The sequence below is a fragment of the Salvia miltiorrhiza genome, chromosome 5 (assembly GCF_028751815.1).
Source record: "Salvia miltiorrhiza cultivar Shanhuang (shh) chromosome 5, IMPLAD_Smil_shh, whole genome shotgun sequence".
In the NCBI taxonomy this organism is placed as follows: domain Eukaryota; kingdom Viridiplantae; phylum Streptophyta; class Magnoliopsida; order Lamiales; family Lamiaceae; genus Salvia; species Salvia miltiorrhiza.
This window is the reverse complement of record NC_080391.1, coordinates 30,418,988-30,491,076: the sequence shown is the minus strand read 5'-3', so window position 1 is coordinate 30,491,076 and position 72,089 is coordinate 30,418,988. Positions and strand designations below refer to the sequence as shown.

Genomic DNA, 72,089 nt, shown 5'->3' with positions numbered 1-72,089 from the left:
CGACCAGTAAACAACGGCCGCCGCCGTGAACACCCCTTCCGCGCCATAGGGGAAGAAGGGGACCAAATTCTCGCTCTTCCCGTTAATGAAACCGAATATAATGATGAATACAATCACAGCAGCGCTGAAGATAGAGCTAACCCAATTCAGCACCGATGAATGCTTCGTTCCCGTCATCGCGATTCCGTTCACAACCAACAAAATCAATACAGCGAGAGGATCCAACACATTGAACCCTTCAGCCAAGGAATTGATCCTAAATCTCAGAAAATCGGGATTGCTGCTAAATAGGCTAGCGAGATAAGACGACCAGGAGCGCCCTAATCCGGCGGCGCCGACGAGCCCCTCCAGCAAGATGTTCCCGGCGGCGATGAAAGCGATGAAATCCCCCAATTCGATGCGGAGGAAAGAGAAAGATCCACCGGCGACGGGGATCTCGACGGCGAATTCAGTGTAACAGAAGACAGAGAGAAGAGCGGACAAACCGGAGACGGCGTAGGCGAGGACGATGGCGGGGCCGGCGTGGTCGCGTGTCTCCAAGCCGGTGATGCTGAAGATGCCGGAGCCGACGACGGAGCCGAAGCCGAGCCAGATGAGGTCCCACCACGTGAGGCACTTCTTCATCTCATTCTCGGACTGTTTCTTGGCCTCGACGAGCTCGTCGGCCTCGGAGGTGCGGCCGAGGAGGCGGTCTCTGAGGCGGAGGGGGGTCTTGGTGAGGGCGGCGAGGTAGGTGCCGGAGTTCTGGAAGGAGGGTTCGGGGAAGAAGTCCTGCTTGCTGAATCGCCAGTAGGATTTTCCGGTGGCGTCGGAGGGATTCATGGTGAGGGGGGATGTGAGGTCGTCCAGATTTTGACTTTCATTGGTGTTAGTGTATCCCATTTATGAAGAGCAATGAAGATTTTTAGGCAGAAAGGTAATGGAGTGATTGGCGAATTTGGAAACGGATTCCAGATTTGCATCAGTCGAGATTCGAAATTCAGTAGAATTGAGTTATGAAGAGAAGTCTCGTGTACCTAATATTTTCAGCTGACATTAATACAACTGTGACTTGTTTATTTGTTATGTCGATTTCAATATTTCAGATTCAACGATTAAAATGTGGTAGAACCGTAGAAGGGCAAAACCGGTATCTTATGACAATGTGGGGAATTGAGGAAATGTATTTATTACACTTACTAGCGTATAACCCGTCGTGGGTCATTATTTTATAATTTATAATAAATTTTATTGTTAATTATTATTTTAATTTGATATTATCTGTAGAAGTTTTAGTGTGACATATTTTTTTATATCTTTTTTTTTTATTGTAGAATGAATACTTAAACAATTATTAGTGTTATGTACAACATATAAAGAAATTAAATCGTAGAACATTAGGCCATAATTTAGTTACGAAAAGTAAAGTTAACGGTACTCAACACAACAACTCACTAAACAGGCAATTGGTCACATCTTCAAAAGCAAGCAAGTACAACAGTAATTTTCAATTCCTCACTTCAAACCTGAATCTACAATAACATTCATAAGCTTTAGCTTGAAGATGAAGTTTCTAAATCCAGAATTGTAGATCCGCACATAGCCTCTGCAAGTAAAAGATACAATATACATAAGCAATTTTCATACATAGAAATCCAACACTCATTCCCATCCATCTAGAATAGCAATGTTAAGTAAATAACATTATAAATATTTAATGAATGCTAGTGGTCTATAAAGATATGAATAAGATGATCAAAGGTAGTTCGTTCTTACCTTTCAAGTGGTCGACCTTGGCCATCTGAAAATTGGGTTTGTTCCCCACTACTTGAAAATTTTGTATCATAGTTATATTTCCCTCTCTCAAAAGAGGCATAAACTTTGCTTTATTTCCAACAGAGATAGATAGGGCTGGTAATTCGGTCCCGGTTATCCGATTAAAATCGTAACCGAACCGAAAAAATCGGTTATCGATTTCGGTTCGGTTATCGGTTAATTTTATTGGGGTTAACCGGTTAATCGGTTTAACCGGTCAACCGATCGGTTAAACCGATTAACCTGGTTTAATTTATAGATTAATTAACACATTTAATTTTGTATTTACATTTACTAAAAATTGTAAAAAACTAGGGCTGGCCGGATCTCAATTCTCAAACAGCTTTCAACTTTCACGCCTCCTTCTCCAGGCCCTCCACGCCCTTCGGCCACTTCCCGTCTGCCTTTGCACCCTCCGACGACCGGAGCCTCATCCCACCGCGCCCATCTCCCTCTGCACCCTCCAGCGCCGCCGCGCCCTCCTCTGCCTTGGGCCCCTTCGGCCCTTCCCGTCTGCCCTCTGCACCGTCCAGCGCCGCCGCGCCCTCCTTTGCCTTTCGGCCCCTTGGCCCTTCCCGTCTGCCTCTGTACCCTCCGGCGACTGGAGCATCGTCCAACCACGCCCATCTCCCTCTGGACCCACCAGCGCTGCCCCCAACTCCCTCTGCAGTCTGCACAGCAACACAGTCGCCACCCTCGTGGGCCCCCTCCCGCCCTCCCGCTCCGACCTCCATTTTCTCAGGTTCGTAAAAAGTTTCCATCTTTGGTTAGATGTCGTAAAAATGGTTTCTTTGCTCTGCAAATAGCTCAGATGTCGTAAAGATTCGATCTTTTTTATTGTTCATTGGATTCAGTTTGTGTTGGTATGGATTTGTGTTGTGAATTTGTGATGAATTCAGTTTTTTTGTTGTTATTCTTGCACTGTAGTCTGAAACCAAACTTTTTCAATTCAGTTTTTATTGTTCTTATAATTTGTGATGAATTTGTACACTGTTGGTATGTACTTTGTCGGGTTCTTCGAAAATGTGGCAGTTGAGTTGATGGATACAATGTGTAGTACTAAATTCCAGCTCCATTTGCAATTTGTTTACTAATAACTAATAAGTAATATGTTGACGAACTTCTTGATTAGATGGAGAGAATTGAAGATGGATCACAATCTATCACACAACAAGCTAGCAATAGGCTTGGAATTGAAGACGATGATATGTTTGAAGAGGTTGAAATACGTGAACTAGAGGGTAATGATGAAGAACCAAAGGCAAAAAAAACTAGGAAATCTTCTGGGACAAGGTCCAATGTTTGGGCTGATTATATTCAGGTTATGGACGGAGAAGGGGATGAAAAGATTAAGAAAGGGCAATGCAAGCGTTGTGGCAGACTAATAAGGGCTGATCCGAATCGAAACTGGCACCACTGCTTTGAAGAATCATACTACTTCGTGCTTGAAGAAGCATCAAGCAACAGCTAGTCAATCGGTTCTCAACTTACAACCCACTACCGATGGAACAGGATCGTTGACAAGCTGGAAATTCGATCAAAATGTCGTTAGAATGACATTGTGTCAAATGATCATCATGGATGAACTTCCATTTAGATTTGTCGAGCGTGAGGGGTTCAAGATGTTTACAGAGGCTGCATGTCCTATGTTCAAGATCCCGGGCAGACAAACAGTAAGAGCTGATTGTATGAGATTGTTTTTGGAGCGGAAGGTTATTTTGAAAACTTTTTTTCAAGCTAAAGGCATGGGACGAGTGTCGATCACGATTGATTGTTGGACAGGGATCAACAACACAAATTTTATTTGTGTCACAGCACATTGCATTGACAAGGACTGGAAATTGCATAAAAAGATAATCAGTTTTCACAAGTGCACTAGTCACACAGGTGATGATCTTGCTACTGCAATCATATCATCCGTGGAGGAGTGGGGCTTGCATAAGGTACTCTGTTGCACGATGGACAATACAACGTCAAATGATGCTGCAATTAGGTACATGAAGCCAGACTTTGAGAGGTGGGGGACAAGTGTTGTTGGTGGCAAGTATTTGCACATGTGTTGTGTTGCTTACATCCTAAACTTAATTGTGAATGAGGGATTGGATGAGATTGGCATGTCCGTGAGACGAGAAAGAGAAGCCGTCAAATGGATAAAGGCATCACCATCTAGAGCGGACAGGTTTAGAGGTTATGTGGAGGCCTTGAAGATTGCTTGCAGCAAGTCTTTGACTTTGGATGTGCCGACGAGTTGGAACTCTACATATTTGATGCTCGAGTCTGTTGTGCTATATGTTGAGGTCTTCAATCTGCATGTGAATGTAGTTAAGGAATTTGTACATGATTTGAATCAAAAGAAGTACAAAGACATGACAATTGGAGTTCCTGACAACAATGATTGGGCTAAAGTGAAGATGCTTTGTGATTATTTGGGCAGATTTTATGATTTGACACTTCTCGTCTCAAGTACCACATATGTCTTAGTCAATTTATTTTTCAAAGAAATAAGCAAGTCTTTTATTTCATGATTTGACACTTCTCTTCTCAGGTACCACATATGTCTCTGCCCATTTGTTTTTTAAGGAAATGTGCTCTATCTTTGAGTTCATTACTCAGTTACAGAGGGACACCGATACTGAGATTAGGGCCATGGCCAATGAGATGAAGGACAAGCTTGGAAAGTATTGGTTGGAAACTGATGAGATGAACCCAAGAATGAACAAGTTGTTCTACATTGCTGCATTGTTGGATCCGAGACAGAAGATAACACATGTGGAAAAGTGTTTGAAGAAAGTTTATGCCCCGCAACGAGCAATTGAACTGTTGGGAGAGGTGCGCAACTCATTGAATGAGTTGTTTGAGTATTGCAAGAAACAACTTGCTTCAACTGATGAAGCACTTGCGAATGCACCTACTTCGGTTCAAATTGAACCTCGAGTTAGTGGTGCTCGAAGTCATGTTGATGTTATTTCTGATGATAGTGAAGATGAAGATTCGGGCGATATGTCAGAGATTACTGTGTACTTTGCTGAAAATAAATACAAGCACAAAGCTATTGAGGGTGATCAGTTTGATATCCTACAGTGGTGGTCCAAAAATAGCCCGCGCTTCCCTATTCTATCCGAGATGGTGAGGGACATCATGGCTATCCCTATATCGAGCGTTGCTTCTGAGTCTGCATTTAGCACGGGTAGTCGTGTTTTATCTAAATTTAGAAGCTCGTTGACTGTTAATATGGTGGAGGCTTTGATATGCGCTGAGGATTGGCTAAAATCTAGTTCGTCGGATAAATTTCTCCAAGACGAAGAAGATGTGTCTGAGACTGAGTTAGAGAAGGAGTTTGAATCGGGTGAGTACTTTAATGTCTTATGAAACTATAAAATTCAAATAATTACAATTTACAAATATGCTAATTATTCTTTTTGTTTAATTTTAAAAAATTAACAGTTTTGACACAACTTGGGATGAGTGGAGGAGGACATGGAGTTCGTGGAGAAAGTAGTGGAGATGTTCCTAGTCAGACAAGCTGAAGTGTCTTACCGTGAATCCATTTCTTTGTTGTTGGTGTTGACTGTTGAACTTTAGACTTGTGTTACTTTATATTATGTTATGTTTGTTGCCTTGTTGGTGGAGTTTAGACTAATTTTATTAGACTTTTTTATGGATTGAAAGTAATTGACTTATTATTATTGTTTTTGGCTATAATGTGAGTTAGTAGTTTACTTTAAGTGTCGTTAATTGTTGTCTAGGTTGGGAATTAATTTATTATCATTGTTCTTTTTTTTTAATATAAATTACATGTGTCTATAATTTTTTTTTTTTTGTTATAAATTATCACAAGTTATGAATTGGTGCAGTGGATAAGATTTTATTCTTTATTTCAAAGGTCAAGAATTCAAATCCTATTATTGCACACATTTCACAAATTTGAAATTTTTTAAAATACAAATCGGTTGATTCGGTTAACCGGTAAACTGGTTTGGTTTTAACCGAACCGACCGGTTTACCAGCCCTAGAGATAGATGCTTGAATTTGATTGCCCTACATGATAGATAAATTTTTCAAAAGGTAAACTAATGCTTGCATAGAGTAATTAGTTTATATAAAATCTTGATTAACTCAAATAAAGTTACTATAAAGCAGTACCTATTCATCGATTAAAATCATCTCCAAGCCTTCTCGGCTTGATAAATCCTTTTGAACCCAAAGCCTGCAATATTCTAACGACGACACTTTTATTCCAAGTTTTTTTTATCGATGGAGTTGAGTTGGATGATTCCATTCTTTGTAGTCATTTCCTTTGTTGAGAACAAAACAGATAAATATCATCTATCAAATTTCCTTTAGATGCAAAGATACCAATAAATTTATATAAACTTCAAACTGGTCATGACCCATATGCTAGTAAATCAAATAATTCTTATAGCATTTGAATTGCATAAAGATGATTTAGCTATTTGCGAAAGTAATTAAGAAAGTATCAATTGCAACTTAAATGAAGATGAAGTGTTTTATCAATATTATGCAACTTAAATGACGATGAAGTGTTTTATCAATATTGCATAAATATGATTTTTCTTTTGAGATGCATTAAGTTCTGAACAGAATCAGAATCATGTTTGGTAGATCAAATATGAAATATCCACTACAAGAAACTGGGCGATTAGCGACGGAATTTTTCGTCGATAATCGCCAAAAATCCGTCGCTAATTTCGATCACCGACGGATCAACGACAACCGTCGTATGTCGCTGTAAAAGTGGTCGGTAAAAAAATTACCGACGAAATTTCGCATCCGTTGCTAATTACCGACGGAAATACCGATGGACCGTCCGTAGGTAAGCACACGACGACGTCGGCGTCGTCAGCGACGGAAATGACCGTCGGTATTAGCGACGGAATTCATTTCCGTCGGTATTTTTTTTACGAAAAATAATAATATTTTTTTTTATCAATCTAGCTTTATTCTCCACAAGTATTTTGGTATTTCTAATGTATTTTGAACTTAATTGCATACGTTAAGACGAACTTCCAGTAGGTCGCCCATCTTAGTTGTGCTCTAATTCAAGCACGCTTAACCTTGAAGTTCTTTTCGAGTGGTCACCAGTACAGAACACGCGTATTATTGATATAACTATCACCTATTAATTCATTTAAACTCTATTTCAATATACAATATCATTTATTCATAACCTTAGAATATGCTGAATTCATATCTAAGACTTGTGGTGCCGACGAAAGAATAACGGTAAATATACGATCGAATTTAAAATAATAAAAAATATTAATATTATAGTTAGTTAAAAATATATATATTATTGTTGAAAATAACAATAAATTTAAAATATTCTCAATAATTTAAAAATAAGAATAAATTAGAATATTAATTAAAAAATAATAAAAATATTTAAAAAAATAAAAATAACAAAAAAAAACTAATAATATTTACCGACGGAATTACCGACGGATTATTAATTAAAAAATTAAAAAATTAAAAAAATTAAAAATAAATTAAAAATAAATAATAAATTTTTAATATTCTCTATTTCACTAAATAATAATTTTAAATAATATTTATTTAAAAATTAAATAATAGTTAAAAAATAAAGATAAAAAATTGTTTAAAATTTTTTTTAAAAAATAATTCCGTCGCTATTCCGTCGGTAAATTTTAAAAAAATAATTAAAAAAAAATAAAAAATAATGAATAATATTTAACGACAGATTATTTTCAGCTATGTGGCCAGATCAACCTCAGCTCTGTGACCATAGCAGCACCAGCTCAGAGCCAGAGCAGCATCAGCTTGAATCCAGAGCAGAGACAGCTCGGATGACCAGAGCAGCTTCAGCTCAGAGGCCAGAGCAGAGACAGATTTTCAGATTTGATTTTTAAAACTTCCTTCATTAAGTTCTGAACATAATCAGAATCATGATTGGTAGATCAAATATGAAATATCAAAGCAATAACCTAATTTCCAGATTTGATTTTTTAAACTTTCTTAATCTTAGTTTAAAGTTTACCCCCCAACAATATAGTCGAATGCCTGAGCTGAAAGTGCTCGGCTATCAGAGTAGCTTCAGCTCGATGGCCAGATGAGAGTCCGTTTGGTGGCCAGAGCAGCTTCAGCTCTGTGACAGATCGGTGGCCAGAGCAGCTTCAGCTCGGTGGCCAGAGCAGAGACAGATCGGTGGCCAGAGAAGCTTCAGCTCTGTGGCCAGAGCAGCTTCAGCTCTGTGACCAGAGCAGCACCAGCTCAGAGCCAGAGCAGCATCAGCTTGAATCCAGAGCAGAGACAGCTCGGTGAACAGAGCAGTGTTAAGCCTTCTTCGTGGATACGACTTGGACAACTTATCACTCTAGAGCAATCTAGAGCTACACTTCAGGTTAAACATCTTTGTAGAGTGGTGTGACCTCATTTGTGTATTCTTCATAAGTCAAAGGACTAGCAGGAAATTAATTTCTCTTTGGGGGCTTATTTGTAAAAGTTAGTTAAAAGGTTTGTTATGAAGTTGGCATGAGATTTACGCAGGGTTTACCTGCTATCTCAACACTTTTCATTTTTCTTCTTTTGGGCTGGGATGAGAGAAAAAAACACAGTAGCGAGAGGGAGAGAGTTCATCAGCTAGATCTTGAGATCTTGGAGGCTGATTTCTTCTATCTTGAAATCTGTATTGCATATTTAAAGATTAATAGAGTGATTCATCTTGTTTCGTCCGTGGATGTAGGATATAATATCTGAACCACGTAAAATCTCGCTGTTGATTGTTGTGTTTAATCTTTAGATTCGTTTGTCAACTTTTAGTTCCCGGTGTTTCTTGTATCAATCGCGTTCAAGAACTTACATTTGGCGCCGTCTGTGGGAACGAATCCGCGGCTGGATTTTGACAACACTCGAATCAATCATCGCCGGAGATTAATATCTCGTTGGTGACTATGTTGACGGCAAAGTTCGAAGCGGAGAAGTTCAACGGCAAGAACGACTTCACTTTGTGGAAAATCAAGATGAAGGTGATCCTCATCCAACAAGGAATTTCAGTTGCGCTCGATGCCGATAAGATGAGTGAAAAGCCGAAAGAAGAAGGGGGTTCCAAGATCAGTATGGAGGAAATTGATCAAAGGGCGCACAACACAATAATTTTTTGTTTAGGAGACAATGTCTTAAGAGAAGTGGCGAAGGAAGACACTGCATTGAAGGTATGGAACAAGCTACACTCTCTGTATATGACAAAATCAGTTGCCAATAGACTTTTTATGAAGCAGTTACTTTATTCATATAAATTCTCTGAGGATAAGAGCTTGATTGATCAACTAGATGATTTTAACAAATCTTTAGATGATTTAGAGAGTGTGGATGGAAAAATAGAAGATGAGGATAAAGCCATACTTGTCACGACCGGACTTAATTAAGGATAATTAAGCCGGGAAATCATGACCAAGGGTTGGAGATAAGAAGCGGGATAGAAAGGGGATGAACAAATAAATAATAAACAACGAAGAAACATACTTAAATATTAACAACGAAGGGAACATTTACAACGGAGATAGGGTCGTTATGACTTAGTCAAACTAGTAAGTTCGGGTAGTTCCGACTTAGCCAAAAATAACATGAAATTCTCTTGAGTACGTAGCGGAAGTAGGTTCTGATTACATGTATGAAGACATGTACTCAAGAGTTCTTTATACATATAACTTCAGTCAAAAGGGATTTTCTGCTCGTCACTTCATCACCACCGGCTACAGCTCAACCTGCACATTTAGAAATACATGCAGGGCTAAGTACAAAAGTACTCAGTGGGTACATATGCCTATATAAACTTGCACAGAAAACATAAATTGTCATGCCATCTTAACAGTACAGCAAGGGGATTTTCATGAAATAAGCCCAAGCTTACTAAATTCTTTTGTGATTCTCAAAGATCGACTGATCAGTCTAAGTTCTCTTGTATTTTATCATATCTGAAGCTTGTGTGCCGGAGAGGTGGCCACCTCTCACGGACACCTGACCGGCCAACCCGATAGATGACTCACGGCCCTGAGTGTACACTAGCCCTGGCAGGATAGCTATCAACTGCTCAGGACCCGAATTCGATTACTTAACTGGCATTGCCTCATCAGATAGATATCATACTAAATGAAACATTTTATGGCAAGACAATAACTAAGATAACTGAAATAGCTTTTCGTTCATAGATTCTGTAATGAAATAACTTGCTTGAAAGTAACATTAAACTGATTTGATATATCTGAAAATAAACCCACCTGATATGAAATCTCCGTGATTCGGTGGTTCCTTGATTGACGGTTATTCCCGACCTTGACCTTGATTTCGAGAAAATACATAAGATACTTACTCGGGAAAAACTCTCAGAATGAGAATGCATGATTGACTATGCATGAATCTGGTATGCATGAACTAATCTTCTGAGCAATAGTTGGGAATTTCTACTGTTAATCCTTGCTAAAAGATTTAGCTTACTCTCATCTATCGCGGTCGAATAAATTTGTAACTCTTCCTTCCCCATCGGAACATTCTAAATTCGTAAAGTAAATAATCTCGCTCTTGTATTCGATAAGTAGAAGGAACTGACTCGGTTCATCCCATAAGTAACCCCGTAAGAATTTATCGAGCTTGACAGTAGAATATAATTACTAATGTAACTTCAATTAATTAATGGCTCAAAATAAGGTAGCCGATAATTAATCAAGAATGGCTTGAATTAAATTACTGCAGCTTGTTTAAATAAAATAATGAAAGTGTCCAAATGATATAATAATTAATGTGGGCTGGGAAAAAAATAATTCTGAGTCCAATAAACAATTAAATAGGCCCAACGAATTTATTTGGGACTCGGAATAAAAAGTCTATCACAAACTACACATCAGCCCAAAACATTAAAATAATTAAAAGCCCAAAAGAAATAAATCATCCAGCCCAACTCTTCTAAAAATTTACAGCCCAACAATAAAATAATGGGAGTGGCCCAAAACAATTAAAAGAAAAGCCCAAACTTTAAAAATATAAACAAAGCCCATCCTCTCTCTTTCTCTCAACTATCGGTCTCTCTCTTTCTCAAGGAGCCGCTCGCTCCTCCTCAAAATCGACGCTCAATCGGCCCTTCCCAAAATCGGCCGGCTTCCTCTTCCTCGGCCGTTCAGCGGCCGTCGGCTCCGGTCGACTTCGACGCCGTCCTCTTTCTTCTCCGTGGAGTTCAGGAACGAGCCCTGAATCTGAAATGTCGCCGCTGCTGTCACGCCCGTCTGGAATCCGGCGAGCGGTCGCCTCCTGGAAACAACGCCGTTCATCTCCCTCTCTCTCTTCGTCCCTATCGTGAAAGGGAATAAAAAACCCCAGCCCACCCCTGAAGTTTCAAACCGGGTGTTCTCCCCCAAAATACGATCGGCTCCTTCTGCTCAAATCCGGTCGGCGTCATCTTTCTCCGGCCGGCGTCGTGGCTATTCTGATGTGGGCGAGACAACGAGAGTCCGCCGTCTTCTCCCTCCGTTCCGGCAGTTGGGGTTCGCCGTTTCCTTGGGCAGTCGGCCCTTCTCCCTAAAGCTAAGTCTTACTTTCTCAACTCCAATCAATGTTCTGGGTTCTGAGGGTGTGGGTTCTCGCGATTACTACTCTAGAGTGCAGTGAAAGTGAAGCATGTAAATCCTTCTGTTGTAAAGTATCTCTCTATTGTACAACATATCTTGACTATTTCGTGTGATTATGCTAAGCATGAATGTGAACTGAATTGAATATTCAAGATAGTAGAATACCTTGAATGTTTTCGAGCTGATGGGTGGCTGTTGAAGTTCGAATAGATTGTGAAATAACTGAAATGAATTGGTCTTCTGTTAATGCAGGTGAACTTGATGAAAAGAGATGAAATTATTGAAGCCAAGCTTACCTTGAGAGCTTTGGTAGAAAGGGGGTTGTTCTTCAAGTTTCCGCTGAAAAGAACTGAGAGTGAAGAATAGCATTTGCTAGCTGGGTTGGTATTAATAGAAGGGTTTGTTGTTGCATACTTGAGTATGCTAGAAGGATGAACAGGCATAGGGTGGCTGGAGGTAGGGGCTTGAGGGAACCGGGCAGCCATGGAAGGTGGCTGGAAGCTTTTGCTGAAGGTGGATGAGATGGAAGTGCAGAGGGGTGGTCGGTTATTTCCGCTGCACACCCTTCTTTTTACCTTTCTCTCTCTTTGACTATTGTGTTCCAAACTTGAGTAGTGGGCCATGTAAGTCCATCTTGTAATATACTTTGAATTTCCCAAGCTGAGAACTAATTTTTAATCTGTGAACTGTAAATAAAATACTGGTTCGAGTTCCTATACATCGCGTTTCTGTATTCGTTTAATAACTGCTTTCATGTCTGCTAATCTCGATAAAACTGTAAAATAACTTAAATTAAATCCGTGGATTTAATCTGTAAAGTTGGAAACAATTCCAAGACTTCTAGTGACACTAATAAAATATAACAACGTCTGTTTTTCAATTAGTAAATAACATGACTTCGCTAAGTCAGTTATAACTTGGAAATAATAATTAGTGAATGGCTCGATAATTCTCATCGCGATTTACTCACGCGATACAAAAGCATAAAGCTAAAATAATAACTCCCTTTGATAATTAAATCAGGATCATAAGTTGAATTCTAATAAACTGTCAACTGGATTTCCATTTACTGAAGATGCGATTTTAATATCGCGATACTGGATTTAAAAAAAATATAATTAAAAGAGCGGGTCACTACAATACTTCTGTTAAATGCACTGCCTAAGAGCTATGAACACCTTAAAGATGCTATGGTGTTTGGAAAAGAGACCTCAATTACTTTTAATGAGGTCTTGAATGCCTTAAGGGCCAAGGAACTTCAGAAAACAGTAGAAGGAAGGCAAGATTCTCAAGCAGAGAGCCTTAATGTCAAGAAAGCTAAGTCTGGAAAGTTCAAGAAAGGCAAAGGGCAACAGAATAAACCAAACCAGGGAAAGTCTAAAGATAAAGATGAATCTGCAGATAAGAAGTGTTATCACTGCAAGAAGCCCGGGCACTTAAGAAAGGATTGCTATGCTTGGAAGAGAAAGCAAGCAAAGCAAGGGGATAACAAAGAAGCAGCAGCTACAGCAGATCAAGTGGAGGATGCAGAAATGCTGAATGTGGTTAATCATACCATAGGGAATCACTGGGTGCTGGACTCTGCTTGGTCTTTCCACATGAGCCCACATGAGGATTGGTTCACTAAATTGCAGTACAGAAATGGAGGCTCGGTCATTTTAGGCAATGACCAGATTTACCCTATAAAAGGAGTGGGATACATTAGATTGAAAATGCATGATGGAGTTATAAGAACTCTCCAAGATGTCAGATATATTCTAGATTTGAAGAGAAATCTGGTGTCACTTGGTCTACTCGAATCAAAGGGTTTCTCCTACTACTCAGATCAAGGAACACTTCATGTAATGAAAGGCTCAAAGTGTGTGATGAAAGGAAATAGACACAGGAGCCTCTACTATTTGGAAGCGACAATAGTTGTTGGAGAATCAGAGATAAATGTGGCTGATAAGTCACTGTTATGGCATGGGAGAATGAGACATTTGGGAGAAAAGGGGCTTAATGAGTTGTTGAAGCAAGGTCTACTGCAACATCACCAAAACTTCTCCATAAAGGCCTGTGATGATTGTGTACTAGGTAAGAGCTGCAAGCTGCCATTTCCGAAGAGCCAAATGGATGTAAAAGGTCCTCTTGAATATGTTCATGCAGACCTTTGGGGGCCATCAAAGACAGAAACTATTGGTGGAGGAAGATGGTATTTCTTCCTTATTGATCACTATTCTAGGAAGCTTTGGTTGTATATACTAAAACAAAAGTCAGATACTTTTGGAAAATTCAAAGAATGGTACAATGAAGTGGAGACAGAGACTGGTGTAAAGCTCAAATACCTCAGAACAGATAATGGGTTGGAATTTCTTTCAGAGGAATTTCAAAGGTTTTGTGCAAACAAGGGGATTAAGAGGCATAGGACCGTCCCAGCTAATCCACAGCAGAATGGAATCATAGAGAGAATGAACAGGACTATCCTAGAAAGGATAAGGTCCATGCTTGCTGCAAGTGGAGTGCCTAAGAAATTCTGGGGTGATGCAGCCACAACAGCTTGTTATTTGATAAATAATAGTCCCTCATCTGCAATTGGTTTCAAGACTCTTGAACAGATGTGGTCTGGAAGATTACCAGAGTATAGTCATCTTAGAACATTTGGGTGTTTAGCATATGCACACATTAGACAGGATAAACTGGAGCCCAGGGCATTAAAGTGCATATTCATTGGATATCCTAAAGGTGTAAAAGGATACAAATTATGGTGCATAGAATCTGGGAAGCAGAAAGCAATAATCAGCAGAGATGTCACTTTTAGAGAGGATGTTATGCCTTATCTAAAGGTGACTGAACTAGGAGCTGAAGCAGCACAGAAAACTCAAGGTGCAGGTGGAGCTATCAGAGGGTACAGCTCCAACAATAAATTCTGAACAAGAACAAGAAAATTACTCCGATTCAGAACATCAAAGTGAAGAGGAGGCTGATAATCTAGATGATTATCTTCTTGCCAGAGATAGAAGTAGAAGGCAGATCAGGCCACCAAGTAGATTTGCTGAAGCTGATCAGATTTCTTTTGCTCTGAATGTGGCAGAAGATGTTGAATACACTGAGCCTAAAAATTACAAGGAAGCAGTGAATGGAAATGAGAGAGATCAGTGGATAAGAGCTATGAATGAAGAGATAGATTCATTGATGAAGAATGTAACATGGGAGCTGGTTGATAAGCCTAAAGGTCATAAATGTATTGGATGCAAATGGGTGTTCAAAAAGAAGATTGAGGCTGATGGTTCTATCAGATACAAGGCTAGGCTTGTTGCAAAGGGATTCACACAGAGAGAAGGTATTGACTTCAATGAAGTCTTCTCTCCAGTAGTGAAGCACACTTCCATTAGGAGTCTGCTATCTATAGTGATTCAAGAAGGGCTGGAACTTCAACAATTAGATGTGAAAACTGCTTTTCTACATGGTGATCTAGAAGAGAAAATTTTTATGGTTCTGCCTGAAGGTTTTATACTGCCAGGAAAAGAAAAGAAGGTTTGCATGCTGAGGAAGTCATTATATGGATTAAAGCAGGCTTCAAGACAATGGTACCTGAGGTTTGATCAGTACATGATGAAGATTGGTTTTGAAAAATCCAAGTATGACAGTTGTGTATATCTAAGAAGAAATGAGAAATCAGAGTTGACTTACCTACTCTTGTATGTTGATGATATGTTAGTTGCAAGCAAAGATGTATCTGAGATCCAAAAATTAGAGGCTGAATTGAGGAATGAGTTTGAAATGAAAGAACTTGGTGAAGCAAGAAGGATTTTGGGGATGGATCTGATCAGAAACAAGGAAAGCAATAGTTTGTGGCTTATTCAAACTGACTATGTCATGAAAGTTTTAAAGAAGTTTCACATGGCTGACAGTAGAGCAGTTAAGGTGTCTCTTGCTCAACATTTCAAGTTTAGAGTTGGTCAAAGCCCAAAACTGATGATGATAAGAGGTTTATGGAAAATATTCCATATTCCAACATTGTAGGCTCAATCATGTATAACATGATTTGCACAAGGCCAGACCTGGCTCATGCAATCAGTGTCATGAGTAGGTTCATGGCAGAACCAGGCAAGGACCATTGGAAGGGATTAAAGTGGATGTTGAAATACTTAAAGGGGACAGCAAGATGCATGTGGAATTCTGTTTCAGCAAGCAAAGGTACAAAAAGGAAATTTATTTACTTGGTTATGTAGATTCAGATTATGCTGCTAATTTGGATTCTAGGAAGTCTCAGTCAGGGTATGTTTTTTATTTTAAACGGCTCAACGATTAGTTGGAAATCAATGTAACAGTCGGTTGTGGCATTGTCTACAACTGAGGCTAAAATACTTAGCCATCACTGAGGCTGTCAAGGAAGCAATCTGGTTGAAGGGGATTCTAGCAGAGTTTGGTGTGGAACAAGATATTGTGGAGATAAGGTGTGATAGCCAGAGTGCTATACACTTGGCTAAACATCAGGTTTTTCATGAAAGGTCGAAGCACATTGATGTGCGGCACCATTTCGTGAGGGATGTGGCTAGTAAAGGTGTAGTGAAGATTGTCAAGGTTTCAACCGAGGAGAATGCGACTAATATGTTGACAAAGTCTTTGCCAACATCAAAGTTTAAACACTGCATGGATCTTATCAAGTTGCTTGAAAGGCAGCTTGAGTGAGGTATCAAAGCTTGAAGTTTGTAGTAGACGAAAGGATGAAGTACACAATTTCGGTCAAGGTGGAGATTTGTAGAGTGGTGTGACCTCATTTGTGTATTCTTCATAAGTCAAAGGACTAGCAGAAAATTAAGTTCTCTTTGGGGGCTTATTTGTAAAAGTTAGTTAAAAGGTTTGTTATGAAGTTGGCATGAGATTTACGCAGGGTTTGTTTGCTATCTCAACACTTTTCATTTTTCTTCTTTTGGGCTGGGATGAGAGAAAAAAACACAGTAGCGAGAGGGAGAGAGTTCATCAGCTAGATCTTGAGATCTTGGAGGCTGATTTCTTCTATCTTGAAGTCTGTATTGCATATTTAAAGATTAATAGAGTGATTCATCTTGTTTCGTCCGTGGATGTAGGATATAATATCCGAACCACGTAAAATCTCGCTGTTGATTGTTGTGTTTAATCTTTAGATTCGTTTGTCAACTTTTAGTTCCCGGCGTTTCTTGTATCAATCGCGTTCAAGAACTTACAATCTTTCTTGACAACTTAAATTAAAGACAAGAGAAGAGAGAATTTGGTTAGATTGTCATCATCAATCGCTATTTCCACAAATCTTGTGGCGATGAATTAGTTGTTGTTGAACAATGGTGATGCTAATTTTTGTATGGTACTAATATTTTGTATGTTGTGACATCTTTGAGTTTATTAGATTTGAGAAATTGGTGATCTAGACTGTTGTTTTCATGAGTTATTTTATGTTAATTTTAGTTCATCTTTTTTACGTAATTTTATTTATATGCGTGATTAATGTCGTAAGAAATAAAAATAAATAAAAATTTGAAGTATATAAAATTTTAAAATGATCAAGAAAAATGATATAATCAAGAAAAATAGCAAATGGGTCGAAGATGAGCCAAGCATGTCGAGCAATAATATTATACGAGAAATAAATTACAGTTCAATGTGAGGATTCAATGAATACCTAAAAAAGAACATCATTAATTTGCAGACTGTCCCAGAATATTGTATGTACCACGTGTACCACTCTTCATTTCTTTGCTTTATAAATTATTTTTTATAAAAATAAAAATTATTATTATATTATAAACTCTAATTAGTATTTATCATCGAAAAATTAAAATTTAAAAAATTATATACCCTAACTTTGAATTAATGAACCCAAATAATCTATTATTAATTATTCAAATAAATATAAAAAAATAATTATAAACCCTAAATGGATTAGTGAACCCTTGTTAATTGCATTTATATTATATAAAAGCATAATAAATTAAACTTGAATAAAAAATAATTTAAAAATATAAAGAAATGAAGAGTGGTACACACTATATTTTAAGACGGATGATCCCATTTGATTAACTTGGATTCGACCTAGTTGAGTATATGTGGGTACGATTCAATGATGATTAGTGTATTAATTAACTTTTATGTGTATTTTTCTTTATTTTTAAATTAGCATGTTAGTTAAATATGAGGCAGTGGTATAAGTGGCAGGTAATTAAAAAATAAAGATAGTCGCTCATGTGTCGTTCACGTGACACCGTTATTGGATAACACCACATATTGCATAGTTGGTTAAACGAAAGAAGCAGCAGGTTCCTGGAGATTGAATGTCAACCAAATCTCATTGACTCTGTTCCTGAACTCAAACGGCGAATTGTACTGCGCCACGATGTAGTGAGTGGCGTTCTCCCCTCCATGGCTCCTATCAATGGCGTCCGACCAAACAGTCCCGGCGACGGCGGCGTACAACGCAGCAGCTTCCTCTCCGACTTGGTCGTCCTTGACGAACCCACTGAACTGCCTGACGGCTACGTAGGTGAGCCCCCATTTCTGGACCCAAAGGGTTTCACTGGAAGGCGCAGTGGCTTGGTTCTGTTTCGGAATGAAGAAGCTCACCACGAAGGATGAAGCACAGAAAGGTCCATCGCTAGGTCTCACTTCGATTATCACCGGCGCCGTCATTTCTATCTTTTCATGGTTGCTGTTCTTGCCTTGGATGTAATCAAATAGCCTATATATTTATATCAAGTACATAATATGTAAAACTTGAATCAAAGGCCTAAGCATCAATTACCCAAACTAAACTAACACTCATTGATTAATTTGATCAAATAAACTCCAACCAGTTTCTATAAAAAGCATTGGAGAGTACAATATTAGCTGTTGAAAAATAAATGAGAGTTCAGGAAGGTTCATTGAGTTATATACCCACAGTTTGAGTGTTGAATTAGTCATGAATCATGATTGCCCCGCTTTCGAAAGTTGAGGGGTCTTGATGGTTTCAAAATATCATAATTCAATTCATACACCTTGAAAACTAGTATTTAATACTACTAATTAGAGTCTAGGCTCAATCTGCTGAGCTTAAAAATAGTACAAGTAAAACCAATTAATTGACCATTTCGCTGAGTGAGGAAAAACAATCAAGAAACTTTGCAGAAAAAATGAATTATTTTTTCCAAAACGAGTGAAAATAGGCTGTTGCTGCAAAAAGTAAAAGACAGAGAGAAAAGAAATCTGACTGGAAGAAGGCAATATTGCCAGCATGGACCAAGGAGATATCATCGATTGGCTGAGTGGAAATCCACATGCTCGAATTATAACGCCGAATTTCGAATCCATTCCCGCTCCCGATGACGTCGTAGCTTGGGCACTCGATGCTCTCGCATGACGCCGGGAACTCTCCAACTCCGCCGTCCGCCGACACGGAACGGAACAGAAACGCACTCGCAACAAAACACAGCTTGAAAATATCCAAAGCAACCACCATCTCTTTGGCTCCTTTAATTTGTGAAAACTCGCAAGTTAGGTTGGGTATTTCTCAAAGTTTATGTGAAAATCTGAAACGAGTTATATGGATTTTGGCATTTTGGAAAGGTTTTCTTCGGTGGCGTGAATGCTGACACGTATGCTGTGAAAGATTACCGGTAACTAGAAGCTTAGAAGGGTTTGGAAAAAAAAACTGGTGGGCGAAATTGAAACTCTCAACTTTCGAATCTAAATTTTAATATAAATGTATTTTATTGTTGAGATTGTAACGAGTGGTGTCAAGTGGATCCAACATGGTTACCTGTAATAACCGGCCCTTTTTTAATATTGAGTCTAGTCCAGAGAATACTGTTATTAAGGGTATTACTGAAAAGTGCATTAAAGATGGAGGACTTAAAATCTTAGTGGAATTCTTAGTGGTTGTATGTGGATGTAGATCATACAATCGAACCACCTAAAAATTTTGTGTTCTTTACTTTTCTTTTAAGTTCATTTTCTCTACAACCTTGTGCGCTCGAGTGTGGTTAATTGTGAGTGTTCTTGGAGTTGTGTGTGTGTGTGATCTTGTTGCTGCTCGGTTTCACATCTTGAACCAACAAGTGGCGTCGTCTGTGAGAAGAGAAAAGCGCAACAGAGAACATTATCAATCACCGGAGGGGCTGATTCTGTATCACAGAAGCTATATTCCTCATGGCCACTGCAAAGTTTGAGACAGAGAAGTTCACAGGCAAAAACGATTTTGCCTTGTGGAGGTTGAAGAATAGATGAAAGCTATCTTGACTCAACAAGGACTGTTGGGTGCTCTGAATCAAAAGAAACCTCTCAAGGAAGGGGAAGATAGTGAGAAGCATATGGAGATGATGCAAAAGGTTCACATTGCCATTATACTTTGCCTTGGAGACAAAGTATTGAGGGAAAGGAGACTGCAAAGGAGTTTGGGCAAAATTGGAGAGCCTATACATGACCAAATCCTTGGCAAATAGGTTGTACATGAAATAAGATTGTATTCTTACAAGATTACAAAAGATAAAGCTATCTTGGATAAGTTGGATGATTTCAATAAGGTTGTGGGTGATTTAGAGGATATTGAGGTCAATCTTGAGAATGAAGATAAAACAATTCTACTACTCTTGAATGCTTTGCCTAAATCCTATGACAATCGTACCTGAAAGATGTCATACTCTATGGCAGGGAGGCCTCCATTACACTGGAGGAAGTCATTAATGCCTTAAAATCCAATGATCTTCTGAAAGCTGTAGACTCCAAACAAGAGCCATCAAATGAGAGTTTAAATGTAGGGAAACTCTCAAAGGGCAAGTCAAAGAAGCCATGAAAAGACAAGCAAAAATCTGGGCAGACATCAAAGGCAAAAGATGATGATGTAAAGGAAAGCAGGAAGTGCCATTATTGTCAAAAGCCTGGCCACATTAAGAAGGACTGCTATAGCTGGAAAAAAAAAAAAGCACGCTTCGAAGGGCATCACACCAAGTTCTGCTGATATTGAAGAACAATATCAAGAAGTAGAAGTTTTAAATCATTTCTTCAAAATTAGGAAATGAACGGATTCTTGATTCAGGCTGCTCTTTCCATATGTGCCCAACTAAATCTTGGTTTCATGATTTGTAGGAAGAAGATCAAGGATCTGTCATTCTTGGCAATGATGAGGTGTGTCTAGTGAAAGGTATAGGTTCAATAATGCTTAAGCTCCATGATGGCTCTATCAGATTGTTGTCTAATGTAAGATACATCCCTACCCTTAAAAGAAATTTGATTTCTCTTGGTCTACTTTAAACAACGGGTTATGAATTGAAATCAGCAAAAGAGAGTCTACATGTTCTTAAAGGTTCAAAATACTTATGAAGGGAATCAAGAAGCATAGATTATATCATTTGATTGCCTCTATTGTTACTGGTGAGATTGATAATGTTTCCGTAAATGATGTTATGCTATGGCCTGCTAAGCTTGGACATGTTAGTGAAAAGGGTCTAACAGAACTAAAGAAATAAGGAATTTTGAAACTACAACATGATGTTAAGCTGAATGATTGTGAAGCATGTATATTAAGTAAGAGTAGAAAGCTAGTACGTATATCCTGTAGGAAAACATACTTCATCTTATCCTTGCATGAGAGTGGGTGTAGACTAGCTTTGAGATCGCCTTAGGAATAATCTTGATGATTGAATTGAACTTATTAGTTATGAAAATCTGTTGAAACCTTTGCCTTGGGAAATTCTTCTCATATCTATCTCTCCATATTTTTCAGCTTGATTTATTTCTTTCCTGTGTTTATTTATTTTGTTCTTTAAAACAAAAACTCTTAATTTCGATTTTCCAGATAGAAGATTATAGTCTAGGATAGGAATTGGTACTAATCAGTCTCTGTAGATTCGACCTTGTTTGCCACTATACACAATTGCACCCGTGCACTTGCGGCGTGTAAAGAAATTAGCGAACACATACGATTGTTGTCTATTAACTGATAGACGACGCGCATGCGCCTGTCGTCTATTAGCGCCCCCAATAGACTACACCCGCATTTATGACAAGCGATTTTCAAATAGATGACACGCTTCGCCTGTCGTCTATTAGCATTTTTCTTGTTGTGTTGACATTATTAGTGCCATGCACGAATGATACTAGTGACCATATTAGTGCCAATAGTGTCATATACTTGTGCTGATACACTGTCTTGTCTTATATAGATGAATGCAGTTATATAGTCATTTTGAACGCTTCCCCGTAGGGTTTAAATTCTCCATTTAGGGTTTAGATTCCCCATTCAGGGTTTATATTCCCCATTTATGGTTTATATTCTCCATTTAGGATTTAAATTCCTTATTTTAGGGTTTAATCATCGAATGATACTTTTGGCACTAATATTACTATTTGTGCCATATAATATTAGTGCAAAAAGAATTTCTAGAGAGGGCTACCATGGGAACAATTTCGATGATGAGGTGACTAAGCAGGCGGCTATTAATACGATCCTATCCCGCAAGAACACCCTTTTGCAGCAGAAAAGTAGAATATCCTGGCTCCAGGTTGGTGATCGTAATACTGAATTTTTCCACAAGATGCTTCGTCTCAGGAATTCTAATCTTCTCATTGGTCACCTTAATATTAATGGTAATTTTATTTATGATCAGGAAGATATTGAGCGCCATATTGTCAATCATTTTACCAATCTTTTCTCTCAAGGGGCGATCGGTAATATTGATTTAACTGAGCTTGAAGCTAATCTGGATACCAAAGTTTCTGAGGAGCAGAATTTGGAGCTCACTGCCATCCCTTCGGATTTGGAGATCTATGCTACGGTCATGAGCATGGACACCAATAGTGCTCCGGGTCCCGATGGGTTCTCGGGTCTCTTCTTCCAAAGATGTTGGAACATTGTCCGTGATGACGTGATTAGAGCTGCTCGTGGCTTTTTCCTTAATTCTTATTTGCCGAACGGATGCAATGCGAACACTCTTATCTTGATTCCTAAGGTAGATGATGTCAAAGCTGTTTCTGACCTCAGGCCTATCATTTTATCGAACTTCTTCTTCAAAATAATCTCGAAGATTATGGCGGTTCGCTTGAACAAGGTGGCAACTGTTGTGGTCTCGCCTAATCAGTTTGGCTTCATAAGTGGGCGCTCCATCCATGATTGCATCATGTTGGGCTCAGAGGGTTTTAATTGCATGGATCGCACTGCACGTGGATCAAATATGGCTTGTAAAATCAACATCAAGAAGGCGTTTGACACCATGAGCTGGGACTTCATTCTCAAAGTCTTGAGGGTAATGGGTTTCCACCAGCAGTTTCTCACCTGGATCTCCATTATCTTCAGCTCTACCCGTATCTCCATTCTTTATATCGGGCGGCTTAGCGGTTATTTCGCTTGTACTAGAGGAGTTAGACAAGGGGACCCTTTATCTCCCATTCTTTTCGGTATTGCCGAGGATATGTTAAGTCAGATACTCATAAATTGTGTTGCCTCGCGCCATCTCATCCCCATGAGCTACAGCCGTTCTCTATACTTTCCTACGCACCTGCTTTATGCGGATGACATTTTGCTTTTCTGTAGAGCTTCGACTCGTAATGCGAAGAAGGTTAAGCACATCCTGGAGTATTATGGCTCTCTTTCTGGGCAGATTTGCAGCCTGGAAAAGTCTCGTATCTACTTTGGAAAAGGAGTCAGTACTATGATAAAACGAGGCATCAACCAGGTTTTGGGTTTCACGCAAGGGGGTGAGCAGGTGACCTACTTAGGGGCTCCTCTTTTTGTGGGAAGGCCTCGCGTTTCTCACTTTATGAGCATTAAGGACCGCATTGTGCAAAAGTTCTCGAGATGGGCGGGTCTTCATCTTTCGATGGCAGGACGTCTTTATCTTGTTAAAGCTGTCATCTAGAGCTCCATCGTTCATACCATGATGGTTTATCGCTGGCCAAAGTCGCTCCTACATGAGCTTGATCGAAAGTGCAGGAATTTTATCTGGACTGGCAAGATGAATCAGAAGCCTTCGTGTGCTGTGAAATGGGATCGCTGTTGCGCCGTTAAGGAGAAAGGAGGTTTGGGAATACGCTCATTTACTCTTATGAATAAGAACTACCTTATGAAGCTCGTGTGGAATCTCATTAAAGGTAGATCCTTTGCGCACCAGCTGCTTAGATCCAGATATCTTACGGAGTTTGGTTATGTTAAGAAAAATGTTGCGAATTCTTCGATTTGGCTCGGGCTCAAGCATGAATTGATGGGTTGGTGGAGAATTCTTATTCTTCGATTGGAGATGGCAGATCCACCCTCTTTTGGATGGACGACTGGCTGGGATATAAGTTATATGATCGATTGGGGATTCCTGATTATATGCACGATTTGCTCACGCATTCTGTCGCGGATTACTACTTTGACAACTGTTGGCATTTTTCTGAAAATTTTGTTGTGAATTATCCTGATATTGTGTGCGATATCATTCTTCTTCATATGGATAATTTCACGGATGTTCGTTTCTGGAAACATTCTCTATGTGGTGACGTGACCTCGGCACTGGCCTTTGCCAACACTTGTCACCTGGTACCCCAAAGTTTCGTGGGGCTCTTGGCTCTGGGATGCGGCCATCCCGATCCGTCGTTCGCTGACTTGCTGGAGGCTCATCCATGGTCGTCTGCCCACCATGGATTGTTTGATCCGCCAGGGACTTGTTACTCCGAATGTTTGCTGTCTCTGCTTTAGCGATGCAGAAAACATATCACACATCTTTTGGGATTGCAGGAAAATTAAGCAGGTGTGGGCTTCTTTTCTCAATTGGTTCGGCCACCCCGAGCTCTTGGATTGCATGGATATTACGAGCTTTCTCGCTGTGGCGTGGAACATGAATTTCAGCTCTCTTCTGCACCGGCTTTGGAAGATTGGTATCATTAACTTAATCTGGATTATTTGGACCAGCCGAAATAGTGTGATCTTTGATGATAAGTCCTTCAGTGAAACCAAGGTGCTCAAATTCATCAAAATTGCTTACAAAGAAGCGGACTCCTCTAATATGCATCTTGGGCACATGGCGAATGATTGGAAATAATATCTCACGTTGCGTGAGCTTGGCGTAAGGTCGCGATCTGCTCCTCCTCCGGTTTACATTGATGTTCACTGGTGGCCTCCGGACTTGAATTGGATGAAAGTGAATACGGATGGCTCGGTGTTGGGGGCGCCGGGAAGGATTTTTGCCGGGGGCGTTTTTCGAGATCACCGGGCGGAGGTTTGTGGGTGTTTTCATGTAAAGGGGGGCTCGGGCTTTGCTTTGGAGGCAGAGCTGCTCGCTGTTATGAAAGCCATTACCATTGCTGAGAGTCGCGGTTGGCACAAACTTTGGCTGGAATCGGATTCTACGTATGTTGTAGAGCTGCTTCGAAAGAAATCGCTGGATGTGCCTTGGAGATTTCTGACTAGTTGGAAAGCGACGATCGCCAGCCTCAGCAACTTTGAGCTCCGGATTTCTCACATATACAGGGAAGGCAACGCTGGCTGCGGACATCATGGCTCACAGCTCGCGATAAGAGGGCTGGTGGCCACATAGCATCGAGGCTATTGAGACTGCGGTCATTCAGGACATGGCCTCGCACAGCCACACCAGACGCATCTGATGGGGTCGAGGCTCTTAGGTTGCTATTGCTGCTCCTTGAGCTTTTGGTTTTCAGCGACTGATGACCTCTGTTGGAGTGGAGCTGGGCGTTGGTGGCTCAGCACTTTGATCGAGCATCTGGTGGGCATTCTTCACTGTTCTGTTCAGTCGAACACTTGGGGCTCGGTGGTTGTTGTTCTTGTCCATTTTTTGTCGAACACATGGTGGGCAAGTGGTGCTGGTTCTCGGTTCTCTGATACGCTGGCGTTTTCGTATAATTTTGACAGATTCGATGCTTGCTTCTGGTTTTACGTGGCTGCTGCTTGCTTGCCAGCGCGTTTAATCGAAGTTCCTAAAGGCGTTTTAGTTTCCGGCAACGGCGTCTCACCGGCTGAAACTATTAGCTTCTCGTCCTTGGTTTTTGTTTGTGTGGTAATCTCGGCGACGGAGTATAATCGGCCGATTTTTTACCCCTTTTGTTTTGAGTTTGGTTTCGTGGTAAGCTCACGGCGATGGCGTATAACCGGCTGTGTTGCTTTCTTTCGTTTGTTTATTTTGTTCGAGCTAACGGCGACGGCGTCTAACCGGCCGTGTAGCTTCTTCTATTTGGCAATTTGGCGACGGCGCTTCACCGGCCTTTTGCCTCCGTTCTGTCTTTTTTGTTGGGTGAGAGCCGGGTTGGTTTGGGGACGATGGTTAGGCCGGAGTTCCGGAAACTTACCCTTCCGCTCTCATCCCCTTTTTTACCTTTGTTTAGACGGGTACTCTTTTTCCTTTTTACGTTTTTTCCCTCTGGGTTTTCCGTAAAAAGGTTTTAACGAGGCTCGGCCCTTAATCTGCTTTCTTGTGCTTTCAAGGGTTTCTTAGGTTTTTCTTCTCCTTTTTTTTATAAAATCGCAATTTAATAATAAACTAGCTAAATTCTCATTAAATATACAAAAATATTTAAAGGCCTTAAGGTTCCAATATATATATATATATATATATATATATATATATATATAGGGTAGGGTTAATATAAAAACCCTTCTTAAGATGAAAACTAGGAACCAATTTAAAGCCATTGATTTAAATAAAATAGAGGGCTGAGATTAAACTACAGATGCACAATTTCGATTACATAGATGCACAATTTCGATTTGCTTGAGTATTTTGCATTGTTGGTTTCAATTGCATAAATTGCATATTTTTTAAGTGCACAGTAAAATATAATAGATGCACAGTTTCTTTTGTTGACTAAATCTTAACCATTAGATCTAATATTTAAAAGGTCAAGATTAGGTTCTTAGTTCTCATTTTAACAGAGGTTTTTATTAGAACCTCTTTTATATATATATATATATACACACATTTAATTGATATATAAACGATAAGAATATCTTTTCATGTTAAAATGTAATAAATTTTCACATTTGATCCGGATCAAATTGATTCCAATAAGAAGATCCTTATTTTTATTGGAAACTTTATTAATAATAAATAATACTATTATTAACAATGAATGTAATTAATGTAAGTGTCAATATATAAAAATACCCACTTTCATATAGCAAAAATAAATTTTAGCCTATATGATAAAAACATAAAATTTTACCCAGTTTTTGCATGAAAAGACTGAAATACCCCTCTATATAAATGGGTAAATTCTCACACCTAACCCTAGCCTCTCATTCTCTCCTCTCTCTCTCTCTCTCTCTTCTCTCTCTCTCTACAACACTCTCCCTATCTCAAATCTCTCACCCGATTCCCTTAGATCTGGAAATCGACGCCGATCCCACGCCGCCGCCTCCTTCCACGATGACGGAGAAGACGCCGCCACCCTTCCTCTACTCATGACACCCCTACTGCCCCTATTTCTCTCCGATTTTCGGCAAAAACGGCTCTCTGTTCGAGTTTCGATGTATTCGGGTTTGGGTACTGGGGTTTCGGAGTACATATGAAGAGGCTATGACGATTCTTCTATCGTGTTTTTATCTTTCTGAACTAATGGATCGGGCATTGAGGATCCAACCTGTATCTTGGCTTGGCTTATTCAGATGGCGTTGTATTTTTGTAGCAAATGCAATCGGTGATTGGCAGCCATGGCGGCGTTGCTTTTCTGTTTGCCTTTTTTCTCTAAACAGATCTGAGCCTCCAACCGCCTTTTTTTTGTGACACCCAAATCCAACTAAAATTTTAAATGAAAACGCACGCGAAAAATCATGACTATAAATAGATATTTAATGTGAAAATAAAAAAAATAAATATTTTATTTAAAATATTTTACTCAACATAATATTTTTAAGTAAAGCTAAATACAAAATATTTGATTCGTCATTCGACCTTCCACGCGCCTCCTACTTTAGGAACCTGAAAATTGTTAATATGGGATGAGCATATAAAATATACTCAGTGTGGGAACATGCAATAATTGTCCACGTTAATAAAATGGTAACACATATGATCATAATATTTCATTACATTTGCTCGCACGGTGGCATACCAAGGACCTTTCCGTCCTGGACCCATTCAACGGGCCCCTGTCGATAATATAATGGTTGCAACCTTAACTTTTATATTTATATCGCATTGTGGCATGCCAAGGATCTTTCCATCCTGGACCCATTCAACTGGGCCCCTAGCGATATCCTCAAAATATACGTCATAACACATATGGTAAACACATATTATTAAAATGGACAAGAATTAACCACAGGATGTATTGAAATAAATCTCACAGTACTTGTTTCATTCGGCTGCATCGTATGTCTACTAAATCCTCATTTCAAGCTATATATATATATATATATATATATATATATAAAATGTTTTTTGATTGAGAATGAAAAATATGAAAACTAACGTAACATATATATAGGGCAAAAAGTATAGCATAGTCAATATGAATCAATAGTCTACTGCTAGGCTTGTTTACTCATCACTTCTTATTACATATATATATATATGACACGTGGGGTGGGGAGGGAGTATCATAAGACAACTTTTCAAATATATATATCTATAAATTATTCGATCAATTTTTGGTTTGAAAAAAGTAACTGTCTATATATGTAATACCATTTATGCATATTTCCATGCAGATACAAAAATTGCATAAACAAAAGTATTTAGTTAAAGTAACTATATATATATAAGTTAAGCATATATATATATATATAGTTTAACTTATGTAACTTATAAATTCAATAAAAGAATATTTTTCATAACATTTTATAAATTAAAAAGTTCAATAATTTTCAAATAAAATTTATAAAGAAAATAAATGGTTTTGGGCTATGACATTTTTTTTTCTTTTTTTGTTGTTTTTGAGTTATTTGTATTTTAAATTTGATAAGATTTCTTGTGTTAATACATCCAAAAATGTCGTTGATGGGAAATTGAACCAAAAATCGGAGGAAATTAATGATTCTGGAAATTGTGGTTCGGAGGTGTTGGCATTGAGAAAATTAGTGAAGATGGAGCGGCAGAGGGCGGATGCAGCTGTGGTGGAGGTGGAGAGAGAAAGGGTGGCTTCTGCTACGGCGGCGGAGGAAGCGATGGATATGTGTTGGGAACTTAATGAAATATCTTAATCCTAGTTTTGATGATACCAAAATCAATAGGTTTCACTTGTAATAGACTAGAACTGTTCGAACTCAAGTGTTAGAGTTCTTTTTCCAGTTTAGTTGTTGTTCTGAAGACTGAAGACTGAAGAACGAAGGACTGGAGACTGAAGACACCGATTGATGTAACGATTAAGGCAAAGTCAAATACTGATATTTGACTTATCAGTCGAAGGATCAGTTTTGACTGATTACTTAATGCGCGCCACGAGGATTTAGCGGACTGATACTAAAGTCAAATATCAGTTAAACATTCTTCCTCGGACTGAATCTCCAATGTTCAAAGGAAGCCATGCACTCCAGAAGTACAACCGCATTAAATGTAGAGATCTCAGGATCGTACTTTCTCTGCAGAGGCCATTCCTTTTTGGTGATTACCTTTTTAGAGATGTCCCATCTCCTGCTCTTCAAAGTAGTCGTTTTCACCAAACAAGGAACCTCGAAGATTGAAGCCTCAGCCCAAATTCAAATTACTCTCTAACGGAAGAAATCTTGAAGACCATCTCCGCCAACGGAACTTATTCAAGACGTCTCCTATAAATTGTGCTCGAGGATCACTTCAATCTGAACCGATTCAACAACATAAGCTGAAACGCTGCCGAATTCTTCACTCAGCAAAACCAAGCCTCCCCAAAGTTTGAATCAAAGAAGAGAATTACAAAGCCAAAAATCAGTCACTGCTGATTACATACATTCTCTTAGAACTTAGGCAAATATTGTATATCCAAAGCCTAGGTAAAACTGACTGCAAAGAACTTGTTTTTTGTGGTTTAGTTGGCAAGTTTTCAAACCTCTTTTCAACGAATCGAATTGAGAGTTTGTGTCGAAATGGAGTTCAGACTAGTGTTCTGTCTCCGTGAGATCTTAGTGCCCAGTGTGCGCTAGGAGCGAGAAATCCAACTCAGTGTGTTGGTACTGAAGATAGGCTCTTCAGTTGTCTCGGTTTGTTGTGCGCCGGCAAGCACACGTTCAGGTTTGCTGTGCACCCGTAAGCACACGCATTTTACTGTGCACCCATAAGCACATGCCCAGTGAAGTTGTTGGTTTGATCAACCGACCGTGAATGTAAGAAGTGGTTTTCGAGCCACGTAAAAATCTCTATGTTATTTACAGCTTTCAGTATTTACCTTCTTACTTGTGCTTTTGCTTTCCTAAACTGAAAACTGATTAATTGCAAAGAGAAACTTAACTGCTGACAACGTGATTAAAATCATAGGCTATTTCGAGACAAAAGTTTTCCCTCTGCGTGTGTTATTAGTCTAACTGATCTATCTTCTGATAGTCAGTAAGATTCATAACATCTCTCTGTTTATCAAACTCGACTGAAGCCTTACGTGTATCAGTTAAAGTCTTTGACTTAACTGATAGCTCTTTAGTCTTTACTGAAGAGTGTTCAGTATCAGTCGTCAACCTTATTTTGACAAAACTCTTTTTAATAAAAAGGTTGAGTCAGTTTGTATTTAAAGTTTCATTTTGAAAAATAGCCTATAGGTGTATTCCCCCCCTCATACACCTATTCGAGACCCTCCGGACCTAACACTATGATTCAGCGGCAGCAACGCGAGAAGAGCTTGATCGAGATGGAATCCAATCAGCAGCATCGAATCTCTGAGGCAAAACACCTCCACGATGAGAAGGTGATTCAGTCGTTGGAGTGGCTGGTGTGGAGCTACGAGGCTGAGCTCGCTTTACTGCGGCAGCAGCTCGGCGGTCAAATGGATGAATCGCTTCCCAGTTTGTCACCTTAATTTAATTTTTTTTATAAAAGGTAAAAGAATTTTATTAAATTTAATCAATTTGTCTTAGGCCTACTGTAGTTGTTAGGATCGGCCTCCTCTTCAAACCTCGTTTTTCACTTCAACTATTTTTTACTTTTTTAGATAACGGTTAGTATTTTAAATTTGATCTAGTTTATAGTTTTTACTTGTCATATTTTTTACTTGTTATATTTTTTAAATGACGATCATCTTTCCTTTGATGATTAGATTGAAAATTTAAAAAAAATCATGTTGATGAATTCACATCACTATTTATAGTTGTGAATTTATTTAAAACTTGAATTCACAATTTAATGTTCTTTAATTTACGACCAGATCTATGAATTCACAACTTGACATTATTAAATTCGCAATCAGATCTATGAATTCACAACTAAATATTTTTGAATTCACAACCACATCTATGAATTCACAACTCTTAAATTCACAACCAACTGTATTGCTGGTTGTGAATTTAAATTTTAAAATTTGAATTCACAACTAGCTGTTTTGGTTGTGAATTCAAACTTTAAAATTCAAATTCACGTCTACTTGAATTCACAACCAAAATAAATATTGGTTGTGAATTCGAGTTTTAAAGCTCGAATTCAAAATTAGTTATTTTGGTTGTGAATTCAAACTTTAAAATTCAAATTCACGACTACTAGAATTCACAACCAAAATATATTCTGGTTGTGAATTCGAGTTTTAAAGCTTGAATTCACAACTAGTTGTTTTGGTTGTGAATTCAATCTTTAAAATTCAAATTCACGACTACTTGAATTCACAACCAAAATAAATCCTGGTTGTGAATTCGAATTTTAAAACTCGAATTCACAACTAGTTGTTTTGGTTGTGAATTCTCAAATTTACAATCAATTTGATGAATTCACGGCTAAATTAATTGCTAGTGTTAGTTGTGAATTTGAGTTTTAAATTTCGAATTGACAACCAACTTTATTGCTGTTGTGAATTCACAACTAATGTTTTTAGTTGTGAATTCAAACTTTAAAACTCAAATTCACAACTACTTGAATTCACAACTAATGTTTTTAGTTGGGAAATGCGGAAATGTTTTAAAGGGTAATGTTTGAAGGGGTAAAATGGTAAGCGTGAGTATTTTTTAAAGTTTTTATCTTAGTGTCTAATTTTTAATTTTACTAAAAGAAATAGGGTATTTTCAAAATTCACTCTTAATGTAAGTGGTAGTCATGATTTTTTTTAGAACCGTAAGTGGTAGTCATAATACTGATTTTGCCAAAAATTTTGAATTTTTTTTTAGTAAGATAGAATTTTGATTTTGATTAATAGACTTGATCCAATTAAATAGGATTTAAGAGTTAATTGTATTGTAATTACCATCAATCGGAAATTATATTATGTCGTTCTGACCGTTGAAAATAATATAAGTTTCATTATTATTATTACTCCCTCCGTCTAACCGAAAGTGAGTCGTATTTCTTTTTGTGTCATCACATTTGGTGAGTTATTTTCCTTTTTGAAAAAAACTAGAGAAATTAAGAGTTCAATTAGTAAAATTTAAGGCACTCCTTATTTGTAACACCCTAAAAAAAACAAAACTTTTACAAGCACTTTTAAATAATATACTCAAATATAAATTTGGATTTAAAATCAATAATCAATATCTTTGTCACGAATCATGACGTAAAGAAGTCTTAAAGATGCTTAACAATTAAATCTATCGTAATTCAAAATCTTTTTAAAACATAAACTTTATACCTAATAAAACATTAGATGCGTAAGTTATACGCCAAATAAAAAAAATAACTTTTATGTAAAATGACTTGACTCGCTCATTCGACCTTCCACGCGTCTCCAACGTCAATTACCTGAAATTGTTAGTATGGGATGAGCATATAAAATATACTAAGTGTGGGAACATGCAATAATTGTCCACGTTAATAAAATGGTAACACACATACGGTCACTTCATATATATCCTCAATATTCACACTGTGGCAATCCAAGGACTATTAAAGTCACGGACCTTATTTACGGGCCCCTGGCGACATCATCAAAATTAACCTCAAATCGCATTGTGGCAATCCAAGGAATGTGAAGTCCTGGACTCTATTTACGGGTCCCTAGCGATATCCTCAAAATATACGTCATAACACATATGATAAACACATGGAGTATTATTAAAATGGACAATAAATAACCACGGCATGTATTTAAATAAATCCCACACCTAAAAATTTAACTTGAACGTCAACTTCAACTTGAATGCTAACTTGAGTAATTCAATTAAAATTCATATTCCTAGTCGCGCCGCACCTAGTCAAATAAATTCAAATAATAAAATGTAAGGGCCTACATGTGCTTAGAAATAATTTAAAACTTGAGAATTTCTTTTATAAAATAATTAAAATCCTTAATCCAAAATAAATAAAGATATTTTCTTTTAAATATTTAGCTTTATTAGATTTAAAAACTAAGCTCAAATTAAAATCTTATCTCAGATCCAAAATTTAAAATTTAATTAAAAACTGAAGCCCAAAGATCTAATTATATTAAAAGCAAACTTCAGCCCAGCCATAGAATTAAAGTTGAAACCCAAACTTAAAGCCCAATACCTTCCCTCTTCCTCTCTCTTGAAACACGCACACGCACACGCACACGCACAGCACCCTCATTCCTTACTTCTTCTTCTTCTCCCCCCTTTCTCTCTCAACCCCTCGCCCCCTCTTTTTGAATCCGACGCCACCGCCACCTACGGCGAATCCGCCGTCGTCGTCTCATCTCTCGCCTCTCACCTCTCACCTCTCGGCCCTCCCTATCTCTCCTTCACAGAACACGCACACCAACACATGTCCAAACCCTTCTCCCTCTCTCTTTCTCCTCTCGCCTACACCCAGGGACGGAGCCAGGGGGGCTAGAGCCCCCTCCCAAATTTTGAGTTTTTTTTTTTTTTTTTTTTTTTAGAGATATATGTTTATACTTATTATAAAATAATTTTGTTTCATAAAAGAGTATTTGGTTATTATATTCTCTCATATATACTTAATTTAAGGATAATTCTGTTATTTAAAACTATATAATCTATGAAATATTGTTTGTTATTATTACTATTATACTTGTCTTTTAATAAAAAAAAATGTCTAATATGTATGAAATGCTAAAAAAAATTATAATGTATTGAAACTAATTTGTAATATATAGAAAATATATAATCTATGAACATATTGTTTGTTATTATTATTATTATTATTATTATTATTATTATGTTTTCCTTTTAATAAAAAATGTCTTAAATATACGGAATGTCCAAAAAAAGTTTTATGATATATTGAAACTTATGAAAATATTGTTCGTTATTATTAGTATTATGCTCGTATTTTAATAAAAAAATACCTTAAATATACAAAATGCGCAAAAAAAATTTCTCCCCCCGAACTTAATTCCTGGCTCCGTCCCTGCCTACACCGCCTACCATGCTCTGGCGGGCAGCCACGGCGATTGCTGCCGTCACGCCTGCCGCTTCCTGCTCCAGCCCGGCGTCGCCCCTCATCTCCTCGCTCCCCTGTTTCCACGGCCGGACAGCGCCAGCGGTAGCGCTGCCGCCGACCACCATCATACAGCCGCCGCAACTCCTTATTTTTTTCTCCTAGCTTACCCCCTGGTTCAGCCCCTCAATTCCCAATCAATAAAAATGTTTTCTTTAACAGAAGTTTGGTGTTTGATTTGAGAATAAAAATGATCTGTGAGAGGCATATTGTTGGGTTTCTGCATAAGCTATGAATGAGGTAGCTTGTGTGATGAAATAAAAGTTTATTGAAACAATGAAATTACCGATTAATATTCTGTAGAGGACATTGTAGAGGAAATTAGGTTGATGTTCTGCAGAGGAAACTGTGAGCTGAATGACGAGATATTTTGCTGAGCAATTTTTCACAAATGAAATGGTTTATGTTGGAGAAGGAATTACATGGTGAATCACTTGATGAGAGACGTGGCTGAATTAGGAATAGGTGGCTGAAGGTAGAACACTAACACGTAAACTTCCTCTTTAAAACATAACTAGTGGGTATATTATAATTCGACCCGAAACCACTTTATATTATAATTATAATTATTATTGTATATTATTTTTTAATTATTATTGTATATTATTTTTTATTATAGCATATAAAATGATCTTTATATAAATTAATTTTAAATTTTAATTTTATTTGACCAAAACAAATTGCTGGTACAGTTCAAGCATTTTTGCTTGTTAGAATACGTTTACTTTGATGGATAAATTTATCAATGAAAAAGAATGGATAACACAAATTTATACCTTTAAATATCTCATTTCTTTTCCCACGTTTTACATAAAAGATAAGCGCATCATTTTTTCTTCCTTATTTTCACTTCAAAGATGGATAACATTATCACACCAAAAATGGAGGGATAATATTATCCATCCTTGAAGTGAAAATAAGGAAGGAAAAATAGTGAACTGATCTTTTGTATAAAATGTGGGAGAATAAATGAGACATTTAAAGACATAAATTTTTGTTATCCATCTTTTTTCATGGATAAATTCATCCATCAAAGTAAACGCACCCTTATATGTTAGTTTTTTGTTGAAAGTTAAAATAGATTGTATTTTTATTTGATGAAAATTTCATAAAAAGTAATATAAAAGAAGATTTAGCTTTATTTGACATAAAATATAATGAAGGATTGACTCATCGTATTTTTTGTTAATCGTATATAGGAAAGATTTACTAATTTTATAGGAGTGTAATTTTTATAAATTGATAGACAAAATTTAAGATCACATTTTATATATGAACATCATCTCATTCGAATCTTACAAGACTTTTGAGCATCATCTTGTCTATAGCTTGAAATATCACATTTGACTTTTGTACGTCGAACTTTAATCATTATCTTATCTGAAGCTTGTTATATGAGATTTTGATTATGAGTATCATCTCATCTGCAACTTGAAAAGATAAAACTTGACTTGTAGGCATCATCTCATTTGGAGCTCGTAAGACCATAACAGAGTTGTGAAAATCATCTCGTGTGGAGCTTGAAAGATCGTAATTGACTTGTGAGCATCATCTCGTGTGGAGCTTGAAAGGCCATAACTGATTTGTGAGCATTATCTGTCTATAGTTTGATAGACCACAGCTGAGTTCTAAGCATCACTGATTTGGAACTTGAAAGATTGGAGCTGGGTGCTAAGAATTATCTCATTTAAAGTTTCAAAAGCCATAATCAAGTTATGGACATCATTTTGTTTAGAACATGACAAACCACATCTAATTTGTGACCATCATATTGTTTGAAGCCAAAATACTCATAAGACCATAACTGACTTATGAGCATCATTTCATATAGAGTTTGAAAGACTATAATTGACTTGTAAGCATCATCTCGTCCATAGTTTGATAGATCGGAGTTGAGTTCTAATCATCACTCATTTGGAGCTTGAAAGACCGCAAATGAATGCTACACATTATCTTATTTGAAGCTTATAGGGTCAGAATTTAGTTATAAGCATCACCTCCTTTGGAGTTTGGCAAGCCACTTATAACTTATGAGCATCATTTTGTTTGGAGCCAATTGAGCACATCCCGTATGAAGCTTGATAGACCACCTCTGACTTTTTAACATTGTCTCGTAGAGTTTGAAAGATCAAAGTGAATTTTGAGAATCATCTTATGTATAGCTATATAAAAACTGCATACAGTATATACTTTTATTTAGATTATTATGAGATTATTTAGAAATGAGGATTTATTTCAAATTAATTTGATGAACTTATTTATTTAATATATATCTTAGTATCATTTTCTTTATTTCATATGACCAAATTAAATTGAATAACCTATTTATTTAAAATATATGCAAGTATCATTTTATTTATTTTATATAGCCAAATTCAATTGAATGTGGAAAACTATTGCAATTATATAAAAAAAAATATGAAAAACTATGTGCTTGAAATACATAATTTAAGTATTTCTTTATCTAGATCTTCAGTGATTAAGTTCAATAGAATATAAATGTGAGAATGATGAAAAACTAAAATATGAATGAAAATTAAGCTTTTTATTTAGGTTATGAGTTTAATGTGAAAATGAGGATTATTTCAAATTATATACATGATCAAATTAAATTGAAGAACTTATTTATTTAATATATATCTTACTATCATTTTCTTTATTTTATATGACCAAATTAAATTAAATTACTTATTTATTTAAAATATATCTAACGATCATTTTATTTACTTTAACGATCATATTCGCATGGTCACTTAATTGTCGGCGGCTCTTCAAGTGGCAGTCGGTTTGCTGGTTTAGCAGGATTGATAAGTTGGCTTTGGAGGTGGTTTGTGGCTGGTTTGGCATGGTTTGAGTTGGGGTTGGGACGTCAGTGGTGTTCTTTTTCAGCAACTGGGTGAGCTCGGTGCTGAGGCGCAGCTGGTCGGGTCCCGTTGGTTCTCCGTGAACGACCTTTTGGGGTTGTTTAGCATCGAGTCTAGTTGGGAATCAACAGTTTCGTCATTGATAGGTTGATTCTTGGAGTGTTATCTCCTTTATTTTGGGTTAGCTGGTTTTGGTCTCCTTTCGAGTTTTCATTTTCGATTGTTTTCTTTGTTTGTTTTGTTTGTTGACTTTCTTTTTCTGCGCTTGGGAACTGAGCTGCTTAGAGGCGATGGTTAGGCCGGAGCTTCTGAAGCTGTCTCTTTTCCGCTCCCTCGCAGGTTTGACCTTAGACGAGTACTCTTTTTCCCTTTTAAGAATTTTCCCTCTCGGGTTTGTCTTAAAAGGGTTTTAATGAGGCTCGGCCCTTAGTTTGCTCATTTGTGCTCTCAAGGGTTCTTGGTTTTGTTTTTTTTTTCTCTTTTCTCCTTTTATAAAATCTTAATTAATTTAATTTACTTTAACCAAGTTCAGTTTAAGATCTATTGCAGTTATAAAAACATGTGGAAAACTATTTATTTGAAATACATATTCTTTATCTATATTTTCCAATGATTAAATATAATATCGATGTGAAAAAAAATAGATGGCCTAATGTCTACGTGAAGATCGAGCCTTTTATATAGATTATGAATTGATGGAGTTTAGGATAATTTCAATGTGGGATGAATGAAGAAAAGATGTAAAAATGCCATATAATATAGAATTGAGAATGATCAAAATACTAATTTGTGGGAGTGCCAAATAGGATAGAGAATGAATGAGAGGTCTTCAATATATATGGAGTGACATTATTGAATAAATTTTATTATTGGTCAAAGTAATATTAGATAAATTAAATTATTTTTTAATAAAAATATAACTATTTATTTGGCCAACTAAAAGTTAATTGATCAAATTAAATTGATGAAGCAAATATATAAATGATGAGATACTACACAAGTATTTATATAATCTTTGATCAAGATGGAGTTTAATTAAAAATCAATGTGAGATAAGAGATATGACTTGTGAAACGATGAGAATGAAGGAGAATAGAGAATTTTTAAAATGATGAGATTATAGATATGATACATTAGCAAGCATTTTGACTAATCGATATTTAATTAACAATTATAGCAATATAAACATAATACATTTCATATTTTGTATTTTTTTGGATTGATCGTATGCTTCTTTATTGATTAGTATTTTTATATTTATATGTATTATGAATTACTTCATTAAAAATAATGATTAGATATTATGTAAATATTATTATTATATATTAAATAAAAAAATATAGTGCGAAAATTTAAAATTACATTATTATATATATAATGGATATGAATTTTCCAAATTTATATGAATATTGTATAAATGCACATTAATATTGCTTATGTAACGGTTAAATATATAAGGAAAGAAAAATAATTATATATCTAATGATTAATTGAATTAATAATAGTAATTTAAAACATTAAATGTAGGAAACAAAGAGAATACATAATACTTGTAGAATTCAAAGAGTGTAAAATAAAGAATTGTGAGAGTGCCACATAAGAGAGAGAAAGATTGTGGACTCTTCAATATGTATCTCTTTTATATATTAATAGATAGATTTAATTATAAATGGGCTGGTAGGATCAAGTTGGGCATTTCAATTTATAAGGCCCAAAATTAAAACTATGAATATCTTTTATTCAAAAACCCAACATATAGATATAATACTTTATTCACTGATCAAATTAAATGTAAGGCCCAAAGTGATAAATTTATATAAATATTTATTTATAGTATAAAATTGACTTAGATGCTTGAAAATATACGACTGTATTTCCTAAGACATGATCTTCAAATTTATTTGTCTAACTAGGGGCGCGACTAGATAGTTCATAAATTTGACGTATAATAAAATTCTCCATGACTTCACATTTAAATACTTCAAAATAATTGAAAATCTAAAATAAATAATTTTGGATAAAAGATTTGATTTCGGGCTGTCACATTATTTTCCCTTAATTAACTTATGACACTCACACACTCAGTCTCACGTAACACTCAAGAAATTGAATGCAGGTAGAGAGGATTTCGTGGATGACAGGTACTTAAACGGGAGTGGGGTTTTCCCGGCGACGGAGTCGAAGAAGACGGAGATGGTGGTGGACGGGCTGCTAAAAGGCGTTGAGCTAAGCGAAGACATCGTAGTGGTGAAAGTGGCGATGCCGCTGGAAAATTTGAAGAAGGCGTTGGGGTTTTCTAATTAAATTAATTAAATTGATAAATAAAATTTAAAAAAAAATCTCGCTAATTAATTTAAAATTTGAACTTAAATTTAATTCAAAATAAGTAAATATTTAGGTGTCTACTTAATTAAGCACAAAACTAGAAATATACTTAAACACATAAACACTAACTCCTCAAACCTTGTTCCCAAAAGAAATATCTCATTTAGGGTGGGACGGAGGGAGTATTATTATTATTATTATTATTATTATTATTATTGTTGTTGTTGTTGTTGTTGTTGTTGTTGTTATCCACTATTTATGTTTAATATAGTAACCTTTCATTTGGATGTAAATTATTCACGCAAAATTTATTAATTTACGGTGTAGTTATTTATCTCGATTTTTTTTTTTTTTTGTATTATTTGACATCGTGTGTAAATTACCATTTCATTTTGATGCAATTTTTTATTTATGATAGATTAATATTGATTATATATTGTAGATTTTTGATATTTAATGTATCATGTTTGATATCGTTAAGTTAATTAATGTTGAATGTAATTTTATTTTTGTTGTAGATGACAGACCGGAAAAATATTATTGTTAGATACGGAAACGATAATGTCTTATACGATAGAAGTTTTGCAACATTTATTTATGCATGGTCGCACCAATCAATAATAATTTGTTTGCGTGCATGAAATTTCCGACCGCTACAAATTTTAGAACGTGAAAGAGTTGTGAGGTTTGCTTGCGTGTGTGAATTAAAGAGATGTTAGTTGGTAGCATTAAATTTCAAAAGTTAATGGATAGAAAGGACAAATTAGTTTGAAAATTAAACCGGCATGCAACTGTAGCTCTGAAATGTGAGGAGAATATATATATCACTCCTTTAGACCCACTGTATGCACGCACTAAATACGGTAATGCTGTTTGCACGATTAGCTTGAGTTACTAAAACATAGAGTTAGGTAGGTATTCAGAAATTAGTATCTACTCCGTCCGTCCACGAATTAAAGCCTTATTTGCACTTAAATTTTTGTCCATCAATTAAAGCTCTATTGTGCTTTTTTATACATTTTTACTCTTCTTATTTTCCTATATTTACCATCATTTGCGACTAATGGACCCACCTTACAACAACTTTATCATTTTTATATTCTATATTTATTACACTTTATCATTAGTGGACCCACCACACAACACCTTTAACACTTTGGTTAACTACTTTATCACTTTAGTCAACTACCCTTATATTTCACCCACAACACTTTTTTCAGCTTTCTTAGTCTCCGTACCCACCCTCAAATGAGGCTTTAATTGGTGGACGGAGGGAGTATAAAAGACATGGCTCCGCAGCAATGAAAGTATGAAGCATGGCTTCCCTTCAATCCTTCTTCACGGTGATCGCCACCACCAAGCGCAACTCCCCGTTTCCCAAGCCCTCCCAGCTCGCCAGTAGCAGCACAAAGCGCTTTGAGGTGTGGTGCAGCAGTGGCGGCCGCAGAAACATGCTGCTTGGACTGGGTGGTCTATACGGCGCAAGCGGCCTGATTCGCGAAGCTGAGGCGTTGCCGATTGAAGCTCCTGACCTAAGCAAGTGCGACCCTGCAAGTGCCTATACTACTCAGGCCGAGCAGACAATAAGTCTGGACGTGAACTGCTGCCCACCCTTCACCGACGTTCAGACCGACTACACCCTTCCGGTGTTCACTAAGCCTCGCATTAGGCCGGCGGCGCACAGGATGACACCAGAGTACATAGCCAAGTACGAGTTAGCCATCCAGAAGATGAAGGAACTGGACAAGACGGACCCCAGCGATCCCTGCGGCTTCGCTCAGCAAGCCAACATCCATTGCGCTTACTGCAACGGCCCCTACGACCAGGTCGGCCACCCCGGCATCGATATCCAGGTTCACAACTCATGGATCTTCTTCCCCTTCCACAGGTGGTACATCTATTTCTTCGAGAGGATCATGGGGGAACTCATCGGAGATCCCGATTTTGCCCTGCCCTACTGGAACTGGGACAACCCTAGGTAGGGATGTCAATCGGGCCAGCCCACCGGGTTTTCGGGCTAGCCCTATCGGGTTTCGGGTTAGTCGGGTGCGGGCTAATCGGGTTGGAGATTTTTTCGGGTTGTAAATCTTCAACCTAACCCTAAACTTTCGGGTTTCGGGCTAGCCCATCGGGCTAATAAGGTTAAAGGCGTAAAAATAAAATTATCATTTGTATTTTATTATTCCTAATGATCTAATGTATAATGTATAAAATATACATAGATATTAAAGATATAAATTATATAGCAAAACATGAAATGCAAAAATAAAAGATATTCAAGATTACATAAACAAAATTATATTAAAATGAGATAGTAAAATTTAACATGTATCAATGCACTAGAATCAATCTGGATTATTACTGAATAATTAGTGGATTTGCCATGCACGTCTCATTGACAGAAAAAAAAAAAATTGGTATCACTTTAAAATGAGATACTAATAATTAATTTCTAACTAATGAGATACTAATAATCAATTTCTACAAAAAATCCGTAATTAATTTCACTTCTTTTTAATGAGATTGCACACACACAAACATATATATTCTAACTAATTAAGTTCATTTTTTTTAATGATGCTACATATATATATTTAAGCAAATATCATAGATCTAAACATAGCAGAAGTTGTAACTGGATGCATCAGTCACAATTCCATCAGCCCACCGGGCCAGCCCATCGGGTTTTCGGGCTAGCCCTATCGGGTTCCGGGTTAGTCGGGTGCGGGCTAATCGGGCTGGAGGTTTTTTCGGGTTGCGATTTTTCAACCCTAACCCTCTAATTTTGTCGGGTTATTCGGGTAGCCCACAGGTTTCGGGCTGCATTGACATCCCTAACCCTAGGGGCATGCAGATTCCCACATGTTTGACAGGGTTCCATCACCGCTCTACGACTGTAACTGCAACCCACTCAATCGCTTCCCTGCCCTCGTTGCTCGTAACATAACCACCCCCCAATCACCGATCATGTACAGATCATCAACAATAATCTCACTCAGATGTACAAGGAAATGATTGGCGATGTCGAATCCGTCCTCGACTTCATGGGCACTCCTTACGTTGATGGAGACCCGCCCCCACCGCGCGGCAATGGAGGATCATCCGAGGGCGGCTCACACGCCGGCGCCCACGTCTGGACTGGACACCCCGAGAACACTTTCTGCGAAGACATGGGAAACTTCTACTCCGCCGGAAGAGACCCAGCCTTCTACGCCCATCACGCTAATGTCGATAGAATGTGGACCATATGGAAAACTATCCCATCTGATTTTCCAAAGGATATCACCGACCAGGTCGTCCCCAACCCCGACAATTTCAGCAACACTGCCTTCATGTTCTACGACGAGAAGAAAAACCTAGTGCGCGTCAAGGTCGCCGACTGCTTGGACCACACCAAAATGGGGTACGAGTATGAATATACTGAAACTCCATGGATGGCTTACAGGCCACGTCAGAGGGCAGTCCCGGTCAATATCCAAGATCTCTCCAAGAGGGCAGAGACTGGAGACCAACTCTTCCCCATCACTCTCACCAACACTGTGAATTGGTGCCCAAACCAACCAAAGGAAAAGCCGACGAAGTGCTGGTGCTGGAGAACATTGTCAGCGATAGCACCCTGCTCGTGAGGTTTGATGTGTTCGTGAACGATGAAGACGACAAGCCAGAGGAGCTCGACAGGGCCGAGTACGCTGGGGGGTACACGCAGGTTCCGCATGGGGTGAGGGCCAGGGAAAGCGTCAATGATCTTCGCCTCAACTTGAGGGAACTCTATGAGAACATTAATATTGCTGATGATGATTTTATTGTGGTCACCATCGTTCCCCACATTAACGGTGACGCTGTTACCATTGGTGGTATTAAGATCATCCCGCATGTTGCCGCTTGATCTGCATCGATCACCATGTTTGGGATTTCTCGACTTATAATTTCTCCATGTTTTTGTGTGGCGCTGAATAAGCCTTTTCTTTCTTTCGAATAACCGCGCGTTTTCATGCTCCTTCTGTATCTTCCCACTACTGGAAGAATGTAATAGTATTTGTTTTAGTGAAAGTCTTTCTATATGTGTTATGTGCCATTTTGCTCTCGTGTGCTCTTTTCTCACTTTTATAGTCTCTTGGATAATTAAATAGTAGTTATATTGTTTATTAACGACAAGTTATGATTTAAATTTTAAACTTTAAATTCACGATTAACACTATTTATAATTATAAATTCAAACTTTACCGGCGAAATTACCGGCGGCGAAATTTCCGCCGGTAATTACCGGCGGCCCAACGACGGCAAAACAAGGCGGATCGTTTTTTTTTTGTTTAACGGCGGTATTACCGGCGGCATTGTCGCCGCCGGTATTTACAAAATAATTTAATTTTACTTTAAATTTAAATACAATGGGGACCTCCATTGTTAAATTAAAATTACAATGGGGACCTCGCATGCCGCCGCTAATTGTTAAATTAAAATGGCCTCCAGATCCCCTTTTCACGCAGACCTTACGCCTCCCTCCAGACCCTCCCTGCCGCGCCTCCCCCCCCCCCCAATCGCCGCCTCGCCGACCCCCAGCCGCCGTCGCCGTCAGTCCACCGCCGCCGGCCAGCCACCCCTGCAGGTATTATTTCTCTCTCTTTCTCTTTATCTCTCACTTTCACATTTCATTTAATTTATTTCTTTAACATTTTAGTTGAACAACGCCGCGCCGCTGCCGACACCGCCATCGCCACCGCTCCGCCGCCGACCACTACCGTATGCTTTCGTTCTCGTTAGTTGATTTATTTATTAATTATTTTGTTAGATTAAAATTAATATTAATTAGATTAATTTTAATTAATTTATAATATTTGAAGTATGATTAATTAATTTAATTTTTTTTTAATATTATTTTGTTAGAATCTAATTAATGTTAATTTGATTAATTTTAATTAATTTATAATATGTGAAGTGTGATTAATTTTAATTAGTTAAATTATATTTAAATTTGTTTTTACAATCTAATTAATAATTTGTTGGAGTTTGATTAATTTTAAATTAAAGTTTGATTAATTATAAAGCATGATTAATTTTAAGTATGAATTTGTTAGAGATTTATTTATGTTAAATAATTTTGTTAAATGAAGTATGATTAATTGAATTTTAAGTATGCTAGTATGTGTTTATCATGAAATGATATGATATTATATATTGTGGGATAGATTTAAGGATCTTCTCCCTTTGGGATAGAAATTGATTATTTCTTAAGGATCTTCTCCCAACAAATGATTGTTTTAAATTTCAAACTTTATTTTTTATTGCTTTATATGTATTGTATTATTGCTTCGACATTGGGGGGCCGGGTAGACCTAGTATAGGCTTAGTAAATTAGGACCACTATGGTCACTATAGCTGCTGGTAGAGTCGAGCACTTGGTAGTTAGGATAGTGGGGTTATGCTGTCGAAATTTTGTTTGATTCAAGTAATTTATGATATTTTATTTATTTTTTCAATTAGAATTTGCAGGAATGAGTGATAATCGCATGTGGATGTATGCGAGATACAATGATCGTTCTGTATTTGAAACGGGGCTGGAGAGTTTCCTTGATTATGCGATAAATCAAACGGCGTATACAGATGGAGTAGGTAACATTAGGTGCCCGTGTAAGAAGTGTAACAATGAAGCCTTTTTATCTGTACCTACAGTAAGTAAACATGTTACTAGGCATGGATTTGTCCACAATTACACAACTTGGGTTTATCACGGGGAAGCACCGATGTGTATGGCGACAGAACATGCTGGACCTAGTAATTACCAAGTAATGGATGAGGATGATGGGTCATACAATAACTACGAAAGGATGGTGCATGATCATGCTGGATCTAGTAATTATCAAGATGTGTCAAATCTGGAGGAGCCGCTCAATCCTGATGCTCAACAGAATTTGCGACATGTTGAACGCGGCCGATAATCCATTGTACCCATCCTGTGACACTTACTCACAGTTATCCTGGATGACTCAATTCATGAGCATAAAGGCTGAAAGTCACATGTCAGAGAGAACTTACAATCAGTTGTCTTCGATGTTTCGAAATGCTTTACCGAAGGATAACAACTGTCCAAAAGACTTCTGTAGTACGAAGAGAAATCTGCGCGGTTTGGGTTTGTCCGTGGAAAAGATCGATTGTTGTGTTAATAATTGTATGTTGTATTGGGGGGAAACTAGTGAGCTACATAGTTGTATGTTCTGTGACCAATCACGATATAAGGAGAATTTGCGTGCATCTGGAAGTCGTCGAAAGAAACAGGTGCCCGCCAAACAGATGCACTACTTTCCTTTGACGCCCCGACTGCAGAGGTTGTTTGCATCTGCAGCAACAACCGAGAATATGCGTTGGCATGCGACTTCAACAGACGATGGGGTTATGCGCCTCCATGGTTGTGCATGAAAGAACAATTCATGTTCCTCACAGTTCTTGTTTACCTCAGTTTTGGTTGATATTTGTGGGTTTTGGGACGCTCTGTTGAGCATGCTCTACGCATATCTGTGTTATTTTATACTTGCTCGATGGCTATGTGCTCGTTCTTGTCGCTTTTCAGGATGTCGAGGTGTTTTTGGCTTTTCGCGAAGTTTTGGACGCATTTTGAAGAGAAATCGCGGCCGCCGCCTACTCACGGCCACCGCCTACTCATGGCCGCTGCCGCCCCAGGCGGCCACCGCCTACTCACGGCCGCCGCCGCCCTAGGCGGCCACCGCCTAGTCACGGCGCCCGCCGCATGCAACGCCCGCCGCGTCACGGCGCTCGCCTGCCCAAAATTGCGAAGGGCATAGTAGGCGGCCTCCTACTAGTAGGCGCCGCCGTAGTAGGCGGCCACCGCCCGCGTCTTTTTCTGGCAGTTACGAAATTTGGGTTTAAAACCCAATTTGAGGGTTTCAATAGACATCTCCGCCTCCAACAGCCTCCACCTACTTTTTTATGCATTTCCCTTGTGTTTTGATAGGTAGAAACTCATTAGAAACTCTTGGATTACGCTAGATCGTCGTTTCCTTTAATCATTTGTAAGTTCTATCTATTGATTTACCGAATTCTATAAGCTTCCTTGGTTGTTCTTTTCCTAGATAATTGAACACGTTTTGATAATGATATTTAGCTTTGATTTATGCTTTGTTAATCTTATTGCCTAGTTAGTATAGTTAGATTGTTGGTTGATTTGTTAGAGTAATACTCCTTTGAAATTGTGTTGCTTTTCGTTTACATGTTCCTTAGGATAAATCATGATTAGTGTTTGCCATAGATTTGCATGCTTGTTTATTTCCCTTGCCTAGATAATTATTGCTTTATGATTTTGGATTTAATTATTGCTTTCTAGATCGTTGGATTAGAACCCTAGTTCTTTTTGTTGTCTTATTGCTTTCTTTGCCTGCTTCCTATTTTTCGCCTAGATAGATTTATATGCTTTATTTTAATTACGCATTAGTTAATCGGAGAGAGAGAGTGTCAGACCCAACCTTCTGATTAGAGTGTTTAGGTTTATTTCCTGTTTTCTGTGCGTAGCATGATCAGAGCCCTGTTTAGCCTTCCCTGATAGACGACTTGGGTTAGCTTATTACACTAGGACGACCTCGTACGATTGCGAGTCAATCCCTTAGGTGTTTTGGGTTGAGTCAAATTTTGCCGCCATTGCCGGGGAGGGCTTTAGGCGTTTGGTTGTTCTACTTTGTTTTCCGTGTTTATTTTATTTTTATTTTTGCTCGGTTATTTTCTTTCTCCCACCGGTGCGTTTGATCTGTTTTGTTGAGTGTTGTGTTGCTAGGGAGTTAAAGTCTTAACAGGAATTTGGCATTCTACTTGACAACACTCACCGTGCACGCGAGGTGATTGAAGCCTAGGAGAGGGTACCGAGTCTCTTTTATCTAGCGTTGGAGTTGAGAAGATGGCAGGAAGAAATTTGCAGTACATGGGGGATTTTACCCGGCCTGTCATAGAGGCCACGAACTCAGCTATTGTGCTCCCCACTGCAGTCAGGAATTACAACCTGAAGCCCAATGATTCAAGTCTGCTCCCCCTCTTCAATGGGCTTCCGAATGAAGATGCCCTGCAGTTTATCCGCGACTTCTGCACCCAAGTGCAAACTTTTCCACTGTTGGAGATCACAGAAGATCAGCTGAAGCTTAAATGTTTCCAGTATGCACTTAAGGATCGGGCAAGGACTTGGCTTCTCTCCTTACCGCCTAGTTCTATCACTACTTGGCGAGAGGCCTGTGAGAAGTTTATGTTGAAGTTCTACCCAAATCACAAGACACAAGAGATTAGAACTCAAATCATGAACTTTGTTCAAGGAGCCGACGAGCCACTTCATGAGGCTTGGGAGAGATTCCAGGAGCTCCTCCGCCAGTGCCCGCAGCATCAGTTAACCCCAGTGATGTTGATGCAACTCTTTTATGACGGGTTGCTGCAGACTTCTCAATTTATGGTGGATAGCACGGCAGGAGGCAACATTGCCCGGAAGACAGCTGATGAACTCAAGGAGATCTTCAACACACTTGCCGCGAGTTTCCAACAAAAGTCGGTAAGAGGAAGGAGGGTTGAAGCTAATGCAGTAGCTCCAAACAATGAGCTTCAAAAGCAAGTAGCGGATTTGATGAGGCAAGTACAGCACCTCAGGATGAACCAGGTGGAGGCTCCACCCGCTCACGCGCTACCAGCAGGAGGTTGTGGCATATGTGGCGAATATGGCCATGGAGCCAACGAGTGCCATAGGATGGGCGAGCGTACTTATGAAAGAGGGGTAGAAGTCTTTGCTGCACAAGGGTATTCGAGTAGGCAACCCCAGGGTCACATGCAAGGACACGGGCAGAGTTCTCAATACTGTCAATTCCAGCAGCCTATGGGTTATCAGAACCAGCAGCAGTTCTACCCACCTCAGCAGCACCAACCTCACAGCCCCTTATTTGAAGATCAGATGCAAGCTTTCATGCAAGCTAGCAAACAGGCGATGGAGGCTCAGAGTGCTACCATCAAGCGCCTCGAGACTACAGTTGGGCAACTAACAGGAGCCTTGAATCAGCTGCAGCAACAACAGCCAACTGGGAAGTTCCCAGACCAGGACAAACAGCCGCATCAAGCTCATGCAGTGGCGGTAGTCAAGGAAAATGCCCCAATAACCATGGAGAAATGGAGAAGCAAAACCGTGGAAGCAATCAAGGCTACCCAATGCCCCAGTGAACCACTGCCACCTGTCACTGTTGCACCAGACCAACCACCACCCAAGCAAGGAGATCCAGGTAGCTTTATTTTTTATATTAGCTTAGGTGGGGTCGAAAAGGTTTTTGGAATGCTTGATTTGGGCGCGGCAGTCAATTTGATGCCGCTTGATATTTTTGAGAAATTGGGTAATAAAGAGCTGAAATGCACAAATATGAAGATAGAGCTAGCTGACGGCTCTATTAGCAGCCCACGAGGTCTTGTTGAGGATGTTGAGGTTGTTGTGAGGGGGATTAGAGTTTTGGCTGATTTTGTTGTCCTTGATGTGGGAAAAGGGATTAGAGGAGAGAATGGGCATCTTGTTTTGCTTGGCCGACCTTTTATGGCCACCACCCATACTCGTATTGACGTGAGTACTGGAAATTTGAGTATGGCGGGGGCAGGGAGGTCTGTAACTTTCTCTGTTTTTGATAAGAAATCTCCTACTCGTACCCCCTATTGCAAAACTGTTCTTATGTTGAGACTTTTGATGTTTTGGATGAGGACTGTATTGTGCAGGACTTTCTTTATAAGTTACAGGAGGAGGACGAGATTGTGGAAGAATTCCTTGCTAACTTGCAGGATGAGGCTGACATTGAGCAGGAATTTCTGGAAAAACTGCAAGATGAAGATGATATAGAGCAAGGCTTTCTGTGTGCCTTGCTACTGGAAGAGAAGCTTGATGAGGTTGTGTCACTCGATCTCCTTGGATGTGTGGATAGAAGACCATCTCATGATATGAGCATGGAGCGCTCATTTGGAGGACCCGCAGCTGCAATTCACGAAGACGTGTTTACACGGGCACTTAAGCAGCTGACGCTTCAATCGGATTTTGGTTAAGGGATCCTCTTAGTCGGGCTGGCGACTTAAAAACTAGCGCTGCATGGGAGGTAACCCATGTTTTTCTTGCTTTCCCTTGTTTTCGTTTTTCTTTCGTTTTGTTTGTGTTTGTGTTTTGTTGATTCTGTTGTTTGGTGCAGGTTGATGCGTTGGAGATTGTTTGTTCTATGGATGAGAGATAAGCAGACATCGTGGGAAACTACGGGCTCGCCACTTGGATCGACATTCAGGGAAGTTTTTCTCTTTCACCCCTCTTTTTGCGAGCACTGAGGACAGTGCTAGATTTTAAGTGTGGGGGGGTGTTTGTTGATTCTGTGGGTGCCTTTTTGTTGTGTTTTTGGGCTTTCTTGTGTGGGGCAAATGGTCTCCTTTATCTTGATTGTTGCTTGGCTTCAAGTAATAATGCACACTTTGATGATTTGTTCACAAGTAAATTTCATGAATTGTGTTGGTTTGGTTGCTATCTTTCTCTCTCAGGCTATGCATTTTCCTCTCTTGATGTAAGTTGTTTAATGTTTTGGATACAACACCCTTATGAGCTATTCTTGACGTGATTTGTCCGGTAGATGCTAGAGGGAATGTTTTCATTGTGATAGCCTACGATCTTATCCCTTGAGTTTGAATGTTGATTTGTTGTGAAGTTTTTGATAGCTCTGGGTCTCTGCTCCTCTGACGGTAGTGTTATGAGCATGGAAAACCACGTGAGAACATTTTGGATTACCTCCAAAAGTGTTGATCTCACGAAAGTTGGCCCATCTATTGAGAATGGAATAACATCACCTTGAAAAGAAAGATGTATAAAATTATATGTGGTTTGATTGTTTATCATCTTCAAGGAAAATGGGATTTGATTATAAAGGCAATCACATTAGGAAATTCACCTCTAGCGGAGAATCGGGTCTGATCGGATTGAATTGTATCATGTGGTTGTTGCTTCTTAAAATATTAACAATAAACATCTCGTGAGGAATGTAAATGGCTAAGAGACTTAGATTGGTTGGAGATGTGAATGGTGAGGAAGTTTTCTTGTGAACTATCATTTGATGTTGTGGACTTTGCTTGAGGACAAGCAAAGGATCAAGTGTGGGGGAGTTGTTTACCTCAGTTTTGGTTGATATTTGTGGGTTTTGGGACGCTCTGTTGAGCATGCTCTACGCATATCTGTGTTATTTTATACTTGCTCGATGGCTATGTGCTCGTTCTTGTCGTTTTTCAGGATGTCGAGGTGTTTTTGGCTTTTCGCGAAGTTTTGGACGCATTTTGAAGAGAAATCGCGGCCGCCGCCTACTCACGGCCACCGCCTACTCACGGCCGCTGCCGCCCCAGGCGGCCACCGCCTACTCACGGCCGCCGCCGCCCTAGGCGGCCACCGCCTAGTCACGGCGCCCGCCGCATGCAACGCCCGCCGCGTCACGGCGCTCGCCTGCCCAAAATTGCGAAGGGCATAGTAGGCGGCCTCCTACTAGTAGGCGCCGCCGTAGTAGGCGGCCACCGCCCGCGTCTTTTTCTGGCAGTTACGAAATTTGGGTTTAAAACCCAATTTGAGGGTTTCAATAGACATCTCCGCCTCCAACAGCCTCCACCTACTTTTTTATGCATTTCCCTTGTGTTTTGATAGGTAGAAACTCATTAGAAACTCTTGGATTACGCTAGATCGTCGTTTCCTTTAATCATTTGTAAGTTCTATCTATTGATTTACCGAATTCTATAAGCTTCCTTGGTTGTTCTTTTCCTAGATAATTGAACACGTTTTGATAATTATATTTAGCTTTGATTTATGCTTTGTTAATCTTATTGCCTAGTTAGTATAGTTAGATTGTTGGTTGATTTGTTAGAGTAATACTCCTTTGAAATTGTGTTGCTTTTCGTTTACATGTTCCTTAGGATAAATCATGATTAGTGTTTGCCATAGATTTGCATGCTTGTTTATTTCCCTTGCCTAGATAATTATTGCTTTATGATTTTGGATTTAATTATTGCTTTCTAGATCGTTGGATTAGAACCCTAGTTCTTTTTGTTGTCTTATTGCTTTCTTTGCCTGCTTCCTATTTTTCGCCTAGATAGATTTATATGCTTTATTTTAATTACGCATTAGTTAATCGGAGAGAAAGAGTGTCAGACCCAACCTTCTTATTAGAGTGTTTAGATTTATTTCCTGTTTTCTGTGCGTAGAATGATCAGAGCCCTGTTTAGCCTTCCTTGATAGACGACTTGGGTTAGCTTATTACACTAGGACGACCTCGTACGATTGCGAGTCAATCCCTTAGGTGTTTTGGGTTGAGTCAGTTCTCATACCTGGGCCATCTAATCCAAAGATGAAGTTGGACGTATTCTTGCAGCCACTGATACAAGAGTTGAAATATTTGTGGGACGTAGGTGCGAACACTTATGACGTATCTGTGAAGCAAAATTTCCACATGCGGGCAGCTCTTATTTGGATTATCAGTGATTTTCCAGCGTATGCTATGTCGTCTGGGTGGGGTACAGCTGGGAGATTGGCATGTCCACATTGTATGGAGAATACAGAAGCTTTCACTCTAACAAAGAGTGGAAAACAATCGTGGTTTGACTGTCATCGGAAGTTCTTACCTCGTAACCATGTGTTTAGAAGAAATAGAACATCATTCTTGAAGAATAAGACTTGCAATGTGTATGCACCAGAACAGAGATCGGGGACAGAAATCTTGAATCAAATAGAGCAGTTGGGCTTCGTGAAGATTACAGAAGACTTTGATGGGAGAAACGCTCAACTCGCAAAACATCAAAATATAGGGTGGAAGAAGAAAAGCATATTTTGGGATCTTCCCTATCGGAAGGATCTTTTGATTCGACATAATTTGGATGTCATGCACATTGAAAAAAAATGTGTTTGATAATGTGTTCAATACTGTCCTCAATGTGAAGGGCAAGACGAAAGATACAGAAAAGTCGAGAGAAGAATTGAACGTCTTTTGTCGACGGCCTGAGAAGCTGCGACAGAGCAGAGCTGCGCGGATAGGTCTGTATCAGAGCTGAGCTGACTTCCATAGTCAGAGCTGACCATCTCCAGAGCTGAACTTCACTATCAGAGCTGAATTCTCCAGAGCAGAACAAACTTGTCAGAGCAGAGCTAAAAGCAGACAGAGCTGGGAAGACTCTCCAGAGCTGAACTATCCAGAGCTAACTTCCAGCTCTATAATGTCTCGACAGAGATGGCAAAACTCACCAGAGCTGAACCATCCAGAGCTGACTTCCAGCTCTGCCATGATCGCCAAAGTTAGCACAGTTCCAGAGTTAGCAAATTTTCGCCAGAGCTATCAACACTTTGGCAGAGCTGACTTCCAGCTCTATCATGTTTCGCCAGAGCTACCGTTACTTGCAGAGCACGCTGCCAGCTGGACTTTCCTTTGATTTCACGATGCTTATCTTTAAGAGTCCAGTTTTGCAATTGGAATGAAGTCTATAAATAAGGTCTTAATATTCATTGTAATAATCAATCATTTGCCCTAATCTTTCGTTCCACCTTGGAGAATCATCCTTCCGCAAGGCAACCAAAGACTTAGGCTTTTACAAGTTTTCTTAGTTTTACAAGTTTTCGTTACTTTTTGTTCTATTTTATTTTGCTTTTTTCCCTTTTTTTCTTTTTTTTTTCTACATTTATTTATTTGTGATAATATTTTGTACCATTACATTTTTAAATATCAATGGTTACTTTTTTTTTATTTGCAATTAAAGATACAAGTTTCCGTGAGTAAAAATGACAATTGTCGTGAAAAAAATAATAATTTTTGCAATATTACACTTATTCATATGAATTATTACTTTTTATTAAGACAATAATTACTTTTTTTCTATGTTTTCTATTTATTTCTGCTTTTTTTTATATAAAAAAATTTACCTTTATTTATATCAATGGTTATTTTTTTAGACTATAATTACTTGACCAAATAATTGAAATTACAAGTTCTCGTGAGTAAAAATAACAATTTCCGCGAAAGAAAGGAATAATTTCGAAATATTACATTTCTTCATATGAATCATTACTTTTTATTAAGACAATAGTTACTTTTAATAAGTATAAAATATATTTTTGTTAGCACAAATGTATACTTATGTTAATATAAGTATTTGACTTCATTCACTATAAAGTACTATATTCTCTAAACCATAAACCCTGAAAATTAAACTCTCAACCTTGAACACTAAAGTCTGAACCCTAATAGGATTATTTACTTTTAATAAGTATAAGATATACATTTGTTCGCACAAATGTATACTTATGTTAATATAAGTATTTAACTTTATTCAGTATAAAGTATTATATTTTCTAAACCCTAAACCCTGAAAACTAAACCCTAAACCCTAAACCTTGAACACTAAATCATGAACCCTAATAGGAATATTTACTTTTAATAAGCATAAGATATACATTTTTTCATATTAATGATTACTTTTTTTTATAATAATAATTACTTTAGCAAAGCCTTTTTTATTTTCTTCTATTTTTCTTTTCAGCGTTTTTTTTAATTTTTTTATTTTTTCCATTATTCAACTTTTTTTAAAATATTATCTTTATTCTTATCAATGATTATTTTTTTTATACGATAATAATTGCGCGCGTGACAAAATAACTAGAAGTACAAGTTTTTGTGAATAAAAATAACAATTATCGCGAAAAAAAGTAATGATTTAAAATATTACTACATTTCTTCATATTTACTTTTTATTAAGACAATAATTACTTTTTTCTATTTTTTCCATTTATTTTTGTTTTTTTTTAATATTACCTTTATATATCCATATCAAGGGTTATTTTTTCTTACAACTATAATTACTTGACCAATTAATTAAATTACAAGTTTATGTGAGTAAAAATAACAATTTTCGTGAAAAAAGTAATAATTTGAAATATTATATTTCTTCATTTGAATAATTACTTTTTATTAAGACAATAGTTACATTTGATAGCAAAAATATATACTTGTGTTAATATAAGTATTTTTATCTTCATTCGATATAAAGTATTATATTTTCTAAACCCTAAAAACACTAAACCTTTGAACACTAAATTCTAAATCGTAATATGAATATTTACTTTTATTAAGTATAAAATATACATTTGTTAGGACACATATATACTTATGTTAAGATAAGTATTTACCTTAATTTAATATTACTACATTTTCTAAATTCTAAACCTTGAAAACTAAACCCTAAACCCCGAACACTAAACCCTAAAACCTTGAACACTAAATTATGAATCATAATAGAAATATGTACTTTTTATTAGCATAAGGTATACATTTGTTTGCACAAATGCATACTTATGTTAATATAAGTATTTAACTTCTAAACCCTGAACACTAAAAGTAAAAGTTCTTATGAATACAAATAAACATCATTGTGAAGAAATGTAATGTTTCAAAAACATTACATTTCTTCATAATACTAATTATTTTTCTTTATACCAATCAATATTTTTTCTTACTATAATAATTATTTAGCCAAATTATTAAAAATACAAGTTCTAATAAATAAAAGTTACAAACTTACAATTATCATAAACAAATGTAATAATTTTAAAATATATTTTTTAACGATAATTATTATTTTTATTCACAAGGACTTATACTTTTAGTTATTTGCTGAAGTAATTATTATCGTCAGAAAAAGTAATTATTGATATGAAGAAATGTAATATTTTAAATGCATTACATTTTTTCACGAAAATATATAAAAAACGCAAAAGAAAAACAATAAATAAAAAATAAAGAAAATATTGAAAAGAAAAAAATCAAAATGTATAGAAAAATGCAAAAGGAAAACAGTAAAAAAGAAAACAGGAGAGAAAATAAAAAAAAAAACGTGAAAACCAAATAAAATGAAAAAGGAAACAAAAACGCGTGTAAAAGAGTAAAAAAACGTGAAAACCAAATAAAATGAAAAAGTTATCACGTGGAAATTGGAATAAGGAAACGTGCTGAGCTGTAGCCATTGCACCACGCCTTCCTTCTGTATTTACTCCCTCTGTCCCATTAAAGTTGGCAACATTTCTATTTTGGGTGTCCCATTAAAGTTGGCCACTTTCTAAAAATGGCAAAAGTTTACTTTAATTAAGTCAACAATTACTCACTAATTTGGTCAACAATTGTAGGCCACTTTCTAAAAATGCCAAAATTACTTTAATTAAGTCAATAATTACTCACTAATTTAGTCAACAATTGTAGGCCACACTTTATTAAAACATATAACACTCAATTTCTTAATCTCCGTGCCGAAACAAATGTTGCCAACTTTAACGGGACGGAGGGAGTATTTGTTAAAACAATTTATATATTGCATTAATTCGGATCGGGTCAAAGCGGGTCAAACCCGATCTGATGGTCAGACTGGTCTGATGGGAGTATTTGCATTTTTTTATATTATTATTTAGGGTTTAGGGTTTAGTCTTCATTTATTTATTTGTGATAATATTTTGTACCATTACATTTTTAAATATCAATGGTTTTTTTTTTTTTTTTTGCAATTAAAGATACAAGCTTCCATGAGTAAAAATGACAATTGTCGTGAAAAAAATAATAATTTTTGCAATATTACACTTATTCATATGAATTATTACTTTTTATTAAAACGATAATTACTTTTTTTCTATGTTTTCTATTTATTCTGCTTTTTTTATAAAAAAATTTACCTTTATTTATATCAATGGTTATTTTTTTACGACTATAATTACTTGACCAAATAATTGAAATTACAAGTTCTCGTGAGTAAAAATAACAATTTTCGCGAAAGAAATGAATAATTTCGAAATATTACATTTCTTCATATGAATCATTACTTTTTTTTTTTTTTTTTTTTGGGAAATAGTATTGTTTCATTTACCAAAAGCATGTCAAACCACCACTTACAACAAGAAAACATAAACTAAACGCCTTAGTTCACAAACATTTTGTGAACTTTAGGGTTCAACTCTCCTCTCACCACCATCATCAATTTACATTGTCTAACTACACTCTCTTCATGGGAAGCCTTGCTATTAAATCTCCGTTCATTCCTTTCTCTCCATATGTGATAGACAATTGTTGCCACCAACAGTCTATACATAAGCTGCTTCCCCGTCTTCGAAGCTCCTTGTCTTTCTAAATACTCCACTTCATCATCCCAAGCTCCAGCTTTCCTTTGAACACCACACCACATAGCAAGCTTATCCCACACATTGGCAGAATAGGGACACAAGAAAAACAAGTGATTAAGTGATTCAATCCCTTGTGAACACAAACAACAAGTTTGGTCACATTGAATACCAAATTTCTGCAGTCTATCACATGTTGTCATCCTCTTCATAATAGCTAACCATAAGATGAAGAGACACTTTGGCGCAGCTATGCTTTTACTGATCATATGATGCCAGTTCCTTTTCTCCGGTGTGCCTCTCAATGCTATATAGAGCTTTTTGATGGAAACGTTGTCTTGCTCCATCAGAGTGTCACCGTCAGGAAGTGTAGCCATATAGTCTCTGGCTCCCAAAATTTTCTTCACCACCCAAGCCGCTTGAGATGGAATCGGCATAGTTTTCCAATCCTGCTGTTTCATATAATATCCATGTATCCATCTTACCCAAATTTTATCTTTCTTTTTCAAAACATTCCAAAGTTGCTTACATATTGCAGCTTTGTTCCAGAGCTCCAAGTTGATAATATTCCATCCACCAGCCTCCTTGGGATAACACATTTGTTCCCATGAAACTAGATTCCTTTTAGTAATGGAAGCTTTCCCAGACCACAAATATGACCTGCAAGCTGCTTGAATGGTCTTCACTACCTTTTGAGGGAGTAGAAAAACAAGACTCCAGTAGATTTGGATGCTAGTCAACACAGCTCTAATAAGTTGGAGTCGCCCTGCATATGACAACATTCTAGCTGACCAACACTCAATTCTTGTTAAGATTTTCTGAATGAGGGGTTGGCATTGAGCTATGGACAACTTTTTGGAGGATAGAGGAACACCCAAGTACTTAAAAGGTAGCTCACCTTTCACAAAACCAAATTCCTGCAGAATTGAGAGTTGAATGTCCTGTTGCACACCACCAAAGTAGATAGAGCTTTTGGCATTGTTAGCTTTCAATCCAGATACCAAAGAAAATTTATCAAAAGCCTGTAATAATTTCCTCACTGAGTGTTCATCTCCTCTAGAGAACAAGAGCAGGTCATCAGCAAAGCAAACATGTAATAATTCAAATTTCTTGCATCGAGGATGGAAGTGAAAACCTTTATCTACCTTCAGTTCACTCAGGCATCTATTGAGGTACTCCATACAAATAACAAACAAGTAAGGAGAGATAGGATCTCCTTGTCTCAGCCCTTTTTTTGCTTGAAAAGCTTCAGTGATCTCACCATTCACATTTATAGAATAAGTAACAGAGGTTAAGCACGCCATAATTCTTTGAACAAACTGGAATGGAAATCCCAGCTCAAGTAATAAGTATTTGATGAAGGGCCACTCCACAGAGTCATAAGCTTTTTGGATATCTATTTTGACCATGCAACGTGGAGAGATATGCTTTCTGCTATATCCTTTAATCACCTCATGACTGAGTAGGATATTATCAGCTATGCCCCTCCCTTTGATGAAAGCTGATTGATTTTCACTTATGATACTGCCCAAAACATATTGCATCCTGTTGGTAAGCACTTTGGAGACGATTTTGTAGATAACACTACAACACGCTATGGGCCTAAACTCCTTGATATTGCTAGCATTGGAGACTTTAGGGAGTAATGTAATCAACGCAGTGTTAATAGCGGCAGGTAGAAATCCAGTCTCAAAGAAGTCTTGCACTGCTTCTACGATGTCTTGCCCAGTAGTAGGCCAGGTTTTCTGAAAAAAGTATACATTATAGCCATCTAAACCCGGTGCCTTATTAGGATTCATCTCAAACAAAGCCTTTTTGATTTCCAGAGCAGAGTATGGTGCTATCAAGTTTTGTTGTTGGATCTGACTAAGCACCGGTCCTCTCTGTACCACTGTTTTGTCAATCATTGGAAGTACCTCAGCTGCAGATCCCATAAGAGATCTATAGAAATTGACTACCTCCTCTTGAATCTGTGCTTGGTTACTACATCTTGTACCATCTGTTCTCATAAGTAACTTGATGGCGTTGTTGCTAGTGCGAGCCTTTGCATATGCATGAAAATATCTGGTGTTCGCATCCCCTAGCTTGAGCCAATCAACTCTAGATTTCTGTTGCCACACTTTCTCTTCAATCTCACTCCATTTCTCAAGCTCACTTAGCAGATGTTTCTCAGTATCCATTAATTGCTCATTCAAGTGATCTTGTGCCAATTGTTGTTGTGTCAGTTTCAGTTTCTCTCTTGCCCCTTGTATTCTGTCCTCAATCCCTTTAAAGTGCTGGCAGTTCAACTTCTTTAGAGGCTGCTTCAAAGCTTTGAGTTTATACCAGACATTGAGCATCTTGTTCACATGACATCTTTTGTTCCATTGCTCAGTCAAAATGGTAGCAAAATCTGGATGATCTGATAACACATTTAGAAATCTAAATGGTGTTTTCCTGATAGTGTAAGCTTCTCCCAAATCCAGCAGTTGTGGGCAATGATCAGATACATTCATCTCCAGCAATTCAACTACCACATGAGGAAATGTATTGAACCATTCACTGTTTCCAATGGCTCTGTCTATTAAAGAATATATCCTGTCCTCCCCATGTTGCTTATTGCTCCATGAAAACTCATTTCCAATAGCTCTTACAACATTTAGTTCGTTCACTTCTAACCAAGACTTAAAATCTTTACTTTTAATAGTTACTTTTAATAAGTATAAAATATACTTTTGTTAGCACAAATGTATTCACTATAAAGTACTATATTCTCTAAACCATAAACCCTGAAAACTAAACTCTCAACCTTGAACACTAAAGTCTGAACCCTAATAGGATTATTTACTTTTAATAAATATAAGATATACATTTGTTCGCACAAATGTATACTTATGTTAATATAAGTATTCAACTTTATTCAGTATAAAGTATTATATTTTCTAAACCCTAAACCCTGAAAACTAAACCCTAAACCCTAAACCTTGAACACTAAATCCTGAACCCTAATAGGAATATTTACTTTTAATAAGCATAAGATATACATTTTTTTATATTAATGATTACTTTTTTTTATAATAATAATTACTTTAGCAAAGCCTTTTTTATTTTCTTCTATTTTTCTTTTCAGCATTTTTTTTAATTTTTTTCTTTTTTCCATTATTCAACTTTTTTTAAAACATTATCTTTATTCTTATCAATGATTATTTTTTTATATGATAATAATTGCGCGCGTGACACAATAACTAGAAGTACAAGTTTTTGTGAATAAAAATAACAATTATCGCGAAAAAAGTAATGATTTAAAATATTACTACATTTCTTCATATGACCAATTACTTTTTATTAAGACAATAATTACTTTTTTTCTATTTTTTCCATTTATTTTTGTTTTTTTTTAATATTACCTTTATATATCCATATCAAGGGTTATTTTTTCTTACAACTATAATTACTCGCTAATTCTCCTGTGCGACCGTCGCACAGGTGTGCGACGGGTCGACCCGGCCCAAACCCGCCCTCCTGACCCGGAACCCTGACCCGCGTGGGTTTGACCCATACTCATAATTATTACATTTGTTTATAATAATGGTTACTTTTAATAAATATAATATATACATTTGTTCATATAAATGTATATTGATATGTATAATATTTTATATTGAATGAAGGTAAATATTTATATTAATATAAGTATACATTTGTGCGACCAAATGTATATCTTATGCTTATTAAAAGTAAATACTCCTATTAGGGTTTAATGTTCAGACTTAGGGTTTAGTCTTCACCTATTAGGGTTTAGTGTTCACGTTTAGGGTTTAGTTTACAAGGTTTAGGGTTTAGTTTATAGAATTTAGGGTTTAGAAAATATAATATTGTATATTAAATGAAGAAAAATACCTATATTTATATAAGTATACATTTGTGCGAACAAATGTATATTTCATGCTTATTAAAAGTAATAATTATTATAAACAAATGTAATAATTTAGGATTTAGGATTTCGAGTCTGGATTGCGGGCCGGGTCGGGCGCGGGCCGGGGCGGACCCGTCGCACACTGTGCGACGGTCGCACCCAAGACCAGCCCATAATTACTTGACCAATTAATTAAATTACAAGTTTATGTGAGTAAAAATAACAATTTTCGTGAAAAAGTAATAATTTGAAATATTATATTTCTTCATTTGAATAATTACTTTTTATTAAGACAATAGTTACATTTGATAGCAAAAATATATACTTGTGTTAATATAAGTATTTATCTTCATTCGATATAAAGTATTATATTTTCTAAACCCTAAAAACACTAAACCTTTGAACACTAAATTCTAAATCCTAATAAGAATATTTACTTTTAATAAGTATAAAATATACATTTGTTAGGACACATATATACTTATGTTAAGATATGTATTTACCTTAATTTAATATAAAGTATTACTACATTTTCTAAATTCTTAACCTTGAAAACTAAACCCTAAACCCCGAACACTAAACCCTAAAACCTTGAACACTAAATCATGAATCATAATAGGAATATGTACTTTTTATTAGCATAAGGTATACATTTGTTTGCACAAATGCATACTTATGTTAATATAAGTATTTAACTTCTAAACCCTGAACACTAAAAGTAAAAGTTCTTATGAATACAAATAAACATCATTGTGAAGAAATGTAATGTTTCAAAAACATTACATTTCTTCATAATACTAATTATTTTTCTTTATACCAATCAATATTTTTTCTTACTATAATAATTATTTAGCCAAATTATTAAAAATACAAGTTCTAATAAATAAAAGTTACAATTATCATAAACAAATGTAATAATTTTAAAATATATTTTTTAACGATAATTATTATTTTTACTCACAAGGACTTATACTTTTAGTTATTTGCTGAAGTAATTATTATCGTCAGAAAAAGTAATTATTGATATGAAGAAATGTAATATTTTAAATGCATTACATTTTTTCACGAAAATATATAAAAAATGCAAAAGAAAAACAATAAAAAAAAATAAAGAAAATATTGAAAAGAAAAAAAATCAAAATGTATAGATAAATGCAAAAGGAAAACAGTAAAAAAGAAAACAGGAGAGAAAATATAAAAAAAAACGTGAAAACCAAATAAAATGAAAAAGGAAACAAAAACGCGTGTAAAAGAGTTAAAAAACGTGAAAACCAAATAAAATGAAAAAGTTATCACGTGGAAATTGGAATAAGGAAACGTGCTGAGCTGTAGCCATTGCACCAGGCCTTCCTTCTGTATTTATTTGTTAAAACAAGTTATATATTGCATTAATTCGGATCGGGTCAAAGCGGATCTGATGGTCAGACTGGTTTGATGGGAGTATTTGCGTTTTTTTTTTATTATTATTTAAAGTTTTGGGTTTAGTCTTCATTTCCTATATTTAATGTAGAAATATAAATTATAAAATAAAACTAAACATATTCAAAGGCACATTTAACAATTAAGGATACACAAAAATTTCTAACAATCAAATATCAAACAAAGTCTACCATTAAACTAAAATATTTGAGTATAAAATACTCCCTCCGTCCACCAATTCAAGGCCTACTTGCCTTTTTGAGACGTTCACAAAAACAAGGCCTACCTATTTTTGGTAAGTTTTTATTCATTATTTAATCAAAAAAGTCAAAGATTCTTTACAAAAAAGTGGGACCCTTTCTCCACTCAACTAATAAAAATACACTTTTTCTTAAAAAGTGGGACCCTTTCTCCACTCAACTAATAAAAATACATTTTTTTCTTAAAACCCGTGTTTTTTCTCCTAGGCCTTTAATTGGTGGACGGAGGGAGTATTAATTTAGGGTTAAAAAGTTAATACTTTACACTATATTTAATATATCAAAAGATAGGATGAGGGAGAATTTTGTGATCGGCTATGAACGAAGTCAATCGTCCAAAGTCGGAACAGTGGTCAGTTGGAGCAATTATTCGCCAGAATTTGAAAGCGTTGTGGAGCTGTGTTGTGCGATGCTATTATGTGTTTTTTTAATTTTTTCCTCAAACTTTCGCTGCATTCCTAAATCCCAAGGTTCAAAGTTGTGCAAATTCTATTGATTAATTGAGAATTGTAAAACAAAGAAATAATGAGATGACGGACTTTTTATTGCTTTAAATAGGACCAGTAGTTAGGATTTTTTGGGTTATACTTTCTTTTTTTCTTTTTCTTTTATTTTCTTTTTTTTGAGGCGTTTTTGGATTACACTTTTAATTGAGGGCGTATTTTAAATTTAAAATATAAATACTAATAGTATTAATTTTAATTTTAATTTTAGATGAGCTGCACTCCCTTGATTTAAAATATAAATATTAATACTATTATTTTTTATTTTATTTTTTGGAATGCAGCTGCACTCCCTTGTTCTACATGGATTGGCCACTGCCAAAACATGTGATTTGCAAAGGAATTAAAAAAAATTCAGGACATTAAAATGGTGGTAGTTGTACACATCAGTCATCACATCAAACTAAGACATTCTTAAAAACACAGATGTTTCGTTCATTAGTAGTGGGAACCCATACAGAAACATAATTATTCAAACAAAAGGCTTATTGAGCACACAAAACACGTGGAAATTTTAAAAGTCGACAAATCTCAAGCAACATGGAGAAAGCGTGCCGAGAAACATGGCGATGGATGCAGACTATTTTGCACGCGGGATGATCTTAATACCACCAATGGTGACGGCGTTGCCGTTGATTTGGGGAACGATGGTGACCACGACGGCATCATCATCGGCGATGTTAATGTTCTCGTAGACTTCCTTCAAGTTCAAGCGAAGGTTGGCGACGCTTTCCTTGGCCTTAACCCTGTGGGGCAGCTGCGTGAAGGCCCCAACGTACTCCGCCCTGTCCAGCTCCTCCGGCTTGTCGTCTTCATCATTGATGAACACATCGAACTTGACGAGCTTGGTGTTGTCGGTCACAATGTTCTCCAGCACCAGCACTTCGTCGGCTTTGCCTTTGGTTGGTTTGGACACCAAAACCTTGGCAGTCTTGGTGGGTTTGAGAGGGAAGACTTTGTCTACAGTCTTCACTCCCTTGGAGATGTCCTTGAGATTGACCGGGACGGTCTTCTGAGGCGCCCTGTAGTTCATCCATGGAGTATCGCTGTGTTGGTACACGTATCCCATTTTCTTGTGGTCGAAGCAGTCTCCGGCCCTGACGCGCACCAGGTTCTTCTTCTCGTCGTAGAACATGAAGGCGGCGTTCTTCAAATCGGCGTCGTCGATCTTCTTGGAGTAGTCGGCGGGGATGCCATCCCAGATGGTCCACATTCTGTCGACGTTAGCGTGATGGCAGTAGAACATAGGGTCCCTGCCGGCGGAGTAGAAGTTGCCCATGTCTTCGTTGAACTCGTTGTCGGGGTCTCCGACCCACACGTGGATGCCGGTGTGGGACCCTCTCTCGGAAGTGCCTCCCAGGGGGAAGGCGTGCGGCGCGTCTCCAGCCCTGTATTCCGTCCCCATGAAGTCGATGGCGGACTCCACGTCCCCGATCATCTCCTTGTACATGAGAGTCAGATTGTTGGAGATCATCTGCACGGGGTCGGTGATGCCGCTGTTCAGGGCCAGATCCACCACGGCGGGGCGGCGGTGCAGTTGGTTGCGGTTCTGGTCGTAGAGCGCGGAGGCGGTGTTGTCGAAGGCCGGCGGCATGCTCATGCCCCTTGGGTTGTCCCAGTTCCAGTAGGGCAGGGCGAAGGTGGGGTCGCCGATCAGTTCGCCCAAGATCCTCTCGTAGAAATAGAGGTACCACCTGTGGAAGGGGAAGAAGATCCAGGAGTTGTGAACCTGCAGATCCACGCCGGGGAAGCCGACCTGGTCGTAGGGGCCGTTGCAGTAAGCGCAGTGGACGTTGGCTTGCTGAGTGAAGCCGCGGGGATCGTCGGGGTCCGTCACGTCCAGCTCCCTCATCTTCGCCATGGCTCTGTTGTACTTGTCTATGTTAGCCGGGCTCAGGCGGTGAGCTGACTGCCTCACGCGGGGCTTGCTGAACTTGGGAAGCTTGTAGTCATTCTGCACATCGGTGAAGGGTGGGCAGCAGTTGACGTCCAGACTCACCACCTGCCCGTCCTTAGTAGTAGTCGCACCTTGGGCGTCGCACGAGCTCAGGTCAGGAGGTGCAATAGGATCCGCATTAGCTTTGCGGTCGGAGACGAGGCTGCTTGCGCCGTACAGCCCTCCAAGACCGAGGAGCATGTTTCGGCGGTCTATACCGCCGCCCCCGCCGCTGCTGCATGACACCTGAAAGCGGTGGCTCCGCCTTGCATTGCTGCTGGCGAGCTGGGAGGGCTTGGAAAATGGGGTATTCCGGGGGTTGGGGTTGGGGTTGGTGCCCCAGCACCTTGGAGAAAGAAGATTGAAGGGAAGCCATGGTTTGGTGCTTTCAATATTGCGAGAGGTATGTTCTATTTAAAGTGTGCCAGTGTGGTCCAGCTGTATCATTCATATAACACGCCCATTTCCCACTATTTAGATATCTATAGTATACTAAGTTTCAAGAAAAATAAAATAAAATAAAAGATATCTATAGTAATAGTAATTCACTTGATTTACTCCTAGCTAGTTGTTAGTATTCAATTTTCGGGATAGCTAAGCCTCGCGGCTAATCGTACTGCTCTCCACCTTTTGGATTTGCCCATCGTGGTGGTCCCCCAAATCACATTCATTTCGATGCTCCAATTCTTTAAATTACTCTTTCTAAGCCAATTTGCGCATGTGCGGACCTCTTTAAAATTTAGAGGCTCTAATAACAATTTACTCCCTCCGTCCCCAAAATAAGTTCTTCTTTGAGCAGAAATTTTAAGAAAAAATGGTAACGTATATTGATAGTGGAGAAAAATATGTTATAATTAATATTGAGTGTGGTGAAAAGGTGAAAAAGTGTTATAATTAGTATTGAGAATGGTGAAAAAGTGAAAAGTAAGAATAAATAAAGTATTATTAGTGGGGGTGGTTATCCATAAATGGAAAGAAAGAAAGAGAAACTTATTTGGGAACGTCCCAAAAAGTAAAAAGATGAACTTATTTCAGGGATGGAGGAAGTATTACTCTGTCCCATTACACATGTTTATTATTTTTAGACATAAAAACTTTAAATTAAAAATTAAATAATTAGTAAATTAATAAAAAATTATTTAAATATTATGTATAAACAAAGAATATATTACCAAAAAAATAAATGAAACATTTATAATAAAACTCTGATTATAAAAATAGTCAACTTATAAGATAGTCATATTGAACAATAAAACTCAATATTTAGCCATTTATCTAAAAAATACAAATTTTAGTCATTTTTACGTTTTATGACTGTTTTGTCCTGAATTAAACCAAATCGGATTCGAATTTGTGCATGGGTTAAGTGCACTTGGCACTATTAGTGACAAAAATACCAACAAAAAATAACAAGTAAATTGATACTTTTAGCACAAATGACAATATTAGTGCCAAAAGTACAAATAGAAAGTTAAAAAAATAAAAATAAAAACAAATAATTGGTACTTTTGGCACAAATGACAATATTAGTACCAAAATACCAACATATAAATAAATAAATAAATAACTCAAGTAAATTGATAATTTTGGCACAAATGGTAATATTAGTGCCAAAAGTATCATTCGTTGATTAAACTCTAAATCGGGAATAAGGAGTCTAAGCCCTAAATGGGAAATGTAAACCCTAAATGGAGAATATAAACCATACGAGAAAGTGTTCAAAATGGCCATATGACTGCACCCATCTATATAAGACAAGGCAGTGTATCAGCACAAGTATATGATATTATTGGCACTAATATGGTCACTAGTACTATTTGTGCAACACAAATAGGCGTGACCGACGGGCAAAATCATAGTTTGGACAGAACGCGTAAAATATGGTCAGATTTTTTTTTTAATCAGTGGCCAAATTTTATGTTTATTTGTTCAAAATTGACATATTACTATATATTTTCTTATATAAAATATGATATTTGTAGTGAAACGGAGGAAGTAAATTATTGGAATTGCGGCGGGAGGAATTTATAAAATATAATATAATTAAAAGAAGATTTTATTTATTTGTGAATTTGCGGATGCGTGGAGTCGTGGACGTGTGTGTATGAGAGAGGGGGAGAGTAATTATGGGAGAGAAAGCTAACAATGTCACTTCTATTCTATAACAAAATGGGCGACATTAGGGGTGAGCATTAGAGCGGTTCAGGTCAAAACCGAACGATACCAAAAAAAGTCGAACTCAAACCACCCATAAAATTTGAAACCAAACCAAACCGTTTAGATGGCTGAAACTGAACCGTAAATTTTTGGTTTGGTTCGATTTAGCATAAACCGTTTTATTTTTATTTATTTATTTAAAAATATATATTTAATAATATTTAATTCTAGATGATACAATTATAATCTAATATGTGTAAAATACTAAAGTGTAAAACCCTAAAACATGAATTTAATTTTCAATTATTTAATATTTATTTATTTAAAAAATATATATTTAGTAATTTATTAATAATATTTAAATTCAGGCGGGTTCGGGTTAAAAACTGCACCGTTTTTTCAAACCCGAATCGAAATGGTTCGATTTTTTTAATTTCAAATCGAACCGAACCGTTTCATACATAAAAATCGAACTAATCGTTATTTTCAGTTCGATTTAATTCGATTTGACGGTTCTGATTCGGTTTTGCTCAGCCCTAAGCGACACATACAAATGTGTTGGGTCAAGTACGGAGTCAATTTTCTTTTTTTGGACGAGAGTACGGGGTCAATATTGTGGTAAAAGAATATGATCTAAATTATTCAAATTCCAGGCTGTTAAATGTAATTCTTTTTCCTTTCGTTTTATACTCTACTTACTTTATTATTTTATTTTATTTTATTTTTGTAATCACTACATAGTTCATTTTACAAGAGAAATATCAAGTTCATATCCAATTTTCCAATACAACTTTTCTTACCATATTCTTGATCACTATTTTTATAGCAACAAAAATCGTAACTAACACAGTGTAATTATAGCAAATAAACAGTAATCGAGTATCGTATCCACAAGGACTAAAATAACGAAATAACTTTATCTATTTCATAAACAAACTATTACAATAGACAGGCAAATGGAATATGAAGAAGATTTAACTAAAACTAAATTCAAAAAGCAGCAAATAAAATTCAAGATGAAAATTCAAATAATGAAAACGATTGGTCCTAGGGTAGTAAATTCATCAACTAAATCCACATAATCAATCTATTAATCCTATTAATCAATCTATAAATTTGAAGTAAATTGTGTTATTTAAATTTGTGCAATTAAATTTAAATGAAAAATACAAAAAACAAAACTAAAAAAATCAAGTCATTTATCAAGTCACCCCACTGTGGCCTCCTCACTCAATATGGTTCCCTCTTCTATCAAGTCACCTATCAAATTATCCCACTGTGGATGCTCTTATGCAGCACCATATACTGGCTTATACAATTCTCATTTCTCACGAAAGATAGCATTCTCCGTATAAATCATCCCTATATATCTAATGTTAAAATAATAAATTTCCTTACAAATAAGTATAAGGATATGATGGGCATATAATATACTTCATTCGTCTCATAAGAGTGTGTATTTTTTATCATTTTGAGATGTCCCACAAGAGTGAACATTTTTCTTTTCTGAACCTCTTCTTCCATCAATAAAAAGTGAGTCCCTCCTTCCACTAATAATACACTGACCTAACATTTATTAAAACCCGTATCATCAACAATCATGCACACTCATATAAGACAGAAGGAGTATATTTTAAGGATACGCCGTAGTAGTAGTGTTCATTTTTTTTTATTATTCAAATTGTTACGCCTAATTTTTTCAGTATCATTACTAAATTTTTTATTTTACTTTCTTTTTTAATCTTCTTTAAAACTTTCTCCCTCATTTACAAAAAGAAAAAAAAAATCTTATTCTTTGTACAAAAAATAAGAAATTTTCAAATATTTAGAACGAGAAACATGAAACTATACCATAAGGAGAAAGATATGGAATTTTTTTTAATAAATTACACAAGTAAATAAAAGAAATTTAATAATGCACTACACTGGACTCAAATTTAGGACCCCACGCTTTCAACATTAATCACCTATCGTTAGATCAACACGTGCAATAATTTAATGCTATTTAATTCTAACGGTGGACTCGAACCTAGAAAGATATGGAACTTGATTACATATAGCGTGTTTGATTTTGAAGGCGACAACCCTTTCATAGCTAATCCAATAAAGGGGTGTGAGTTTTAGTAGCTAATAAAGATCATCTGTTCACGAAAAAGAGTCATGCTTATTCTTTTTTTTTTACAAAAAAAATTCTTGTTTCACTTTTTTGTATAATTATACTCTTTATGAATTTGTATATTTACTTTATTTTTTTTATTGAAGGACCTACCTTATTAACAACTTTTTAAACTTATTTTTATTTTTACATTACTTAAACTTATTTTAGAAGTATGTTTATAAATTTATTTTTGCTCCACTTGTCTATTTTAATAATTTTCTTAAAATTTATGTTCACTGTAAAATAAGATTCTATTTTGTGGACGGAGAGTACGTCATAATTTGAATTATTTAATTCTAACAATCAGTGAGAACCCCATTGTTTGGTCGAAGTTTCAAATAAATTATAGGCCTACCATAATTGATGTATATTATATCACTCAAACAAGAGGAAAATCTTATATTTATTTCAAATAAATTATAGGCCTACCATAATCAGTGGGAACCCCAATGTTTGCTCGAAGTTTCAATCCCTACTAGTAATATGTTTTTTTTTTTTTTTTTCCAAACTTCGAGTTAATAATTGGATAATTTTTTCTAGCTGTAAAGTAACGAAGATGGACTGTGGACCCACCCACTTGACTGTTTAATTATGAGGTTTTAATCCAGGTGGATGGTGTGCGCATATACATAGACACCATATACACCACTTTTTTTATGATAGGTGGTTGAATTGGTGAAGTAAATGAATAAAATGATTGAAAAAATAATGAATTTATTTTGCTAATTAATATTTAGTACTAGTAGTTTTTTTCTTGCTCGTTTATATAATGTCGTATTTCACACTAGTAGTTTTATGGTTGAGCTGATAGTATATGAATAAAAATATATGAGCTTATTTTGCTAATGTTTTTCTAGTTGAGTTGGTATCCAATGCGCTATGATTTGACCAATGAGAATGTCTCCCATCCGTAGGGTCGAAAGGGGCAAGGGCCGGGGACCCTAAATTTGGGGAGTCCCGAAATAAAAATATAAGTTCATTAATATAAATTCTAAAACTTTTAAATTATTTCTTTAACATTTTTATTGCATATAGAATAGTATTGACTATATTAATTACTGTACTATAAAGAAGTTTTTCACAACTAAAATCGATAAAATCATATTTGCGTTCTATTGCGTCTCAAGAAAGATTAAATGACTTTAATTATGCATTGAACATGAGGTAATAGAAAATTTTGATCTTGAAGAGGTTATTGATGATTTTACTTCTCAAAATACTAAAAGATCTAATTTATTTATATAATTATTTGGTTATTGTTTGGGCAAACAACGTCAAAATCCCTGAAGTTTAGCGCGATTCTCGTTTTTTCCTTAATCTAAAAATCTCGCGTTAAAATTCATGATTGTTGCTCCGATTCTCGGTTTTCCCTTAGTGACGTTTTCGGCTATTAATTAAAGGACGTGTCACCAACGTGGAACACTTATGCTGAGTAGATTAATTAGAAGCAAAACAGCGTCGTTTTGTTTCTAAATTAAATAACCCAATGCACCTTCGACTGTTCTCAGTCTTGAGGCGGAGTGTTTTGGCAATTCTTAGTATTCAAATCTTCGTATTCAAATCTGAGAGTGTTTTGGGTATTTTTTTTTCTTCTGAGAAACCCTAATTTGAAGAGGAATTTCAGTTCAATTTCATTTAATCCCCAAACAAAATATAAAACGACGACGTTTAATGTTATGACTTAAACACAGTCGTTCAATTCGTTGGAAAATTAAGCCTATGTAGATTTTCGATTGCCATGTCAACATAAGTTTGGGGAAAAATTAATTTTATGGGAAAATTGATAATCGGCATCAAGTTCATGGATTTTAACGCGAGATTTTTAAGTCAGGGGAAAAACGAGAATCACACCAAACTTTATGGATTTTGACGCTATTTGCCCTTATTATTTTATATTTGCACTTTATAATAATGTTACACTTGTGTAGCTATTTCAAGTTCGCTATAAAATTATCGAAACTTCATTTTTTTACTGGGGTCTTTTTACTTTTCACCTAGAGCCCTTGAAATATCAAGGTTAGCCTATACAGTGTGCATGTGAAGTTCCTCATCAGAAAACAAAAACGATATACTTAAAATAGTTTTTAACAGTTATTTATCATATGAGGTTACAAAATCATATACTCTCTCCGTCCTGCTTCAAATGTCCCTAAATTTTTCGACACGAAGATTAAGAAATGTGTGATAAAGGTGTAAAGTGGTGGTGGGACCATCCAAAAAGTAGTGTTAAATATTTCTATAAATGGAATGAGTCATTTGAAGTGGGACAACCCAAAATAGAAATAAGGTCATTTGAAGCTAGACGGAGAGAGTATATTTTAAATGCATTTTTTGTATAAAAGAGGTCAACAACTTTTAGTTTGAATCTTGAAGTTAAATAGATACTCCCTCCGTCCCGCCGAAATTTAGGCATTTCTTTTGAGCACGGAAATCAATGAGTTGTATTTAGTTATTTAAGTATGTTTGTAGATTTGTGGTTAAATGATTTTTTATATAATTAATACTTTACATTTTATTAAATCAAAAAATTAAATTAATTAATTTAAAATTTATTTTTATTTATGATTTATTTATTATTTTTAAAATTATTTTATTATTATTATTATTTATAATTAATTAATTTGATATTTTAAAATTAATTATTTATTTATAAATTAGTATTTATTAATTTTGAAATTAATAAATTAATTATTTATTTATTTCGAAATTAATTTATTAATTTAAGTAATTTACTAATTATTTATTAATTTTGAAATTATTTTATTTAATTATTTGAATTTTTTTTGTTAGAGTCAATGTTGACTCCGATAATGTTGGGACCAATGTTGACAACATACGTGTTTTCAATGTTGGGTGGAATATTAATAACATTCATGGTGTCAACATTTCTGGGATTCAACCAACATTCCGGAGTCTGCCTTGACTCCATACTTTGACTCTCCATTGGTAATTGTATATATTTAATCTTTACCTTCCTTTCACGTTTTATTATTGTTTGGTTGTGGAATAAAGGTTTTATGCTTGTTGACCACGTTTTTAATAAGTGGAAATGTGGTTTATCATGGTCCAAAGTAGTGGGCTGTTAGTTCCTATTTTTCAGGACCCATGATCTCTCAACCAACATTCCAGACTGGTCGACTGGCAGTTTTCGGAGGTGGATTGCGGCGGTTATAGGAAGCTTCTGGAAGTGGGAAGTGGAGGAAACTAACCACGACATGAAGGTCTATATAAGCAACAAGAAGCCTCATTCATCCTTACGTTTTGGGAGTGCGTTTTCACTGACCTAACATTCGCTCACAACCAACTCGTCACTTTTGTCTTTCTGCAAACATGACACCAGTTCTTCAAACCTTGCTTTGACGGAGGAGTCTTAGGCAGCCAATCTGTAAAGGCTTACTTTGTATTGACGGGAGGTCAAGGGTAAGGGTTGAAGATCAAGGACATTGGAGCGTAGCAGACTGCTTTGTTCGAGTAACATTTGTTATTCGACTGTTTTGGTTTTCTGTGTTGATTCAACACTTTAGTGCAGATTCTAGATAGGTAGATTTATCTTAGGCAGCCATTCTGTAAAGATAGATTACCAGAGAG

General features: G+C 36.8%; 3 protein-coding genes and 2 pseudogenes across 5 annotated transcripts in view; 1 reads left to right on the top strand and 4 right to left on the bottom strand.

Annotated features, from left to right (window-relative positions):
- Positions 1-1,070, bottom strand: part of LOC131026426 (cationic amino acid transporter 8, vacuolar) — a 5,331-nt gene extending 4,261 nt beyond the window's left edge. Inside the window, exon 1 of the mRNA XM_057956291.1 lies at positions 1-1,070. This exon is cut by the window's left edge and continues 924 nt beyond it. Within this exon, the coding sequence (XP_057812274.1) occupies positions 1-882 (882 nt within the window). The 5' untranslated portion in view covers positions 883-1,070.
- Positions 1,071-2,147: 1,077 nt separating this feature from the next.
- On the bottom strand, positions 2,148-2,555 carry LOC131025791 (glycine-rich cell wall structural protein 1.0-like). The gene has a single exon (XM_057955579.1). It carries the CDS (start codon positions 2,553-2,555, stop codon positions 2,148-2,150), a length of 408 nt encoding a protein of 135 aa, XP_057811562.1.
- A 14,991-nt stretch (positions 2,556-17,546) lies between these two features.
- LOC131026425 (uncharacterized) lies at positions 17,547-19,156 on the bottom strand. The gene is made up of 2 exons (XM_057956290.1): positions 18,593-19,156; positions 17,547-18,081 (listed from the first exon to the last, which is right to left on the bottom strand). The coding sequence occupies exons 1-2, from the start codon at positions 18,838-18,840 to the stop codon at positions 17,643-17,645; spliced, it is 687 nt and encodes a 228-aa protein (XP_057812273.1). The 5' UTR covers positions 18,841-19,156; the 3' UTR covers positions 17,547-17,642.
- A 21,178-nt stretch (positions 19,157-40,334) lies between these two features.
- On the top strand, positions 40,335-43,090 carry LOC131026424 (polyphenol oxidase, chloroplastic-like; annotated as a pseudogene). Its single transcript, XR_009102298.1, has 2 exons — positions 40,335-40,990; positions 41,857-43,090. The product of XR_009102298.1 is annotated as a polyphenol oxidase, chloroplastic-like (transcript).
- Positions 43,091-62,661: 19,571 nt separating this feature from the next.
- On the bottom strand, positions 62,662-64,577 carry LOC131026423 (polyphenol oxidase I, chloroplastic-like; annotated as a pseudogene). Its single transcript, XR_009102297.1, has one exon. The product of XR_009102297.1 is annotated as a polyphenol oxidase I, chloroplastic-like (transcript).
- Between the last annotated feature and the right edge of the window lie 7,512 nt (positions 64,578-72,089).

Excerpts from the sequence above, each read along its gene's own strand:
- LOC131026425 (XM_057956290.1), bottom strand. The coding sequence starts at position 18,840 with ATGGTGGTTGCTTTGGATATTTTCAAGCTGTGTTTTGTTGCGAGTGCG. Across the intron at positions 18,082-18,592 it reads GGCAATATTGCCTTCTTCCA|GCTATTTGATTACATCCAAG; the intron begins GTCAGATTTCTT and ends ATAAATATATAG.
- LOC131025791 (XM_057955579.1), bottom strand. The coding sequence starts at position 2,555 with ATGGAAACTTTTTACGAACCTGAGAAAATGGAGGTCGGAGCGGGAGGG.